We start from the raw sequence: 72,089 nt of genomic DNA, 5'->3' as shown, positions 1-72,089 counted from the left end.
ATCTAGTTAGGATATTGGATTTGAAGTCAATTATCTTCTCACGCTTTCCGAATGAGATAGTGCAGTTGGTACACCTGCGATTTCTGTCTCTTTCTGGCCACTTCAAGGTTCTTCCTCCAGCAATTTCCAATCTGTGGAATCTGCAAACACTCGTTGTTGTAACAACATCTCGGAATCTAGACATTCAAGCAGATTTATGGAAAATGTTACAGTTCCGACATTTGCATACAAGTGGATTAAGTTGCTTACATGGGCCTCGTGCTGAAACAAGGAAGGATAGTGAAGATCCTTTTGTACGAAGAAATATTCAAACTATTTGCACGATCGTGCCTGAGTGTTGCACAGAGAACATATTATCAAGGACTCCCAATTTGAAGAAACTAGGAATTCGGGGCAAGTTAGTTATGCTTGTGCAGGAAAGAGGAGGAATGAGTTTGTTTGATAATCTAGCTAAGTTAGATCACCTTGAAACATTGAAGTTGTTGAACGACACATTCCCCCTGGACCCTTTCAAATGCCACATACCTGGTCTTCCGCAGTCCTATAAGTTCCCGCCAAATCTGAAAAAGCTCACTTTATCCGACACGCTGCTGGATTGGTCGGAAATGTCCACATTAGGTATGCTGCCAAATCTTGAGGTGCTTAAGCTAAAAGACTATGCATTCAGGGGAAGCAGATGGGAACCATTAGATGGTGGCTTTCGCCTTCTTAGAGTATTGCAGCTTGGGAGGTCAGATTTGGTGCATTGGCATGCTTCAAGTCATCACTTTCCTAGACTCGAAAGAGTGGTCCTTAAACACTGCACACACCTTGAGGAGATCCCTTGTGGCTTTGGGGAGGTATCTGCCCTCCAGAATATGGAGCTTTATTGGCCAACGCCAGCTGCTGCTGCCTCTGCTAGGCTAATTCAACAGCAAAAACAGCAGGATCAGAGAATGGTGAACAGTGCATTCAAGCTTCTCATCTATCCGCCAGATCTTTGATCACTAAATTACTACGCCTAGCCACGGTGCATACATCAATTAAATAAGTACAACTTGTTTTTTTCCCTTCATTGTTTAGTTGTTTTTTAAATTGTATGCTGTCCTTGATTAAGCCTTTTACATAAAGATCCAATGAGATGTTCAAATGTGAGAAAAGAGACTGCTGGGGACTGAAAATACTTCACTCCCAAAAATCAAATGGTTCCTTTTCTTCTTTGTCCATGTGTTGTAATGTTCGAATGCTGCTTTCAACTATACTATACTGCCAAACCTTGGATGTGTGTATCTATCTATTACTATACTAAAAGTATGATTAGTGGTATGGTAAGTTGTAGGCACTTTGTGATCTTAGTTTTTGTTGTACCCATATTGCTCCCCATCTTTCAATTAGAGTTAATGCATTTTAATTATGGTAGTAATTTAAAATATGTAACATTCCACATGATTAAATCTCAATAATAATTGTAAGTAAAATTAAAAAATTCCTATTAAAACTATTTAGTGACCCTTACACTTCATCTTTCAAACAATAGTTTTTTTTTTTTTTTGTTGGGCCCGGGGGGGCGGTGTTGGATGGTGGAATAAGAAACATCAAAAATATCATATCATGTACATCTATTATATAATGGCCCTGTTTGAGATTTTGGAATTAACTATCATATCCAGAAAATTTGAAATAGAATTGAAGTACAAAATCCGAAGGTGAGGGTTGCGCATTGTGCAGGCTTAAATAATGTTAATGAAGAAATCAATAAGAATTTTCACCAAAATGGCTTTTCACGATCTGAATTCTTGAGAGCCCCGAGCTCTTGTACAATCTTCATGCTACAGAGCAAGCACAGATTAGTGAATTAAGAGCTAACAAAATGTTAACATGATTGAAGAACAGCTCTGCAGACAACAACATATAAAACATTTTCAGCTATGAACTCCCAATAAGAGAATCAGAAGCAACATGATCAACTTATTGACAAAAAAAAAAAATGGTCTAGAAGAGCCAACTTCATTAATGGAGTCATGAAGTTTCTTCATGGATCCGTTAATCTTTGGGATGTATCCTGACAATGAGGCTGTCATTTCCCATGCTTTCTTGTTCTTGCTGAAGAAGCCTAGCTGAAGTGACAGCAAGAGTGGTCGAATCATCCAAATCAATTATTTGCAGAGTTGGAATTTCTCCAACTCCACTAGGTATTTCAGCCAACTGTCTACAACCCCTGAGAATCAGTTGCTTTAGACATTATTGGTGTCAGTATTCACTAATAAGCTAGATTTGTATGCACAACAAAGTTTTTTAACCTGTGTTAAAAAAAAAAAATAATAACAAGCATCCATTATGTAAGAGCTATATAGACTTGAGAAACTCCAAGATTGAAATATAACACCAAGAATATTGGAATGGATAGATCGAAGCAAGATTGGGGAAGGGAGAATGGAAAGTTATCTCTATTTTACTTTTCAACTGAGAAGAAAAAACTCCATGATAAAATCCTTTACCAATCCACGTACTCCTGAAGGTAAGAATGGTATTGAATCTGATTACCTCCTTCGTATAAGAGTTAGTACTTTTTTGTCTTTTAAATGCTTGTGACTCTTGTGACTACTCTTTATTTGGTGTCAATAATAAAGGGTGTGTTTCTTTTTTATTACATATTATTCCTTCATCACCAACACAGAGAAAAAGGATTTGATTTGAGTTGAAGTTTCCTTAGATCAACACTCCAACAAACAGTTTTGTTTTTTTTTTTTTAATGTAAAATACCAAAGGCTGACAAAAGAGGTCTCTGTCTAAACTCTAAAGTGAAGTGAGCTTTAACAATACTATATACTATTGCTGTTCCCAGATACCATTCCATTTAGTCTCCTTTGAGAGACAATAATATTGTCACATTTTTTTAAAATAAACCAATGGTGGTGTAAATTCGTCTTATATTAGCACAATCACGTCCGCATCCATACTAAAGTTCAGAAAATTGGAAGATACCGTACACACCTAAGTGACCCCATGGAAAAGTTCTTCTTCTGAGTTTGAATCTTCTTCTTCTTCTACTTTCTTGTTGAAATTGTAAGCTTTAGTTCCAATTATTTATGATCATAACTAACGTTTAAGCGATATAGCGAATTATTATGTTACCATTTGCCCCACTTTTTAGCGCTCTTTGTGGCTAAATTTGCCCAATATTGCTGTACTATCATCGTTGGCAGCTAAAGCAAAACACCAAGAACAAAAACAAAAAAAAAAAAAAAGAAAAAGGACAAAAGAAGGACTCTTTGTGATACCCCGTCCTACATCAGAACAGTGAAGTGATATAGATCAATATTTAAAGGGTTAATTACATTTACCTCCCCTGAGCTTTGACCATATTACCAATCAATCCCTGTAATTTTTCCAAATAACGGTCTCACCCTTTGAATGATCAAACATTTAACAAAAACCCCCTTAATGCCGAAAATGCCCTTTTTGAGGCCATATTGCATTAAAAAAAGAACATTTTTATTTATTAACCTTCAAGTAATCCAAAAAAATAGAAAAAAGTTTTTGCTTATTATTTTATAAAAATCATATCTTTGTTTCCATAAATAGTTTTGAATCAATAATTATTTTAAATCTTAAAAATGAATATTAAAAATTAGAAAAATTGAAAGAAAAATAAAAAGAAGCAATTATTTTAAATCCTCAAGTATGGTTCGAATTTATGGTTCAAGGCATGTTGCGGAGAGCACAAGGCATGTTTTCCTCAATTTGAACCATACTCCAGGAATTAAAATAATTTCTTCGTTTGTTATTTTTCTCTCAATTTATCTAATTTTTAATATTCATTTATAAGATTTAAAATAATTATTGCTTCAAAACTATTTATGGAAGCAAAGATATGGTTTTTATAAAATAATAAGCAAAAAAAATTTTCTATTTTTTTGAATTGCTTCAGGGTTAATAAAATAAATATATGTTCTTTTTTTAATGCAACATGGCCTCAATAAGGGCATTTTCGGCATTAAGGGGGTTTTTGTTAAATGTTTGATCATTCAAAGGGTGAGACCGTTATTTGGACAAATTACAGGGATTGATTGGTAATATGGTCAAACCTCAGGGGAGGTAAATGTAATTAACCCATATTTAAATAGAGTCTAAGCATTCAAGTCTAACTTGAAATATTCATTTTAGGTCAGCGAGGACGGAGACTAAATAGTTGAACTTGTCTGTTGAGACTTAATTATGCCATGGGCTTGCAGCTCAAGACGTGACACTCAAAAAAGATTAAAGAAACTGGACACTTAATCTAGCAATTATTCTATTGCACATTTCGATCTTCCAATGAAGTCCTTAATGAGTTAATCATCCACGTCCGCTCTAAAAAAGCACAGCAGAAGCATATATAATTGTCAAATATCAAAGTACATCAGTCTCTTACATTGACACCCGTATATTCTTTCAGCATATGATAACCTTTACAATTAAGGAGACTCCCTAATTCCTCAGGGAGTTTTTTACTCCTCACTCTCAACTATTACTTCGAATGGCAAGACATATTCATAGGAATTCAACGGCCGGCAAAATAACATTACACAACTTAGTTGAAAGGGATCAAACTTGTCTTTTTAAGTTATTGCTCTGCCAGTCAATCTTGATGCACTTGTGAGTTCATCACAAACACCTGTGGGTGGCCAGTAAGGAGGAATGTGTTTGTCCCAAAGTCAGATTATGAAGTTGATCAACAAAATGCATAAGAACAATCACCAGAATGGCTTCTCATGATCTGAATCCTGATAGCAGGAGAGACCTGAGCTCTTCTACCACTTCAGTGTTCGCATGTCACTAAGCAAGTACAGATTAATGACTAAGAGATCAGAAAAAGTAACGTGAAGAAGAACATGGCAAATTGATTAAAAAAGTTTGGCAATGAACTGTCTAAGTTTGGATAAAGATGAACTTGATTAACTTGTTAACAGAAACAAGTATACAAGGGATGACATCTCTAATGAAGTTTCTCCATGGATCTATCAATCTCTATTCTCTAGAATGTATCCTGACTATTAGGCCATCATTTCCCATGCTATATTGTTCTTGCTGAATAAGCCTTGCCGAACTCACGGCAAGACTGCTGGAATCATCCACATCAATTATTTGCAGGGTAGGAATTTCTCCAACTCCACTTGGTATTTCATCCAAGTGTCTGCAACATCTCAGAATCAGCTGCTGTAGCCTTCGGAAATGAGAACCAGTTACTCCCCACTGAACTAGATCTGTCCCATCAATTAGCAGATATTTTAGTTGACAAAACTCATCTTCTTCCACTTGCCATTCTGGCCCTTGGAAAGCATAGTCTTTCAGTTTGAGTACTTCAAGATTGGGTAACAAACCAAGAGTTCTCATCTTCTCCCATGGCAGAAAGCTCCCGTTTAAGGTCAGTTTCCTAAGTTTTGGTGGGAAAGCATTCCAACCGGAGAATTGACCTCTTCCCAGAAAGACACATTTAAGTTTTTCAAGTTCAGCAAGGTAAAGAAGATCATCAAGGCAATTATGTGATGGTTGCATCACACAGATACCGAGTTTCTTTAAATTGGGAAGACAGGCAAACGTTTCCCTATAACAATTGGTAAAGCTTACAGTTGAAAGCTTATGTAGGTTGGTTAGGACAAGAGAGTTGCTTGCAATAGCTTTGGCTCCTGCAGGATAGGGCAAACAAGCACCATTCTTTATATGAAGATATCTTAACCGAGGCATCTTCCATATGTCACTAGGTAAAGTTACATTCCTGTCATGCTCATTAATCAGTGTTTGTAGATTCCCCAGCTGGGACAAGCATGTACCAAAATAAGTACGAGCGGAAAGTGCAAGATACCTCAGATGAACTAGCTGCGTTATCTCAACAGGGAAATGCTCGAAGAACCTAAAAAGAATCTCTAGTACCCTCAGCAACTTCAAATCCATCACAGTAACACGAGAATCTAGCATCTTATCGAATTCTGTCACTTGAAGTCGACCATAAAAGAGAATAGATCGACAACGAGGAATTGCAGGCTTCATGTAGTCACAATGTTCTATCCTGCTGCTGGAATTAAACATACCATAGGATCTGCTTATTTGATGATGGAAGCAGAGGCAACGCTTATAATAAGCATCTGTGGGAAAGAAATTAGCATCTGACTTCAGCACCAGAAGAAAATCTTCTTTTTCAACTTCTCTCAAGATCAAGTCCCTCACGAGATCATGGATGCCACAACTTTTAATACCACCATTGGATTTTCTCTTCCTAACCATAACTAGACTTCTACTCATTAGCTCTTGTAAGCACATCTCTGCCACTTCTTCGAGGGTCTTTGGCCATTCTGCTCTGAGAATTCCTTCAGCCGCCCAAAGCCTGATCAATCTCCAGACAGGGATCTCAAACTCTTGGGGAAAAGCTCCTAAATATAGAAAGCAAGCTTTGAGGTGATGAGGCAAAGACTTATAACTCAAGGCAAGAATGTCTAAGCAATTCTCTTGATCTTTAGACTCTGGTGATCGTATGTCATCTGCAACAGTCTTCCAGCAATCTTTTGTTTTTCTGATGCTGGAGAGATGACCTGCTACGGCTAGAATTCCCAATGGTAATCCTTGGCATTTCTGAGCAATTTCTTTCCCAATAACTTCTAGCTCTGGGGGGCAACTTTCTTCCAAGAACACTTTGTGACGCAGCAGCTCCCAACTGTCATTTAGACTCAGGAAACTCATGTGATGATGATGGCTGTCCAGATTTACACACATATTGACATCTATTAGTCGACTAGTCAACACTATTCGACTTCCATTCCTGTCATCTGGGAAAGATCTTCTGAGATCATACAAGATCTTACCATCCCATACAGCGTCAAAAACTATAAGATACCTCTGACCCTTCAAAGTTCTATACAATAATTCAGCTAATTGCTCATTCTTTTCTTTGAAAATTTCATCACCAAGTCTGGTGAGGGAACACAAAAGGCCAAGTAACACGTCTCTCAGTACATATTTCTGCGATACTGTAACCCAAGCACGTACATAAAAATGATACTCAATCAAAGGATCATTAAATACCTTTCGAGCAAGGGTTGTCTTACCTATTCCACCCATCCCAACAATTGTAAGAATGTCCAGTTTATGTGGCAGTCCTGTAAGTTTCTCCTTGACTTTTAACAGATCATTGTCTATTCCCACGACAAGAGTTTCCTCTTGAGTTGAAGACCATCCTGATGCATGCTCCACCGAATGATTCCTAGCTCGCGGAACTTTGGTTGCAGCTGCATCTGATTCTTGGTAAATCTTTGTCAACATATACTTGATAGAATTTATCTCACTCAAAACCTCCATCATATGATGGTGAAGACTCAGCTCCTCCTCAAAGATAGCAGCATCATCCAGGGCCTCTGCTTTGATATACACAAATTCTTCAATAATATCTTCCGCTTTATTCGCCATGTCTCTTATGCATCTCTCCAGATGTTTCATCATGGTATGATCATAGTTCCTATCTGCAGAATCTTGAAGCATTTCTTGGATGACAGAAATCTCTTCAGATACAGCTTTAAACTGTTTTACTTCATCAAATGTGAATTCTAATTTGCAATTCATCTTGAGCTGGTCTAATGTTTGCTTGAGGGAAGTGATAGCAACATAAGCCATCACTCTTTGTACATGGACATAGATACATTTCCAGAGGGTATAGCACAAAGAAGCAAAGTCTTCTCTAGACTTTGTTTTTACCCTTTTAGTGCTTATTTAGATCCAAACACTTTTTATCATCAGACCAGCACTTTAGACTCGTGGGTCAGGGAACAGAAATATGGTAGTACTGTGCTATATTGTTGCTTCCTTTCACACGAGTGGTTCAGTAGTTTTTGTCCGCACCATGAAGATATCTTTCAGAATCTGCTGTCAAATTGGACCAAGGATGGAAGGAGGTAAAGAAGAGAGTAGTCAAAATTCCACACAAGCGGTCTCCAATGTTCCCAAATAAAAAGGAAAAAAAAAAGAAGAAAGAGTTGTGCACAGAATGTACCCGATTCGTGACTAGGTATGTAATCGAGCTGAGTCGATACTCGAGCTCGACTCGACCTATAAATAAGTCGGCTCAAACTTGATCGAGTTGAAAAATCTCAAACTCGAGCTTGACTTGAGGAAATCTTTAAAAATTCGAGAATCGACTCGATAAGACTCGATATTTAGTCAAGCCTTATCGGGTCGAGTAATCAAGTTTTTTGACTCGATACCTTACTTGTAAATTCAATTTAAATTATACCCATAACGGTCATTTTATAATTATAATACATATATATTATTTAAATTATATGTATTATTTAAATTGTATGGCTCGACGAGCTATTCGTCAAGCCACGAGCTGCAAAATTCTGACTCGAACTCGACTCGAATGTGTACTCGAGTAGCTCGAGACTCGGCTCGAACTCGATTCGATCGAGTTCAAGCCAAACCATTGAGTAGTTCGGCTCGCGAGTAGTTCAGCTCGCTTACATCCCTATTCGTGACGCGCTATGAACTAAAGCATCATTGTTAGGCGACTTGTAATTTAGGGCAAATTACACTTTACCCCCCTATGGTTTAGTATTTTTTGTACATAATCCCCCTATGATTTCAAAAGTTATACACAACTCCCTCATGGTTTGAATTAAAGTGTCAAAATAATGAAATTTACAATCCATAATGGAGTCACCTAAAATGTCAAAAATATCCCTATGTAAAGTTGAAAATTATTTATTAACTACAAGGGGGTTATCTATATATTTTGAAAACTATAAAGGGGTTATGTGGTAAAACATAAAACCATATGGGGCTAGTGAGTCATGTATATTATGTTTATATATTTTGGTCACTTCAACTATTTTAATTTTTAAACAAGGGTAATTTTAATATTTTCAAAGGTTTTGTTACGAATTATCATTCCATCACTTTGATACTTTAATTCAAATCATACTGAAGTTATGTATAGCTTTTGAAAGTATACGGAGGTTATATACAAAAATACTAAACTGTAGGGGATAAAATGTAATTTGTCCTGTATTTTATAGTCGCCTTGTGTGTTGGTGGCAGTGCCTTGACCTCGGAATATACCTATCTCATCCCAAACTGTCCTCTTAAACATTTTCTTCTCCAGAATATAATATATACTAGTCATAACTCAACGTGCAAAAATATATTTTCCAAAATTATACTTTCGACATTTTTAAAAGTTCCGTTACGAATGAAAATTCCTGTCACTTTGACACTTTAATCCAAACCACGAGGGGGCTATGTATAACTTTTGAAACTATAGAGAGGTTGTATAAAAAAAACACTAAACCATAGGGGGTAAAGTGTAATTTGTTCTTTTTATAATTATTGATAATTTTTTAAGAGTGATCTTATATATATTGACAGTGTATACAGTGTCAGTTTTGGATAAATAATAATTATGCAAAATTTGAATTTAAAACCTAACTTTTACACATAATGTCATGGATTTAATGGTGATAATGTATATACTGTCAATGCATATAAGATTTACTCTTTTTTCTTTGGAGTTTTCTAATCAGTATGACATAATATAGTGAATTTAATCATCAATGTAACCTTTATTTTCTCATTAACTATTTATAATCTTTTATCTTCTTATTAATCGTAATTTTCTTCTAAACCAAAGTGTACATAAAACAAAGTTAATTGGTCAATTGTTTAGCACATAACAATAATTGGGCTAATTCTTTAGATTATAGCAAAAAAAAAAAAAAAAGGTCAATTACACTGAAAACTTGTGTTTCCATACTATACCTACACTGCTGATGAAACACGACAGGGTAAGCAAAAAAATTTTTTTTTAATGGACTAAGCACGGCAGCCAATGATTATGCACCTAAGCACGGCACCCAAACCTTTTCTTACACTTTGGGGAAATTTTGATGGGTCATGTAAGTTAGGGGTTCTAACGTTTCCGGAAAAAAAAAAAGTAAGTTAGGGGTAACTTTCCCATAGGGGTTTCCCTACTAATTTTTCCGTAGTCCCACATCGATTCTAAGGGATTTGAGGGTTGGGTAGTTAAGTTTCCAAATTTGCCTCAAGAGTTGCCGGCTTTTGGGGTTAAATTTGGGATTAGATTTAATTAACTAACTTCAAAAGCCTGATAAAAAAAAAGTAAGTTAGGGGTAACCAATTCCCAATAGAGGAGTTGACCACCATCAAGTCTTTAAGGTTTGATGGGTAATCTTGTCTCCCACTAATTGCCATGGTAGTTCAGTTTTCGTCGGCCTCCCCCATAGGCCCAGTTAGATCCCCTAAAATAGGATAGCGTAGACAAATACCTAAGTGTCGAAAAAAAAAAAAAAAAAAAAGTAAGTTAGGGGTAACCCTTTGATCCCTTTTGTCTCCCGCTGTACGTACAACTGCAACAGCCAGGAACATTTTGGTGCGTAACCAAAATTATTATTCCTTAGATAGCGAAGTGAACGACCAGTCCCTTTTTGGGATTTCTTTCATTTTTAATTGGGGCTAATAAAAGAAATTCTGGAGATGGACGATGAATTTTAAATTTTGGTGTGGATTGGAAATGGTAATTAAATACAGGCTCCAGCAACCTCCTCAACAATTTGCCTCCTGTGAGAATCTTCTGACTGCATAACTTAGTGGTACGAGAAGGAACCAGAGTCATAGGAGAGCACATGTTAAGGATTGGAGAACTAGAGTGCAGAGAAATTAGCTTTTCTGCAAACATAGACAACAGGGAGGAAACCAAGCTTTGCTTTTGTGTGGATATGAAGCTGCTAATTGGTTGAGAACCTCCAATGGCAATAGGGAAATGGTTGGTGAATATAATTGTAAATGGATAATTTTAATTTTAATTACCAATATTTTTGAAATATTATTTATTAAAACAGTTTATTTTTCCTTTTAATGTCATGATTGAGATACAATAACTCTAATTAAAAAATATGAGGGTAATTTATTTAGGTATAACAAAAACTAAAATCAATATATGTTTACACTCTTTACACTCTCTATTGCCAAGATTCATCACAATTTTTATATAGTAATAGTATTGATGATGATATAAAATAAGGAAAAAGGGAAAAAAAAGTTCTAATCTTGACCTGAGAGGAAATTAACTGTGTGGACAAGATTTATGCAAATTTGGATAGGTGAGATTAATTGTGGCTCCAGTCAAGTACAAACCTTTCTTTTTGTCGCAGATCGGGTTGTGGAGTCGGAGCATAGAGCAGTTGTGGGGCTGCAGACTTCGACTTCGAATCCATTTCATAACGGGGAATTCACTGATCCAGAGTTTGAGGATGACCATTCCATTCAACCAGCAAATGGCGCATCCACAGAGGCTGCATCGAAAGAGAAGACGATGGAGACTGGCGACTCCTCCAAAGTTTCTTTTTCACTTGGACATTTTGTCAAACATGTGGTAGGCCTGATTTTAGCTCACATGTCTCTTGAACTTTGGCCGAATGTAAATCCCAAAATTTTTTTGCCAACAATCAAAGGATGAAAAGAAAAAACAATGGATGATAAGAAGAAGCTCTGTTAGTTGTTCAGAAGAAGCAAAATCAGTGTTTTAGATAGGTAGATCTGAAAGACAGAGACGTAGGCATGTGTCATTGGCCAAATTTGACGTAGGCATGTGTCATAATGCAATCACTTGATTTGCTGAATGCTCAAATTAGTGTAATCATACTCATCCAAAATCATTTTCTTCCCATACCATATGAATAAGTTGAGCTGATTCAACCAACACAAGACAAAAAAAAAAAAAAAAAAAACCTTTCATTTTGTGTTTTTTAAGGTTAATTTGCCAATATCTGCAATCATCTATCTTTCTATCTTTCAAGACATGGCATAACGTCATTGTCTGTTTTTTTAATCATACCTTTCATTGTAAAACAAATTATGACAAAGGAAATGGACATCCGAACTCCTTTGTTATTCATTAAGAACATTTCCAGTTTCCAACTATAAATTGAGTTTTTATGCCTCGCATTAAAAGATGACCATATCCCTCTACCATGCTTCAATTTTCATATTACTAATCAAGAGTATTAGGCAAAGGAGAGTTTCCTCCAACAAACTACACCACCTTAAGTTTAGTATGAATATTCCTTCAGGTTCATAATTGGAAACTGTTCTTTTTGCTTTATTTAGCTCTAGTTTAGTAATAAAATATAGACAAAGAAAAATTACGTAAGCCTTAGTTACTTGCATATCAAAATAAAAGAAAAGGCGAGTTCTTCTACTATTATTAGGCTATTGTTCAATATTTTCACCTTGCGAAAGTTATCCTTAGTGTTTGGGTTTTGCACTCTTATTCAAATCTAATCAAGGTCAAATTTGGGTTAGATATATATAAATTAAGTAGTATTTTAGGGTCGAATGTTCTATACCTTTCCCTTAAATTATTTAGTGATTTCATAATTTAGATTTCATGAATGCTACCATTCTTGATTTTTTGATGCACGACACTATTTCTTTTTTGTTTCCTATTTAATTTTGCCCTTTTACTTAGGATTATTAAGTTAAAAGATAAAATATTATCATTTACTTTTTTACTTTTACTAAGTTTGGCATTGTTTTCTCTTTATTTACCCTCCCACTAATAAACTTCAAGCCAAGTTTCTATATAGGTAGAGTCACTTCTTGCTTATTTAAATTAGAAAGGCATGAAAGCCACTTTTTATTTAGGAAAATATTATTTGCACTCCATTTTTTATTATTTGCAATTCCACCATTTGTTTTATCATAAAGTTTAATTAATGAAAACTATATGATCAAAATCATTATTGAAGTGTGAATAACAAAAAATGGAAGTGTAAATAATATTTCGCCTTACTTATTTAAATTAAGAAGGCATGAAGGATGTTATACTTGTTATCTTTTTTTATGGTCTTATAAAAGTCTTAATTGGAGTAGAATCGTAAATAACACATGGCAATCGGGAACGTGATGAGTTGAAGTTCAAATAGGATAACATGCACATTAACTAACAATTTGTAATGAAATGATTTTAAAAAGTAACAAACAATTTCAAATGTGAAGAGTAGATGCGGAAGTTGAGAAAATATATTTTATAAATTAAATTAAATATGAATTGCAAGAAAAATGGAATTGAGAGCGGGACGATGTGTGGAGGATTGGTGCTAAAAATCCCTTCCCAAATTTATATAGATATAGATACTTTCGTGTGTGTCAAAAACGATGTTATTCCTAATTTTGCAAAACACCCATGTAAAATTTATATATAACATAAATATCTACAAACAGTTACTCATCCATATATTGACCATCAACAATACTAATAATAAAATTTTTATTTTCGTAACAAAATTGTACTATGTTAAATCACTTATTTTACAAGTCATTTACAATAAATAATTGGTACATGTTGGATACATAATAGTGAAATTGAAACTAGATACGATGATAAGCACAATTAGTATAAGAATGGGACTAACTCTGCATCGATTATCAAGTACTTTATCAATTATTTTGGAATTTTGTCAGACACTTGTGATTTACTCTCGATGTATATTCACATCTTTCATAATCATTTACATGGAGACAATAACAACAATCAATTCTTTGGAGATTACCAACAAACCCACATTTGCGACACTTAAATTGACAGTTTTGCGTCATGGAATAGTACAAAGTTCTTTGAATGAGAGTATTACCTTCTATATATCTATGATTTAACATCCTGTGTAGTAATAATAATTTAAGAAAATTATGGAGAGCATTTCATAAGTAAGATAACTAACGAAACCAAAATGAATATTGTTGTATACAATATACTCATACTTTAAATTTCCCCCTTTTAGGTTTGACACCATTATAATCTCACCTTTTGGGAAGATATTGCTCAAAATGAAGGACAAGAACTACAACTAATTGCTAATGACAAGCCAGTCGTGGCAATTAGAAGAGTAACAACCAATATTTACTTAGGTGCTCTCATGAAATTTTCTACTTAACCAATTGAGATACTTTCATTTTTCACATGATAATATCATTTTTTTTTATTTTCTTTACAGGCGAAATACAACTTCAAACCACTACACTCTCCACATTGCATATATAACCGAAATGCCCGGAAGCAGAAAAACTGAAAATATGGTAAATATTCTATTTACTCCAAAACAATCTTACAATTCATAATATTATTCAATTTAAGCTCATTATTGTCAACTAACATATACGTGCATCACTTAGGTTGAAAAACTCTACCGAAGCAACAAAAATTGAGGAGCTTTCCATGAAGAAAAAAATCAATCAAGCAGTAGAAGCCAAGCTTAGCAAGAATGCAAGATACTTGAAGATCCAGCATCCTTAATTGAACTAAACAAATTATTCATTTCATTAAATTCAGGGTAAAAAACAAAAAAGCCCCTTGTGGTAAACCTAATACACAGAAAAATCCCCCATGGTTTCAAAATATACAACACGACCCCTCATGCTTTGAAATAAATTGTAAAGGTGACGGAATCCATTAAACTTAACGGAAATGGGCGAAATGACCAAAATGTCCTGATATAAATAAGCAAAAGACAGCTCAAAAAAATCATTTGTTTTATTCTCTAAGTAGAGAGAATTGAGGGTTAAGGGGTAGAATATGTATATTTAATAAAAATTAGGTATAAATTTTTTTATTAAGTTCCAATAAGTCATTTCTGTTAAGTTTAACGAATTCCGTTGACAGGTGCCGAACCTGTGCAATAATAAATACCTGCTTAAATAAAATATAATTTCTGTAGATAGTGATAAGTAGGGTCGAATCCACAGGGATTGGGGATAATTTATTTCTTTTAGAGTCCGAAGTATGGGGGGTTTTTGGAGAATATAAAATAACTAATTAACTAACTAATAAAACAACTAATAGAAATTAATCAATAACCAATATGACTCTAGTCGAAGGTACAACTTTTCAGACACGGTCCATGCAACTGATCATCGACGCAAAGATAATTCAATTACTCATTAATAGATTGGTTATAGTTGCCATACACGCGATGAACAACCAGCCTTTCCTTAATTTCTCGATAGTTAAGGTACGACCGTTAACTATTTCTCTAACCAAGAAATAACCCTAGGTACGACCATAGGATTTAATTACTTGACTGCATTAATAATTAGAAAAGCCCAACCCTAACCAACAAACACGCTACGAGGGTTTGTTTAAGTTAGATCATACGTTTCCCTAACATGAAACCAATCACGCTAGTCGCCACTGGTATTAATCGATAGAACAATTACGGATTCAATCAATTAATATGACAGTAGATTATTAGGTTAATTCGAATATCGGGCCCTTGACATTCAAATAACAAAACAATCATAAACAATTAAATCAGGAAACGTACAAATACCAATAAATAAAAGAAATAAATAAAATAATTAGATCTCACAGATGTTCGGAATCGAGTCCTCTCAAATTGACCTTCGACTAGAAAAAATGAATTAGTTCATCTTCATGGAGGAAATCCCATGCAAAATTGCAGAAGTAATTATTCTAAAACAAAGCTATGTTTCCGTCCTCCCCCTCTAGAAGAAAACGGCAAAGCTATATATAGTCATGAATACAAAGGAACTAGCAAGAACAAAAACAAAACGAAGCTCTCCTATTCTAAAACAAAAACTACTACTCGTCTCGTGGTCCCCACGAATAAGGAACAAGCCACAAAATCTAATGCCTTTCTTCTCCTCTGTACGTTTGTTTCCTTAAAGCCAAAAGAAATGACTCAATGCTATCTATCTAGTGGTCCCTACCGAATTGAGAGTCCAAAGCCAAAGAATTGGAGCTCTGCGAAGTCCTTGATTTTAGTTTCCTCTTCGTAGGAAAACTTCTAATCAGCAAAAGAGATGCAATCCGTCTGTGGCACCTTGTGGGCCCGGGTTTGTGAAGCTCTTTGGAGTCTCCCACGTATGGAGCAATTTTTCTCAACAGGTCCTCCTTTTTAGTATATTTCAGTTCAACTTCCCTGTAGATAGGTCCAAATACCAAATATAAGTATATATTAACAATTTAAACAATATTTGACAAGAACAAAGGGGAAAATTAACAATAAAATTACTAACAATTAGCAACCTATCATCCGTCACCTTTATAATTTAGTTCAAAATATGAGGTGTTGTGTTGTACATTTTGAAATCATATGTGGCTTTTCTGTGCATTAAACTTGCTACAGGGGATTTTTTTTTTTTGTTTTTTACCCTTAAATTCATTCTATTTAACCACTAAAGAGCATTATAATCTTGCAGAACAAACAATATTGGTTTAGAGCAGCAATTGATGACGTGGAAAACATCTCTAATCCTTGGTACAACGCATGCACAAAGTGTTACAGGACAATCATTAACACGCCTACCGTACTAGAATGCCAGAAATTGTGGAACTCATGCCATTGAAGATATACTCAAGTAATTAATATTAAAATAGTATTATATGATTTAAATAAATATTACTAATTCTTGATCGCATACAATATAGGTATAGATTAAACATAAATGTCAGAAATGATAGCTACCATGCAATAGTTATCCCATTCGAAGATACAGCAAAGGTCTATGTAGGATGTCTAGCCAGAGAATACAAGGAATCAACGGAAAAGCTACGCCCAAAAAACCAACAATATCTACTCCATTTACATCTTTCATGAATCTGTCAGGATAGGAGAATAAAGAGCCTGAGACGGTGTCGTTTTGGGCAGGATTAGGGCTAAATTGAAGGAATAAGTGGAACGGTGACGTTTTGACATAGTTTAGGGCCAATTCAATTGTATGAGTAGAACGGTGGCGTTTTGGCCACACTTAGCACCGGATTGGTAACTGAATTAGTTACAGGTTGTTAGATGTCCTATTTGTACCCGAATGATTGGTGAGAAAAGGCACGAAAGAAATTAACAGAAATTCAGATTCTTCTTTTGATTCTCTCTCTATCATTTCTCTCTTACTCACTCTCTCTGCAATTCTTCTTGTTCTTCGTCCCTTCCCTCTTCCCCAAATTCAATTTCCGCGATTATGATTTCTGGACCCTGACAAAGTGGTATCAGAGCTCGCGAATCCTTGGAACTAGTATCAATGGCGGAAAGCACCAGGTTTAAGACCCTGGAGGAACAAATCAAGAAACAAGAATTTAAGCTTCAGGAGGTGGTAGAAAGCTTCGAAGCTTCGCGCCACCAACAACAGCAGATGCGTGAGGAGCTCCGAGCGGAAATGGAAGAAGGTACCAAACGAGTAGAAGGAGTGGTGGCTGGACTGAAACAAGAACTCAGTGCCTTCATGAGAATGATGATGGAAAAGGAGAAGTGGAGTCCAGAAGCAGGGAGGCGTCCAATGGATCAACCGCCACTGCTGCCAACTCCACCGCCCGTCCAGAGATTGCCTACTGGAACCGGAGGCTATAGAAATGAAAGGAAGGAGACAGGCAAGGTGACTATTCCAAATCCCCCAAGAATTGACCTACCATTATTCGCGGGAGAAAATCCAAGAGATTGGATTAGGAAATGCAACAAATACTGTATAAACTATCAGATACCTGAGGATCAGAAGGTGGAGGTGATAGAAATGTATCTGGAGGGGAAGGCGGACAGGTGGTTCCAGGGAGTCAAAATGGAGAAACCTGGAATATCCTGGGAAATGTTTGAAGAACTACTGTGTAGAAGGTTCGATAACAATCTAGGCAAGGACATTGTTGAGGAATTCAATAAGCTGCATCAAGTTGGAAAAGTGGAAGAGTATCAAGAGCAGTTCGAGGAGCTTAAAGTCCTTATGACTACTAAGAACCCCTATCTGAGCGAGGAGTATTTCATATCCAGCTTCATCAGTGGATTGAAGGACGAAATCAAGACCATGATCAAGATGCTGAGACCTACATCCTTGTCAGAAACCTTTGAGCTAGCCATTTTACAGGAGAATGCGTTGAACTTACAAGCCAGACACTCCAAAGAAAGTGGAAAGACAGTCTCAGAAAATAGGCTGGGGATTTCCAGAAATTTTTCTCAACCACAGAACCACAGCTCACAGTACAAAGTGCCTTCAGTCAACTCTTTCAAGAACACTCACTTCAAAGGCAGGCCTGTTTCTGCCACAGAATCTGAGTCCAGGAGGATTTCACCGCAGGAAGTACAGTACAGGAGAAACCATGGCCTCTGTTTCAAGTGTGGAGAGAAGTATGGGCAGGGTCACCAGTGTAAACTTGGTCACTTGAACTTCTTGATTAATGATGAGGAGGAGGATTCTGAGTTTGAAGATGCCGTAGGGGAGCAAGATGAGGCTACAGGCAATCCCGGACAGGTCATGGAAATGTCTCTGCATACACTTTCTGAGGCACTAAAAAGGAAAACTATAACTCTAGTGGGGAGACTGGATGGAGAGGAGATGCTAATCCTAGTGGACACTGGCAGTTCAGACAGCTACATTAGCAGTGAGAAGGTAATTGCCTTTGACATCCCTTATCAGTTGGTGCAGCCTTTTTCTGTAATAGTGGGAAATGGAGCTTGTGTAACTAGTATGGCAATATGTCCTAAAGTGATGTGGGGAATCAATCAGCACAGGTTCTGCTATGATCTCAAGGTTATGGACTTGAGCGGCTGGGATATGATACTTGGGGTTGATTGGATGACCCAGTTTAGTCCCATTACGTTTGATTTCCATAAGTTGACCATTTCCTTACAAGATCAGGGGGAAGCAATACACCTACAGGGCCAAGCTGAAGACTGTGACCTGGACCTTATAAGAGGAAATGACCTGAGAACCTTTATTGAGTACAAAAAGCAGTTATGCATGAACATGAGGGTAGGCCAGGGTGACAGGGGAAAGGAAGCTGTTGTCCCTGCAAAGGTTAGAGATATCATTGAAGAATTTGCAGATGTGTTTGCAACTCCTGCTGAGTTGCCCCCTACAAGAGGAGTAGATCATGAAATTCCATTGAAATCTGAGTCTCAGCCTTTCAAGATGCGGCCCTACAGGTATCCACACTCGCAGAAGGGGGAAATTGAGCAACAAGTCACGGATATGCTGCAACATGGAATCATAATCCATAGTAACAGCCCATTTGCCTCACCTGTGCTGTTGGTTAAAAAGAAGGAGGGAACATGGCGTTTCTGTGTTGACTACAGAAAATTAAATGAGATGACTATCAAAGACAGATACCCCATACCAAATGTGGATGAACTGATCAATGAGCTGGCAGGATCCAAATATAAGTCCAAGTTGGATCTCACATCTGGCTATCATCAAATCAGAGTTAAACCAAAGGATACATACAAAACTGCTTTCCAAACTCACTGTGGCCACTATGAGTTCCTGGTGATGCCATTTGGACTCACAAACGCACCAGCTACATTCCAGGCCCTCATGAATCAGGTATTCCAGCCATACCTGAGAAAATTTGTCCTAGTTTTTTTTGATGATATCCTGGTCTACAGTCCATCCTTAGAATTACACTTGCAGCACTTGCACATTGTGTTATCAGTTTTAAGGGAACACAAATTGTTTGCAAAGCGTTCGAAATGTTCATTTGCACAGCACACGGTGGACTACCTTGGTCACACCATAACAGAAAAAGGAGTGTCCATGGACAGATCAAAAATTGACAGTATTGTGAGCTGGCCATCCCCAAAGACAATCAAGGAACTGAGAGGGTTCTTGGGGTTGACTGGCTATTACAGAAGATTCGTCAAGCATTATGGCATTATCTGCAGGCCTCTTACTGCATTACTCAAGAAAGACAGTTTTGCATGGAATTCAGAGGCTCAGGAGGCTTTCCTAACTCTAAAGCATATAATGTGCACTGCCCCTGTCTTAAGGTTACCAGATTTTCAGAAACCTTTTGTTATTGAGACTGATGCCAGTGGAGGGGGTATTGGGGCAGTGCTGATGCAGGAGGGTCACCCTATTGCTTTTTTGAGCAAGGCCTTGTCACAAAAAAATTTGGGACTCTCTGCCTATGAAAAAGAGTTACTGGCCCTGGTCATGGCAGTTACTAAATGGAGACATTATCTGGTAGGTTACCATTTTGTCATTAAGACTGATCACCAGTCATTGAAGTACTTGCTGGATCAAAAGCTTACAACTACCCTACAGCACAAGTGGTTGACAAAACTACTGGGACTAGACTATGAAATTCAGTATAAAAAAGGAGTGGAAAACAGGGTAGCAGATGCTCTCTCCAGATTGCATGAAGGGAGTTCATTACCTACAGGCTCTTGTCTAGCACTGTCAGCAGTTAAGCCAAATTGGATGCAGGAGCTGCAGGAAAGCTACGCTTCTGATAGCCAGTACAAGGATATTATGACCCAATTAGTGGTAGATCCTTCTTCCCAGCCACTGTATGAATGGAGCAATGACATTCTGAAATACAAAGGCAGGATTTATGTAGGTTCGACTACTGCTCTGAGGAGTAGGATCATCCAGACTCTACATTCTTCTGCTGTGGGAGGGCATTCAGGTCAAAGAGGTTGTTGGCAAAGAGTTAAATCCTTATTCTTTTGGCCAGGCATGAAAAATGATGTTATCCAGTTTATACGGAACTGTGATGTCTGCCAGAGGTTTAAAGCTGAGCATGTTCATGCTCCTGGACTGTTACAACCCCTACCTATTCCTAGAATGGCTTGGACACACCTCACCATGGATTTCATAGAAAGTCTACCCAGTTCACAAGGCTTCAACACTATCATGGTGGTCATTGATAGATTGACCAAGGTTGGACACTTCATAGCCTTGGCTCATCCATTCTCTGCCAAACAGGTAGCTCAGATCTTCTTAGACAACATTTTCAGGTTGCATGGACTACCAGAGTCCATAGTATCGGATAGAGATAGGATTTTTACCAGTGCCTTTTGGAGAGAACTGTTCAAACTAATTGGCACTGAGTTACACTACAGCTCAGCTTACCACCCTCAATCAGACGGGCAAAGTGAAAGGGTGAACCAATGCGTGGAATCCTACTTAAGGTGTATGACTGGGGAATTTCCCAACCAGTGGAGTAAGTGGTTAGCTTTAGCAGAGTGGTGGTACAACTCATCCTACCATTCCAGTTTGCAGCTATCTCCATTTGAAGCATTATATGGCTACAAACCTATTCCACTACCTCTGGGACCTTACCTAGATACCATTATCCCTTCAGCAGCTCAACTTCTTCAGGAAAGGATACGCATTTCTGGGAGCATCCGAGAGCACTTAGCTAAGGCGCAGCAGCGAATGAAATTCTTTGCTGATAAGCAGCGTTCTGAACGATCGTTTGAGGTGGGTGACTGGGTTTTCCTCAAGCTCCAACCTTATCGACAGCAGACAGTTGCCATCAGGAAATGCCTCAAGCTTGCGGCCAGGTTCTATGGGCCTTTCCAGGTAGAGGCTCAGGTGGGAACAGTAGCCTATCGTCTGAAGTTGCCTGTGGGATCTAGAATTCACCCAGTTTTTCACGTTTCCCAGCTAAAGAAAAAGATTGGACCACTGCAACCAGTTTCTGGGAACCTACCTCAATTTGACAGTGCAGACCAATGTCCGTTACAGCCAGAATCTATCTTGCAAAGGAGGGTTGTTCTACGCCAAGGCCAGCCAATAATTCAATTCCTGATCAAGTGGGGCCAGCTCGGAGAGGAGGAAGCTTCATGGGAAGACAGAGATTTCATCTCATCACAATTTCCTCAATTCCAGTCTTGAGGACAAGACTTTTCTTTTTGCGGGAGGTAATGTCAGGATAGGAGAATAAAGAGCCTGAGACGGTGTCGTTTTGGGCAGGATTAGGGCTAAATTGAAGGAATAAGTGGAACGGTGACGTTTTGACATAGTTTAGGGCCAATTCAATTGTATGAGTAGAACGGTGGCGTTTTGGCCACACTTAGCACCGGATTGGTAACTGAATTAGTTACAGGTTGTTAGATGTCCTATTTGTACCCGAATGATTGGTGAGAAAAGGCACGAAAGAAATTAACAGAAATTCAGATTCTTCTTTTGATTCTCTCTCTATCATTTCTCTCTTACTCACTCTCTCTGCAATTCTTCTTGTTCTTCGTCCCTTCCCTCTTCCCCAAATTCAATTTCCGCGATTATGATTTCTGGACCCTGACAGAATCTTACACAATGCATCCAACATAATTTAACAGGATAACACAACATCAAAATACTACGTACATCAACTTGGAGTTGGCCAAGTTCAATGAATCAGAGTACAAATTCTTATTCAAGGAGTTGAGTCTGCTAATGGAATCGTAAAGCTCATTGCAGAGGCGATAGAAAAAGTTACTCCAAAGGAAAAAGATGCTAAGGAAGCGAGAAAGTTGCGATCAAAAAAGCAAAAACAAAACAAATCCACAAAAAAACGCAACCGTGAAGATTTAGAGATCATTGATGATGATGAGAAAATTATCAACCTTTTGAAAAAGCCAAAGAACAAAAAGAAGATAGTTTGAAGAAATTTCTTTTCATGCACATTACTTTGAATTCTGTTTTTTAATTATCCCTTACTACAACTTATTTAGTTACTTTATCTTATAAACTTGTATAATTATATCAAGAATTGTTACACAACTTGATGGCAATTTCTTTTTTCATGGACAGCTGAAGTCTTCGAAATTTCTTTTCATGCACATTACATTATAACACACACGTGCAATTTACTAGTAATTCTCTTTATTGTGCGTGTTTATTTTCCTTCGGCAAACCCCAAATCCTAACTGCACCAAACTATCCAAGACGTGGATCAATCCCTTGTATCTACTCTCTGCTATCATTTGTTTTTGGTGTCACACATCTCATTTTTGGGATGTGATACAAGTTTTGTTACAGTGGAAAATTCTTCCATTTTTAAGGTGTGTTTGTTACGGTAGAAAACATCTAATTGACTTGAGTTTCATACCATACATTTAACTGATGACACCTTTACCTCCAAGATAAAAGATGGCAAATTCACATAATTAGAAGTGAATCATTATATGATCCTGAACTGCTGCAGCTTTATCGAGATCAGACGAATCAGTATCTCTAGTTTAGCATCCTTGGAAACTTTGGCAGAGGGAAAGTTAATCCTACTATAGAAGAGTCTGATTAAAAGAGGATGTGAGATGTGGTATGTAGTAGCAGGTAAATATTTGACACTTTTCAACTTTGGAATATAGGCCATCACACTTTAATCCCATCTAAGGCATCATCGACTATCATTCTATTTCTTGGAAGCATAGCTGAAAATATTGACTGTTTTTGTTTTTGTTTTTGTTTTTGTTTTTTCAGCATCAATCAACAACAACAAAAGTTTCACCATTACAAGTTAAGCCACTACTTTCAACTTATTGCCGTAAGAAATCAAACTTCAACATAAAGGGAGCTCTACTTAAAAGGCCACTTCATGAGCCACATTCAGGCCTCTGCGTACAATAACGGGTCAAAGATTTACTACATATCTTTGTTAAGAAAAAAGCAGAATCCCAATAATGAAAGCTTCTTAGTCTCAATATATTCATAAATAATGTCAAGGTTCCTTCTTTTTCATGGATTCAAAACTGAATAATGACATTTTCTGTCGTAGCATCAACGGCCAACGTAGTTGTAGAGACGCTCACCATTCTAAATTGAAGCTAATTGCTCTTTGAACACCACTACTATTGTTGGGTTCTACGTCCAATAAAGACTTCCAACCAAAAATCTCAGGTTGCCACTTTGTTCCAGTCCTCTTCATGATCACAACTTTGACATCCTTTAGATGGTTGTACCAAAACTTAATTTCTCGCCAATGAATCGATCTCTCCAACAGTAGATAGTAGACAAAATCTGTGAACTGAATAGTTTTATTATGACAACACCTTTGCCAGATAACTTTAGGACGGCAACTCCAAAAGCATCCATCTACAAGTGCTGGACCCGCACGAGCTTCAATTCCTAGTGCTGGAGCTTCTATGGATAACATTTCAATTTCAGGTCCCGGTTTTACTGCTTCACCTCTAATATCAGGTTACAGAACTGGGACCCACATGTCTAGATAAATTTTTGAATGGATCAAATTCGTTAACTTATCTCTCAATTTGGCAAACCATGAATTGTCAATCTGGTTGTTAAGTGGGAACAAACAGATGAATTCTCGATTCCCAATTACTTGAGGAAGCAGTAAACCTACACGGGGGATGCTGGCGCCCATACATGCAAAACGAACAATATTTGGAGCATCAACCTGCAACTCCTCCAATTTTTTGTTAAACTTCAACTGAATGAGTTTCAGAGACTCGCTAGAAATTTTGACAGTGTTTAATAGATCACAAGAAGTAATCTTTAAATCCTCAACGTGTGGCAACTTAGTCCTAAAATGATCAAAAAAATTGTCACTGATGCCAATATGATCGAAAACTAAAAGCTTAAGATTAGTGAATTTACTCATTCGGGGCATGTTGTCATGAAGATATCCAACACCCTCACGAGTCAAGGATTCCAAATTCGGCACATCAATTTCAACACTCTGCTCTTGATTATAGTAGACAGACAATTCTTTGAGTTTTGCAAGATTGTTCAGCTGAATCGTTCTTAACTTCAAACATCGGAAAATATTCATAAATTCCATCTGTCTGCAGCTTGAAAGGATCTTCTGCAGCATTTCATCACTTAGATTTACATACTTGAGAACCAGTCGCCCGAAGGTTGCTACACATTACACCTCCTCTAAGTTGGTGCTCAAAGATGCACCCTTGCAGAAACAAATCTTCAAGGGACTTTGTCTCAAGAATTGTCGGAGGCAATATGTACGAAGAAAACACAACAGAGAGATGAAGCTTTTTCAGGCCATTTCCAGCAGCAACTTTCATCCATTCATTCACAGATTCATTGTCAGATGAGTCATACCCAAGCCTCATCCGAAGCTTGAATGTATGTATCCCAATCTTCTTTTCCTGGTAATTTAGCAAAACCTTGTCCACAAAAACCCGGAACATATGTTGTTTACGTTTTCGTTCATCAGGAGTTACAAACTCTCTTTCGAAGTAAGGTTGCTCGAAAGTTAGAACTGGACATGTTTGCCATCCAGTCAACCATGCCTTAGACAATAATCTTGCTTGGGCTGCTTCTTTAGCTGAGAGGAAATTGCAAAGTATGTGTTGTATAATTTCTTCTGGCAATTTTGATATCCCTTCTTCTTCCATGTATGCCCTCCTTGCCAAATCAGTAAAATCCCAATTGAAGTCCTGCAGGGGAGAGGTAGCGATGAAAAAATTGGAAAAAGGAAAAAGCGAAACTTTTGTTAACAAGAAAAACCAAGACAGGTGGCTGGATTAATTACAGAAGAGCCAATATAGAACCTAAGAGACAAAAGATCTCGAACCAAAGCTGGAGAGAACCAATAATAATCACAGGGGTTATATGTAATTTATCCTTAAATTTTTTAAAGCAATACAAGTGTCAATTTTTGTGTCATCGTGCAAGGTACGAAATACCTACAAAATATCAAATATAAAGTTCTTTAAATCTAGATACTGTAACTCCAAAATTAAACCATGTTTTCTATTACCAACTTATTCAGTACAATAAAAACACAATTGCATTGACATGGTCTTACATTGTGGAAAATTATTCACGTATGAAGCTGTGTAGATATTGGAAAGGGCAAATTTCAATTTATCTCCCTCTGGTTTAGTATTTTTTTTACATAACCCCCTATTGTTTCAAAAGCCCTCATGATTTGAATTAAAGTGTCAAAATAACGAAAATGATCATTCGTAATGGAATCGTCTAAAATATCAAAAATACCCTTATGTAAAGTTAAAAATTATTTATTAATCAAGGGGGGTTATGTGTATATTTTGAAAATCATAAGGGGGTTATATGGTAAAACATAAAAATCATACGAGGTTAGTGTGTCATGTATTTATAACGGTAATTTTGACATTTTAAAAGTTCCACTACGAATGACTATTTTCGTCACTTTGACACTTTAATCCAAATCATGAGGGGATTATGTATAGTTTTTGAAATTATAAGGGGGTTATATAAAAAAAATGTTAAACTGGGGATAAAATGTAATTTGCCCTATTGGAAAAGCTGTGTAGTCATACGACGGAAGCTACTTCATCAAGTTAAAGCCTTTGGGTGCCTAACAAAGTTGACTTAAATGGCAAGCCTATTTGCGACTTTTGGATATATTTCCAGAGGAAATCATTGGAAGTTCAAAGAATTTGCAGCATTAATATTGGGATTAATCTGTATGCAGTTTCAATCAAAATTAAAACAAAAATAGTTAAAGAGAAATAATGTAGATTTGATTCTAAATATTTAAGGGTTATTGGGTAGCAATTTAGTCCACAAATCTTGCATGAGATATAGAAAAAAAAAAATTAAACTAGCTTGCTCCTGTAAATAAAAGTACTATACCATTGTACAAAAGAGAAACATTTTTTAACTTGTCCATCCATTACCAAGTTTTTATGGATAAGAGACGAGGAAAATCTCTTAGCTTTCCAGAGCTTGACTAGTATTTGCACAGGGATTGCTACTTGCAAGTGATAATCCGTGGCATTCTTCTACTATCTTCTCTCTCTTGTCACTTATGTAATTTTTACAAAAATTTTTACTTCTAATGCCAAAGTGAAATCATGATTAATTACCTGTTAAGATTACATGGAGTCAAGTACTTAAATTAATATGCATAAATAAATTAGAGTAAATTTTATATACACTGATAGTGTATACACTATCACGGTTGGACGTATGACACATATGCAAAATTTAGGTTTCAAATTCAAATTTAAATTATGTGTCATGTATCCAATGGTAAAAGTGTATAGACTGTCAGTGTATAGAGGATTAATCCAACAAATTAATACTGCAATTTATTTTTTGTGAATACATATAAACTTTTTATTGATGTAGAACTCGGAGCTTACAGGAGGAGGACTAATCCTCAGATTACATTTACATTTGGAGATACCATATTTCGAAATGTAGGCACAAAAAGACACAATAAAACTAGTAATATTCCTTCTCAAAACACCTGGAAGAAAGTCTCCTTTCTAAAACCACATCCCATAATAGCACTAACAACTTGAATGGTTATAGGCATAGCACACTGAAACACAACAAAATACAAATGTTAGTAAGTGTTCTCTAAGGAAAAAGAAAACCCCTTTCATCCTCCATTGCTCATTGGATGCAGAATAAACACTTTCCAAAGACTCAGAATATTTTTGTTTCTGTACATATTATGGTATGAAAAAAAAAAAAAAAAAACATGAACGCATGATTAGGAGTTACTTACATTTAATTTATGTAAGACAAATTGGTTCAAGTATATAATTATGTCTTTCGCAGCAAAGAAAAAAATTAGAATTGACATTTCAAACATTGTTGCTATGAAAATTTATTTTGATGCTTGACAGGGATGTAGAAGTAGAATTTTTTATTTGAATGGAGGTTATGTGGTATGTATCCGAATATGCTAGTATTAGAAAAAAATAATGTTTGGACTTGCAAGAAATATTAACAAAAAAATTTATATGATTATATCCACTATCTTACTATTTCTATAGAAATTTTGATATCTTAGATCAAGAAACTATAGATAATAATATTCAATCCTGATTTTCTATTTAAGCACTCGGATTCATTTGTTCATAGAGGATTATAGCATAACTAAACCTACATGCTTAGTTTTGAGCACTTATGTGCTTATTATCAAATGCAAGTAATTATGGATAACCAGCTAATTGAGTTGTGGTACCTTATTGCAGAATAAGAAAAAACAGAATATAAGTGCTTTTGTACATATACTTACTCAATGGAAATTCCTCCGTAGCCGAGCAGTCTTCAATGCGATCATAACCCAAATTCTGTCATAGGCATTTTCCAAAAATCTGAAGAATGCATCGCGCCATGACTTTGATAGAGCAATTATTGGGCACATTTTGCACTGTTATTTTGTCATAATTTTGGCTACTTACTGTGCTAAATATTGAGATTTTGCTAATATTTCATATTTGTATGAATTATAGGTGATTGGTGTAAAAAGTGTTTTCACGAGGCAAATATCCAGAAGACTCTCTATTTCATGGCGTGCCCATGCCAGAAACTGAAGAGTTACACCTAAAAACCGGACACGCGAGATTGGTTGCAGCGCAAAGTGGGCAATTAGGAGGTTGGGTCCACGTGAACCAGACTGATAGGTTATAATTTGTTACTACATTTATAATTATTTTTTCCCTTGATTTTAGCCAAATATTGTTTTAATTGTCGGATTCTACTTATATTTGATTAATGGTGCCAATTGTAGGAAAAAGGAGCAAAACGTGATTAAAAGTGGCAATTTTCCAATTCATTGGATGGTGGCACGTTTGGGGTTGGTTTCCAAGTCCGAGTCGAATTCAAAGCAATTTTTGAAGGAAGATTTTGAAGATTTTAATCTTCATTATTAGTTTTAATATTGGATTAGAAAACTTGGAATATTTTCTTTTATGGTTTCTTTTCCTATTTAGGAGATTAGTTTTATTTGCTAGTAGACTTCAATTAGGAAACAAAAAATAATAAGGGAAGCCAGATTCCCGTTTGATTAGGACTTCTGCCAAAAAAACAAGAAAAAGAGCCGTGACTCTTTGGGAAAAGGAGAAGGCCGGATCCCGCGTGATTAAGAGTGGAAGGCAGCAACAAATTCGGGAGGAACAATTCGGCTGGGACTTAGGTCTTTGTACTTTTCCTTTTTAGCCGACCTTGGGGAGGACAATTGCTTTGATTTTGATTTTCGTCTTTTACTTTTCTTCCTTGGCCGATTTGGCCAGGAACAATTTGGTAAGATTCAGATAGCTTTTTCGCATGGCTGTTCTCCATTAATGGAGGACTAACCTCCTAATTCTAGTCAAGGGACAACTGAAGATTTGGTTCTGCAATTACTGTGAGATCGAATTTACTTTAATCGCTTCCTCATTTGTTGATATTTATATATTCCCTGCTTTTAATTACTATAGCTCGTGTGAATGATTGATTAGTGTGCAATAATTAATTCTTCATATAGGCTATTTTGCTAGTTAGGGGTAATTGAATCCGTAATTGTTCGTTATCCCTATCTCAGTAGCAACTGGCGTAATTGGGTTTATGTCAGGAGAACATACGATCTAGCTTAAACAAATCCTCGTAGCGTGTTTGTTAGTTAGGATTGGGTCTTTCTAATTATTAATGCAAACCAGAAATTAAATCATACGGTCGTACCTAGGGTTGTTTTTGGGTTAGGAAAATAGTTAATGGTCGTACCTTGACTATCGATAAATTAAGGAAGGGTTGGTTGTTTATCGCGTGCATGACAACTATAACTGATCTGTTAATAAATGTTGGAACTATTTTTACATCAATGATCAGTGCATGAACCATTTCTGAAATGTACCCTTGGCTAGAACTCTCCTAATTATTTTTTTTAATTAATTACTTTTCTGCATTTAATTCATTTAGTTAGCATTTAATCTTGAAAATCCCCATTTGTCCTGACTCGAAAAGAAATAAATTTTCTCGCTAGTCCCTGAGGAGACGACCCTGCTTACCACTGTCTACTAGCTAGTGAATTCAGTTAAATAATTAATTCAAATATATCGGATTAAGCAAACTCTTCGGGAACATGGTGAATCAAGTAACCCATTGCACACCTAGAGTCCCTGCTCCAGTACTAGAATTGATTATTGACTGTTTCAGGTGGTAGTTAGGTTTTATTTATTATTATTGCACAGGTTCGGCACCTGTCATAGACGCATGGGAATAAAACCCAAAAAAAGCAAAGCTTTGCAGCGACTCTTTGTGAATTGCTCCTGGCGGCTACAAAAGGCCAAAAACAAAAAGAAAGCGAGATTCACATTTTAATTGATAGATTAGCTTTTAGCTTTTGCTTTTTAGGGTCAGACGTCTTCTTTTTCTTTGGACTTTTCGCACTAGCTTTAGACAATTGGGGAGTAGTTTTCGTTTGTGAACCCTGGAAGACGAATTGAAGTCTGCCGTCTTTGTTTCATTTATCTGAGACGCCTGTCGTGAGACAGGGGCTTTTACCTTTTGCTTTGGTACAAACACGAAACAAAGTGAAGCTAGAATTTTTCTTCGGGTCCGTTGTTATTCCGTCTCTCCCAGATTATTGATAAATAATTGGATGATATCAATTAAATCACGGTAGAGTGATATGATGAGAAGCGGCTAGTTTTCTCCTCTACCCAAAGGTCGACGCGAGGGCGCGGTTCATAACATCTGTGAGATCCAATCGAATTTTTATTATTTCTTTCAATTCATTATTATTCATGCGTTTCCTAGATTAATTGCTCATGAGTATTTTATTAATTGAGTATCAACGGCCAGATATTTAATTTAATATAATAGCTTACTGCCACGTTAATTAAATTGAATCCGTAATTGTTCGTTTAGTTGATAACTAGTGGCAACCATCATAATTGGTTTTATGTTGGAAAAACGTAAGATCTGGCTTAACTAAACCCTCTTAGCGTGTTTATTGGTTAGGGTTGGGTTCTTCTAGTTTTAATGCAACTGGATAATTAAATTTCTACGGTCGTACCTAGGGTTGTTTTCTGGTTAGAGAAGCAGTCAATGGTCGTACCTTGACTGTCGAAAAAGTAAGGAAGAACTGGTTGCCAGAGTTTGTTGATAACTATAACCAATCTAGTAATAAGTAATTGAATTATCTTTGCATCGATGATCAGTTGAATGGACCGTGTCTGAAAAGTTGTACCTTTGGCTAGAGTCGTATTGGTTATTGATTACTTTCTATTTATTTCTATTAGTTGCTTTATTAGTTAGTTAATTAGTTATTTCATATTATCCAGAAACCCTCCATACTTCGGATTCTAAAAGAAATAAGTTATCCACAGTCCCTGTGGATTCGACCCTACTCACCGCTATATACAAAATCTGTATTTTTCTCAAGTAGGTAATTATTATTGCACAGGCTCGACACCTGCCAATTTTTGGCGCCGTTGCCGGGGACTGGTGCCTGATTAATTTGTTTCTTTTTGAGTTTATCTTGTTTTTATTTTTTTTATTTTTATTTTTTTTATGGTTGCTGACATTTCGTATTTTGGTGATAGACTGAATTTTATTTCTACGAAAGGAAATGAGGCTTGTGTTTGTTCTGATGATCAATATTCAGATTCACTAAGCTTTCTTATAGACAAAATGGCTGCTGCAACTTGTGGGATTTGTTATGCCACAGATCATTCAACCAGTATTTGTTTTGAATATCAAAATTACCTGAATGCCTATCTCAATAAGTTTGAAAGTTTTTCACCCCAATCTCGAACGTGGCATGACCCTTATTCAAATAGGTATGATCAAAGATGGTGTGACAACTCCAATTTTAATTATGCACCAGAGCCAACCGATTTTCAACATCAATATCAACAGCAACAGCCATTGTCGATGTCAGAATTGCTCTCCCAGACTAACATCGACCTTGAAGAGGATGAGAGTGCAATTATCCTGACAAATGACATGGTACTGCAAGAGTTTCAAGAAGAAGAAACTAAAGATGCAGTTGAAAAGAAAGTTGAAGTGCAAGAATTGAGACCCCAACATCAAATGGTTCAAGTGGATGAATCCAGTGAACAATCTCCAAATGCGGTGACATTTCCTCCAGTCCTTAATCAATATTTACCTAACTCTTATTCTTGAATTCCTGTTAGTGAAATTGATTTTATTATACCAGAAGATTTTGGGTTTCATGACAGGAATAAGTTAAGAGTTACGATGAAAAAATATCTCGAACTAATAAGTGTTCGTGATGGAGGAGTAAGTGAAGAACTAATATTCTTATCGACTTGTTTAGAGCCAGCTACTAATCCAGGGAAGACCATACCTCATGTGCTCAAGGATTACTCTATTTACGAGAGATATCAGAGATACATAGAAGATGAAGCATTGAGACGAGCCACATGATTTTATCCTCCGTGAATAAACATGATGATGTCTAGCCAAAAACATTAAAGAAAGGCGTTGCTTGGGAGGCAACCCAAGGCTTCTTTTGTTTTAATTTTCTTATATTTTTGAAGTTTTTGTTAAGTATTAGTGTCATTTAGTGGGTTGTTATTTTGTGGCAAGAATCTGGCAGTTAGACATGCCCACGCTAGGTCGTCACACCTAAGAAATGAAGTTTTGGAATTGACGGTCAGAAGACTATAATTTCCAAGGCGTGCCCACGCCTTCCAACCCTTCCGATAACGAAAGTCAAAAAGAAAAAAAAAATTTCCTAGCCCCACTTTTCTAATTTTTTTTCTTCTTTATCCTGTCTTGTCTAATCCCTTTTCACTTTGTTTTAGCTTCAGTCTTCTCCTTCCTGTTCGTGTTGCGTCCGTCGCCGCCACTCCGCCTTGCGTCCGCCGCCGCCACTCCACCTTGTGCATGCAGCCGCCTCACCCTCCTCCACCTTAGTGTCTCGCTTTCCCTCCCCGGTGGTCAGGGATGTTTCTCTTCTTTTCTCCTAATACTTCATTTATCTTTTCTACATTGAGGACAATGTAGGTTTTAGGTGTGGGGGAGTGGCTTCCATTATTTCTTTTTGCTTTGTTACTCTAAAAAAGAAAAAAAACAAAAAACAAAAAATTGGAAAAAATGAAAAAAAAATGAAAACATTGTAGTTAGTCGGCTTTTTGTTTATTTCTATGCTTGTTAATGCTGGAGCATGTTGCTGTGATGAATGACACAATCAATGTGCATGAGTATGTGGGTAAATATACTAGCTATGCATTTTGTTTTCCCTTGGCAGTGTTGTTGAGTGTTGAATATACTGGACTTGACCCATTTTTGAAACTTTTGGGAGCTTTTGAGCCTTATATGAGCACATTATTCTTGTTTGCTCTATTTTTGTTTAATTGAGTGGGTATCATGCATGGTATCGGCATTCTAGAACTTGCTATTTTGTACATGTCAATACCACATTTTGTTGAATTGGATGCATTTGAAATGATAAGGGCATTTAGGATTTAACCTTCTTTGACTTTCTAAAAACCATGCCTTCATCTTGTCTCCCCGTAGTGAACCTATTTGAGTTTTTATCCTTCGCTATTGTTTGATTAGTCGTGTTTGATAACCCATGACCTTTTTAGACTTTCTTGTTTAATCTTGTGTCGTCAAGAGATGTTTGAATTCCGTTGTTTGTGCAAGGCAAATGAATCTAAGGTGACAAGTGTTGTCGGAATAGAAGTTGTATGGTGTTCTCTGCATCTGAGATAAAAAAAAAAAAGGAAGGGGGAGAAGTCGGCAATGAGCTGGTGGGCAGAAGACTCCAACCTGCAAGGCGTGCCCACGCCTTGCAAGACATCTGCTCCATTAAAAAAAAAAGAAAAAAAAAGCTCGTGAGCAGAAGACTCCGGCCTACAAGGCGTGCCCACGCCTTGCAAGCCGCTTGTTCAAAAAAAAAAACAAAAGAAAAAAAAAAGAAAAGGGGAAGAGTTTCGACACTTGCACAGTGAAAATGGCAAATGAAAATGCCTTGCTCGTGAAATTTCTGTGATGAAGCGTTGTGATGATGTGGTGGATATTAGACATTCTCTTGACACACTACACCCTATTTTTACCTTCTTATCCCGCCTTTTACCTAAACCCCATGACAACTTTATTAAAATCCCTTTGATTTGTGTATTTAGTTCACTTGCGAGTGGTGGAGATGTGATAAATGTGCAAGCCTATGGTAATGCCATTCCGAAATGTTGATTTGAGCGTTCCTAGTATTCATATATTTTCTTTGAATTACCACTTGTCCGGTGTGCTCTAATTTTGGCAACATTGTCAGGGATCTGAGATGTTTGTGTTAGTATAAATTACTACATGACCTTTGCTCTCTTGGTTGTACTTCTGAGCTCCGAAATGCTTGAGGGCAAGCATTGTCTAGGTGTGGGGGATTTGATAGAGCAATTATTGGGCACATTTTGCACTGTTATTTTGTCATAATTTTGGCTACTTACTGTGCTAAGTATTGAAATTTTGCTAATATTTCATATTTGTATGAATTATAGGTGGTTGGTGTAAAAAGTGTTTTCACGAGGCAAATATCCAGAAGACTCTCTATTTCATGGCGTGTCCACGCCAGAAACTGAAGAGGTACACCTAAAAGCCGGACCCGCGAGATTGGTTGCAGCGCAAAGTGGGCAATTAGGAGGTTGGGTCCACGTGGACCAGACGCATGGGATTAAAACCCCAAAAAAGCAAAGCTTTGCAGGGACTCTTTGTGAATTGCTCCTGGTGGCTACAAAAGGCCAAAAACCAAAAGAAAGCGAGATTCACATTTTAATTAATAGATTAGCTTTTAGTTTTTGCTTTTTAGGGTCAGACGTCTTCTTTTTCTTTGGACTTTTCGCACTAGCTTTAGACAATTGGGGAGTAGCTTTCGTTTGCGAACCCTGGAAGACGAATTGAAGTCTGCCGTCTTTGTTTCGTTTATCTCATACGCCTGTCGTGAGACAGGAGCTTTTACCTTTTGCTTTTGGTACAAACACGAAACAAAGTGAAGATAGAATTTTTCTTCGGGTCCGTTGTTATTCCGTCTCTCCTAGATTATTGGTAAATAATTGGATGCTATCAATTAAATCACGGGAGAGTGATATGATGAAGAGCGGCTAGTTTTCTCCTCTACCCAAAGGTCGACGCGAAGGCGCGGTCCATAATATCTATGAGATCTAATCGAATTTTCATTATTTCTTTTAATTCATTACTATTCATGCATTTTCTGAATTAATTGCTCATGGGTATTTTATTAATTGAGTATCAACGGCCAGATATTTAATTTAATATAATAGCCTACTGCCACGTTAATTAAATTGAATCCGTAATTGTTCGTTTAGTTGACAACTAGTGGCAACCACCATAATTGGTTTTATGTTGGGGAAACGTAAGATCTGGCTTAACTAAACCTTCTTAGCGTGTTTATTGGTTAGGGTTGGGTTCTTCTAGTTTTAATGCAACTGGATAATTAAATTTCTACGGTCGTATCTAGGGTTGTTTTCTGGTTAGAGAAGCAGTCAATGGTCGTACCTTGACTGTTGAAAAAATAAGGAAGAATTGGTTGTCAGAGCTTGTTGATAACTATAACCAATCTAGTAATGAGTAATTGAATTATCTTTGCATCGATGATCAGTTGAATGGACAGTGTCTGAAAAGTTGTACCTTTGGCTAGAGTCGTATTGGTTATTGATTACTTTCTATTTATTTCTATTGGTTGCTTTATTAGTTAGTTAATTAGTTATTTCATATTATCCAGAAACCCCCCATACTTCGGACTCTAAAAGAAATAAGTTATCCACAGTCCCTGTGGATTCGACCCTACTCACCGCTATATACAAAATCTGTATTTTTCTCAAGTAGGTAATTATTATTGCACAGGCTCGACACCTGTCAGACTTCTTGAATTGAAGGATTCCAAAAACTCCCACGACATCAACACTGAATCCCGGTCCAAAACCGGCATAAAACCATGAAAAATCAGACTCGCTGTGACCTTTACTATCAAGAATAGGTCCATTTTCTGTCGGCAATTCGTCTGCAGGGCAGCTATTGAGTGGCTTCCCACAGAGTCCAATATTTCCCTCATAGATGGATGGATCAGTCAAGGTCTGAAGTTGATTTCCAGATGGTATTGGTCCTGATAGCTTATTGTATGACAAATTCAGGGAGCTTAATGAGTTTAAACCAGACAAGCTTGGAGGGATTTCCCCGTTGAGTTCATTCGTCGATAAATCAAGTGTTTCAAGTTGCTTCAAATTGCCAATCTTCTGGGGGATCCTCCCATTTAGATGGTTTATTGAAAGGTTCAAAATTTGCAACCCAACGAGATCCATTATCTCATCAGGGATTTCACCAACTAAATTATTTGCTGAGAGGATAATCGATTTAACAGACAATAAGTTATTTGAATACTCAAGTTCTCTTCCTCCCTTCAAGTTTAGAAGTATTAATTCAAAATAATTTCTCATTAGCAAGTCAGCTGATGCTGCTTCTCTTGACACCATCATTGTGAAGTTATTAAAGCAGTGAGGAATAGATCCTGATAAATTATTGTGTGCTAGGTTGAGCACCTGAAGATGTAAGAGTTGGCAGAATTTATCAGGAATACCTCCATGGAAATTATTTGACTCGAGTCTCAGAAACTTCAAGTCCGATAACCTTTCCCCAATCCACACTGGTATAATATCCTGTATTCAATTTTCTCCGAGATCAAGGGTTTGCAATCTTATCAGGTTTTGCATTGAAGATGGAAGCTTCCCATCAAATTTATTTCCACTCAAATGCAGAGTACCAAGTTCCTCCAAGTTACCTAGTGAACTTGGGATCTGACCACATAGGTTGTTATCTGACAAACTTAGGGCGACCAAATGTCGCAAGTTACCCAAGCACAAAGGAATGCTTCCAGACAAATGGTTGTTGGATAGATCTAAAACCATTAAAGTTTTCAACCTGCACAAGTCTTCTGGGATACTACCTATGAAACGGTTGTGACCGAGGTAAAGAGACTCTATTTTTATAGCCTCTTTATCAACATCGGCAACTGCTGCATAAAATAATAATAATAATAATCAGCTACTATTTCCTGCAAATGCACTTCGTGAAAGATCCAAATTCAAAATACCTGTTGCAAATGACTTTAGAGATCCTTCCAAATTGTTACGGCAGATATCTAAGGCTTTAAGATAATTAAAATGCAGTCCAAACCAGCTGGGTATGGCATCCGAAATGCTCACATTTTGCATGAATAACACTTCAATATCCTTTTAGGTCCGGAGCCAATTTGGAAACTGGGGCCCTGTTTCGATAGAATCCATCGTAATGTGCCTTAGTTGGAAAGGAGGAACCCAAGAGGAGCTCACGTGCAGAGAGAGGAAGTTATAAGAAATGTACAAACTATTTAGCTCTCTGAGTTTCACAAAATGGTGTTCAGATAGTACACCAGTTAATGAATTTCTATCTACTTCTAGGGTCCGTTTGTTTCGGATATTTTCCTAGAAAATATTTTCCTAATTTCCCGTGTTTGGTTGCACAAAAGTTACTGAAAACATTTTCCTATGTAAAATATTTTTACTCATCTTATGGAAAACAACTTCCCTTCCAAACTTACTGAAGTTGTTTTCCGAAATGCATGCATCCCGCCAGTAGTATGTTCCAAACTTACTGAAAACATCTTATAGTATGTTCTTTTTTTTTTAGTGTAAACAGAAGGACTCGAACCCATGACCTCTTCCTTACACTCCCTCCCCCGTACCACCCAACCCTCCCCCAGTATATTCAAAATAAAAAAAAACCTCATCCTGCTCATCCTATGCTAGTAATTAATTATGTATAATAGGGACATTCTTTTCTAGAGAAATTTTCAGCAGTGAGAGTGCAAGATATATGTCACAATAAGCATTGCATGTGATTGATATTTGACACTAAATGGCCAGCAATTTGTTTATTGTTTAAGGAGATATTTTTTATTCATATATACATTTCTCCAAGATTTTTTAAAGTTAAACAATGAGATAAATTTTCTTATTTTGCATGGGAAGAAGTATGTAGTTATAATGTGTAGAAAGTAAAGATAGAGATAAAAGTGAAAATATTTCAAAAGTTAAACAAGCACCAGAAAAATAAAGTAAGAAATATTTTTAATAAGCTAACCAAACACCTGAAAATGATGAAAGGGAAATGATTTTCATGGAAAATTACTTCCGCGGAAAATATTTTCCCAAGGAAAACATTTTACTTCCAACCAAACAGACCCCTAATGTTTGTAACTTGGTGAGTTCCCAAAGACTTGAAGGAATCGTCCCATTTAACTCATTAAAGAACAAATATAGTCCAGTTAGTTTCCGAAGCTGACCTATTTCATTTGGTATTGACCCTTGCAAGTTATTTTCAGTCATCTGCAAACTAGTAAGACTGCTAATGTTGCAAATGGATTTCAATGTTGAAGTATCAAAGCAGTTTCCATACAGATTGAGTTTAACTAGAGATCCCATTTGCTCAAATGTATCATGAACCTCACCACCTAGATAACAAAAACGAAGATTAAGATCTTGGAGGCCCGTAAGGTTACCCAGCCAAGGAGCGATGGTGGGGTTGATAAATTGATTGGCACTGAGATCCAAGGAAGAAAGAGATGTGGAATTGACATGTAAAAGATGAGGAATGGTAAGTCTACAACCCTCTAAATCTAGTGCTTTTAGCAAAGGAAGCATGTTAATTGCGTTGAACACATCTTGAGCACCCGAAAGGTCTACACTGTTTAGGGACAGGGTTTCAAGAGAAGAGAGCCTAGCGACCCATTCAAGATCATTACTTGTCAATTTATTCTGAATAATTCCACCTAAAACAACACCAATATCTAAGTACCTTAAATGCGAGAGATTTCCCAAATGATGGGGAACTTCACCAACAAACCCTGCATCCGAGAGATTGAGGTATCTCAATTCTTTGAGCAATCCAAGAAATGTGGGAATCCGGATTCCCGAAAAATTATTCAAGCTCAGGTCCAAGTGCCGCAGATTGGTCAAATTGACCAAAGATGGGCTTAACTGATGACCTGCCAGGCAAGATCTGCAATGATACCAATGACAATAAATTTCGAATCCAGGTTGCTCCGAATTGCATAGATCGAGTTTCACCACATGGCCAGTTACTTTGTTGCAACTGATTCCATCCCATGAACAATAGTCTTCTCCAATCCATGACGATAGACGATTTGATTCATCTGTCAAGCTATCTCTGAACTGAAGAAGAGCTTGTCGTTCACTTTCAATGCAGGTGAAATTTGAAGAATGAGCTTGTCCAGTGAAGCCAAGTGGAATTTAGCTGGTGACCAAAATAGTTATGAATAAGAACAAGGACAACAATGAAGAAGTAGTATCAAGAAAATTCGGATGCCTCATTGGATTTCTTTGGTACATTGGTTATTTGATGAAACAAGGTCAGATGGGTGGTACCATTTATACGAGTGATAAAGCATCAGCTGCGGCTGTTAATGTTCGTAAGAAGGTGATAAAACCACACAACAGCCGTTGCGAAAGTCTCACAGCTGTTGAGCACTTTCTCTTTTCTGATGCTGACAATTTCCAGAATGAAAAGTTGTTAGAAAATTTTAATATCCGAATTTGGCAATGGCATGGACCAACTGATTTATGATGAGCTTGGATTAATCAACCAAAGGTTCCCCCAACATTTAAGGGGGAGTAAAACAGAATATGATTTTTATTTCTTTGTTTCCTGCAAATTCTTGAGAAATGTGCTATCTTTGTTAGCCCAAATAAATTGATGCAGATCTGTATTGTTTTTCCTCCAATGAAAACATCATTTAACATCATAATAAACTTTTTTATGTAACTAAAACATCTGAGTTGCCTTTCAACCATCAAAAAGTGGAGGTTAGAAGAAAAACGACGAGAAATGGACAATTTCAAGTCTGCATTCCAAAACAAGAGAAAGAAGGAAGTCCTACATACATTGTCATGATATCTTGAAAATATGCGGGCGTGCTGTTCTGCCGTGAATGGAAGGCAGTCGTGACATACATGCCACACAATTTAGTAGGTAGGATATCAATTTGGTGTTAGAATTGACCTGGTGATTCACTTCATTATTAAAAGAAAATCAGTTTTGTTCCTCACTTTTACAGTTTAGATTAATATGAGAATGTTTAACAAGAAAATCATCAAATTAATCAATATCTGTCAAATATCCTAAACTTGAAAGGCTGAAATTAACCAAAAAAATGGGAATTACAAAATCAAAGAAATGAGGGATGGTTGTAGTGTTTTGGGAAAACTCGAAAACTTATATAATAAATGACAAAATTGTGATTAGCTTTGTTGAAAATGTAAATTAGGTGATACGGGGCATTATTTACATAACTATGAGATCATTGATTTGAGTCTTAAACTCTTTCCTTTCCCTCCTCCTCCGATGTAAGGTTTGGAGCCTCTTATTAAAACAATTTAAAAATTGTAATTAGCTTTTTTTCCCCCTTTTTCCATGCACTAAGACACAGGATAAGTAACCCAAAAAAGAAGGGTGAGCCCATTACAAGACACTTGTATTATCAGCCACCCTTGATTGTGCCTTTGCATTAAATGTACAATTTTTGTAGACAAAATATTTCCTGGCGGGCTTTTTTTATCCATTGTCCTATGGGCTAAGAATAAAAGAACCCATCCCAATTACCCCCAAAGCACAAAGCTTGGATTATAGGTTATACATGCTCGGTTCTATGCTATAAGCACACCACCCTAATATCCACCATATGTATATAGAATTATCCATAAAAATAAAAGAGCAAACATAAAACAATTTTGTCATACAAAAACGTACCTGAAAGATGGAAGTTCTGCGTTTAAAATTTTATTAAAGTATAGGTACAAGAAAAAGTTATTTCCACTTTACCTTCTTGAACTTGGGGCTGAGTAATTGTTTGTCCCCCAAGTTCAAGATAATTAGAACTTCTTAATTAATTAATTAAGTGGTTCTAAATTGTCTAGACAAAACATACTCCAAACAAAAAAGTGATAAGTTGTGTTAAAATGCAAGAATTTTTTTTGTACTTTTGTTATGTTAAAATAATTCTTTTATCGTATCCACAGATGTTAACAAGGGAGCAAAAGAAGCTATTGAAGATTGTGCTAAAATTTATTTCTTTTTCTCAAATAAATTTGTTTTTCTTAGACAAATTTTTTATATTGTATTTTTATATTTATTTTTGTGGTTCATTCTTGTTTTATTTTTAAATATCTATGCTCAAAAAAATTAAATAATATATATTACCAATAAATATAACATTTTAATAACATCATTAATGAATAAATCAACATAAGGTCAATTTTATAAATTATATAAAATTCAATATTCAGTTGTCTATAACTATACAATAGGCTTACTATATTCAGTGTTTTCAAATAATAAGTCATATCAAATTCAGATTTAATAGTTCAGTAACTTAATAAATTTCAAATTTCAAATTTTAGACCTCAGATTTTGGTTGATACGAGTTAATACATGTTTATCAAACGCACCTTGAGTCTATTAGTTGATACATGTCGGTGAGTTTTGATATTTCAATTGCTAAAGAGGAAGACAATTTGAATTGGAGCTCGTGAAAATGGATCTTGAATTTAATTTGCCAAAGAAAAATTCTTATTTTGATTATCAAAATATTTAAATGAGACTTTCGGCCATTGAGTTGTATAAACGTATCCTTTGATCCTGTAACCATACCAAGGCTGGCTTCAATATGTCCAATTAATTGCCAGATTGAATTGGGCAAGTTTATGCCATGAATACCTAATACTTAATAATGAGAACATTATCGTTAATTATCAAGTAGTACTTAGAAGACGCAGCATTGGGTTTCTTTGGTATCGGTCTTTGATACAAAGCCCCAGTGACGGTTCTAAACCTGTTTAGTAGAAAGTCTTCGTGGAAACTAGTAGAAAACCATCAACCAAATGTTTGGTGGAAAAGGAGACAAATCGACGAGACGACTTGGAAGTCTTGGTGGAAACCTGTAACATCATGACAGAATTGTTAAGCATGGTTCTAAATGTTTGCCCAAAAAGGAGGCAAATTGATGAGACGACTTGAAGTCTTCGTGGAAACCTGTAACATTACGACAGAATTGTTAAGCATGGTTCTAAATGTTTGCCCAAAATGGTGGCAAATTGATGAGACGACTTGAAGTCTTCGTGGAAACCTGTAACATTATGATAGAATTGTTAAGCATGGTTCTAAATGTTTGCCCAAAAAGGTGACAAATTGATGAGTCTTTGTTGATGCCTGTAACATCATGACAGAATTGTTAATTGTGGTTCTAAATGTTTGCCCAAAAAGGTGGCAAATTGATGAGACGACTTGAAGTCTTCGTGGAAAGCTGTAACATTACGACAGAATTGTTAAGCATGGTTCTAAATGTTTGCCCAAAAAGGTGACAAATTGATGAGTCTTCGTTGACGCCTGTAACATTTGACAGAATTGTTAATTGTGGTTCTAAATGTTTGCCCAAAAAGGTGGCAAATTGAGACGACCTGAAGTCTTCGTTGAAACCTGTAACATTATGACAGAAATGTTAAGCACGGTTCTAAAAGTTTGGTGGAAAAGGTGACAAATTAAGGAGGTTATGTATGCCTCTTGAAACTACGGAAGGGTTGTATGAAAAATCATTAAATCACAGAAGAGTAAAGTGTATTTTACTCGATATATAATGACCTCTTCTACTGACAAGCATGACTAGATACATACTACTATTTCACAAGATTAAACTTTTAAATTTCACAAGATTAAACTCTAAAAAAGTTTTATCTGGTGATTTTTTACACGATTTACTTGTTTTATTACAATTTCATGAGTGACGCTCCCATAATGTTCTTGTTTAATTAGTTAATTAGGAGTCAGATCGATTCTAGATAGTGGTGCTACCACGGAGGTCCTTAATTAAAGCTACAAAATAAATTTAAATATCAAATTGATCATAAATAAAAGTTAGGAATTAAAGCGGTACCAACAAAAAGTTCAAAAATGAAATTGGCCATTTTCCTTTTTGAAATCCAGGTAGTTCTAATTTGGCCAGGGTCGTAATATGGTTGGAAAAGACAAACGGCAAAGGCATTCTCGAGGAAAAAGATGACCATCTTCTGAAATTGCAACTTTAGTCCTTGAAGAAAATTTGCATCAATACATTTTCACTTAATAAGTGATAACTTAATTACCAATCTAACTTTTATGACGGCGAAGTACGAGAGAAATTTAAATATTTCACTCTAACTTAATACCATAAAGAGATAAAAAGTAGATTTTTAAACTACAGAGAGTTTATATGAGCATCCCTTTGACCACAAATCATTTTGGTATTTAATCCTAGAACATGTAATTACGAACAAACGTTTCCTTTGCTAAATCAACATAATCAACTGTAATTCATGAGAATATAAGTATATAACCCATCTATTATGCATCTTATCCTCTGGCATCTTCAAGTTTAGACAACATTGTTGGGTTGCTCCAACTGCTGCATTTGGATGGCGGGGTCATGGCCACCATACAATTCCTCCAAACGTTTCAAATCCTTCAGGACGCTTTCTTGCATGCCATCATACCTCAATGATATGAATTCGACCTCCACGATCTTCCACTTCAAGACCATCAAGAAAATTCCAGCCGCAACGACGAGGAAAGTATGAAAATGGAGACCAAATAGACTCACAGCACATTCCAAGCTTGCAGTAACAAGGAAATGAAAAATCCCAAAATCAGTGCAAAGCCCGACGTTCGCGAGATTCCCCAGCCAGGCAATAGCCAAAGACAAGTAAGATAACATGAGAGGGATAGATTTGGCTTTGAAGTAGTATTGGACAAAAACAGTTCCCAAACATCCCAGTATAATTTCGAGGATTTTTCGATGTTTATAAGCGTATGCTGCCATAGATGGTGATCCCTCTAATTTCTTCAACGTAGAAGCTAACCGTAATAGGGAACTTGGAATGGATGCATGAATCAATATCAAGCTCAAATATGAATCCCACAAACTTGGAGATTGTAGAACAGATAAAGTTGATAGCACTAGAGCTTGAATGAAAAACCAGAAAATTGTATGACGAGGATACATCCTTAAAGGACCAGCAAAACCGGTTAAGAAGTTTCCCATGGCCTGAGAATATTTGAATCCCTGAGTAATTGGTTTTGAGCCCAGTAGCAGCCATAATACAGCAGAGACTAGCACCGCAGCTGCCTTTGCTGTGTTCCATCTGTTTCCTGGAGTTGTAAAGTATGCCAAAAATGCCAAAGAAGTTAAAGGAGTATGAACTGTCATGAAATCTCCATTAAAGTTCAGGAAAATTTTGTTACTTTGAGAAGTTTTAAGCGTATGATCATGCTCCAATAGAGGTCGACAAAGGAATGCACAAGTAGCTGAACAGCTAACTGATAAAACAATCCAACCCTCCAACCATCCAATCCAATACTCAACCAAATCAGATACCGGGATGATTGCTCTGCGTAAAGCATATATTCCGGTTGTTGAGAAAACCAGGCTGACCACAGACCAGAAGGAGAAGTACCAAATTGATGAGAATTCCATGTGTAACAAGGAACAAAGGGATGTTTAAACTTTTTTCTGTTTAAACTTTTTTTTTTTGGTTTTTGTTGGGGGTGGGGAGGATATTGAGAAAGCAAAAACTGCAATGAATCAAAGCAGAAAGAAGATTTTGACACAGCTATCAACAAGAAATTAGTTTTTTTTAACTATATGATATTTCCTTCCCCAGGTATAAAATTCAAACATAGCAGGCTTGTTTTCGCCCCTTGATAACACGGCAAATTTGTGTGCCTTTGGTCAATGGAGGTGATAACTGATGGTTTGGTCGATGGAGTTGGTAACTGATGATTCTCGAAGACCATGCGGGTGATAAAAGTCAATATTGCCTTTGGTTTCATTTCCGCGTCATGATGGCTGACTAAGTCAGCTTGAAGTTATTCAGACGGTATATATATATATATATCATAATGTTAATCACACTTCAATTATTTATTTTATCATACAATTTAATAAATAAAAATCATATTATAAAATGATAGTGAGAGTAAGACTAATAAAAGAGAGTGCAATTAACATTTCTCTATCATTTTTTACTAGATTATACCAATTTTCTTTTCTTGTTCTGGTTGACTTCGTACTAGACTGGGGGCGGTGGATATGGAAATCAAGTAGTTTTTCATTCGGAAAATTCAGTAACCAAGATGTTTCAATTTGCAATTCAGGATATTGTTAGAGGTGATGTACATCGTTGACATTAAACTAGCGGTAGAGAACTTGGATCAAGACGTCCCGCTTTACTAATTATTATACATTTTGCTAACACAAATTGGTTCAATTGATAAGAATGAGTCTTTTTTAAAAAAAAAAATGATAGTGTTCCAATCATGATGTTGATGCAATGACTACCCGCCAAAACATTCCGTAAAGGATCTTCTACTTCACTTCATGTATCATTCCCTATTCAACCATCTATTAAATGGCTATATGTATGCTTTATGAACATTTCATTTTAATTTTTTTTCTTGTCCCTTTGAGTTCTAACATTACTAACAGACTAAAAAAAGCAAATTTTGACTAAAAAATGGATTTTTTAATAATTTTTTGTTAGACCAAGTTAAAACACTTCATTTGGACATGTTTGCAGGGGATTTTACCAACCAATGCAGTGATGAGGGCGAAATGTGAGAAAGGGGATCCTGTGTGTAGGTGCTGTGGAGAAAGTATAGAGACATTGGAGCATATGTTTTTCATGTGCAGTAATGCTAGAGCAATTTGGAAAGCTGCTCCATTGAGCTGGGAGGGCTTGGAGGTGTTTAATAAGAGTTTTTGGCATTGGTGGGAAGAGCTTAGGGGGGCCACGGGTAGGGTAAATGGGAAAGAACACATAGCTCTTACTGTGAATATTCTATGGCAGATTTGGAAGGCCAGGAATGACAAGCAATTCAACAATAAATGCATTGATCCAAGGATACAGTAGTAGATAAGGTAGTGCTGGAATGGAATGAGTATCAATTGGCCCAGGATGCAGGGATAGTGGAAGAGGGTAATAGTGCAGGAAAGGTGGGGGCAACCAGAGGCTGGGAGAAACCACAAGATAATTGGATTAAGATCAATACGGATGCAGCCCTGAACATGAAGCGAGGCAAAGCTGGATGGGGCATTGTGGCAAGAGATAGGCATGAGAGGGTGATAAGATCCTGGGCATGTCCAACTACATGCTGTGCAGATGCAAAAGTTGAGGAAGCCTTGGTGATCAGGGAGGCGATGGGGCTAGCCAGGAGAGAGGGATGGAGGAAGGTGGAGTTTGAATCGGATTGTAAATTGGTGGTAGATAAGATTAATGCGTATGAGGAAGAGAGTAGCATAGCTATTATACTGGCAGATATTTGGAGCCTGCGTACTAAATTTGATAAATGTTGTTTCTCCTTCACAAGAGGGTCAAACAACTCTGTAAGTCATCAATTAGCAAAATTTGCTATAGATTTGAAAGATATTGCTGAATGGAAGTGTGACTTCCCAGCATGGCTGCTAGAGCTAGCTCAAGCAGACTTGAAGGAGGATAGACTCTGACTTTGTACTGTTTTATGATTAATATGATGTTGCCGTTTGAAAAAAAAAAATTTTTTTGTTATTTTTTGTATTATATATTATTATGTAGTCTATTGTATTTTATAGTCTACCCAATAAATAATTGTTGGAATTCAAAGGAATAAGAAAAAAATTAAAATGGAATATTGTATTTTAATGGATGTTGAGATAGGGAATGATACATCAAGTAGGAAGTCCCAGTGACGGTTTATCAAGTAGTACATAAAGTAGGACTATCGTTAATTATCAAGTAGTACTTAGAAGATGCAGCATTGGGTTTCTTTGGTATCGGTCTTTGATAAAAAGCCCAGTGACGGTTTAGTAGAAAGTCTTCGTGGAAACTAGTAGAAAACCATCAACCAATTGTTTGGTGGCAAAGGAGACAAATCGACGAGACGACTTGGAAGTCTTGGTGGAAACCTGTAACATCATGACAGAATTGTTAAGCATGGTTCTAAATGTTTGCCCAAAAAGGTTGCAAATTGATGAGTCTTCGTCGACACGCCTGTAACATTACGACAGAATTGTTAATTGTGGTTCTAAATGTTTGCCCAAAAAGGTAGCAAATTCATGAGACGACCTGAAGTCTTCGTTGAAACCTGTAACATTATGACAGAATTGTTAAACAGGGTTCTAAAATTACGGACAAATTATATATATCTTTTGAAATTACGGAAGGTTATATGAAATATCATCAAACCACATAAGAGTAAAATGTATTTTACCCAATATATAACACGATCTCTTCGACTGACAAGCATGACTAGATACATATATAGTGTTCAATCGGATCTTGTGCGGTTGTGCCTTGTATGCAACATCTCTGATCTGTCCTTCAGGATTTCTGATTAGTACCGTCTTTGTGATTACTGGATTCTTTGGTGGAATCTTGTAGATAGTCTTGCAAGGACTTCAAGTTATCAAGGGCAAAATACACTTTACCTATGTGGTTTAGCGATTTTTCATATAATCCTTCTATGATTTCAAAGTTATCTGTAACCCTCTCATAATTTGGATTAAAGTGTCAAAATGACAAAAATATTCATTTATAACGAAACTAGCGAAAATGTCGAAATTACCCTTATTTAAAAACTAAAATGGCTGAAATAACTAAAAAAATATAAACATAATATGCATGATATTATAACCCCATATGATTTTATGTTTTACCATATAACCCTCTTATGGTTTAGTGTTTTACCATTTAACCTCTTTATAGTTTACAAAATATATACACAACCCCCCTGTTGTTAATAAATAATTTTGAACTATACATAGGAGTACGTTAATTATTTTGTTGACTCTGTTATAGATACAAATTCCGTCATTTTGATACTTTAATTCAAACTATGATGGGATTATATATAACTTTTAAAACCATAGGAGGATTATATGAAAAATACTAAACCACAAGGGATAAAGTGTATTTTGCCCGATTATCAAAGAGAGACTCAATCTGGTCATTTTTTGCAAGAATCAAATGTTTGTTAGGAGTAGAGAACTGGTCAAGGGTCTACAGAAGAATTGCTAGAGAGGCATAAGCCCTCCTGCTCCTTTCCTTCTGTCAGAGACAAAGGAGTGATAACCTTTGTACAATTCTCAACTGATGATCAAAGAAAAGAATGCATAAAAATCACATATTGGAAACGTTCTGTAGTCACGTAATGGATGCTACTTTATTAAGTTGAGCTGTTGGGTGCCTAACAAAGTTGACGGCAAAGGCAATCCCATTTATGACTTGTGGTTAAAATGTTCCTCAGGAAATGAATGAATGAAAGCTGAAAGAAACTGCAGCATTAGTATTTCGATCAATCTTTATGCAATTTCCATGAAAAAATCAACAAAGTCTTTTTACAGAAATAGCATAAAGCTGTTGATTGCATGAACAAATTTCGACTTAGTTCTGAAAATTTAAGGTAGAAATTTAGTCTACAAAATTTTATTAAGAATTAATTATAGGACACAAATTATATTTGCTTGTGTAAAAATATTTTTCAACTGATTATATAGAACATTTGCTTTTGAGCAAACAAAGATGCACCACACATTAAATGAGTTTTCATTAGACTCTAGTTAGTACATTTATTAGCAGTCTATAAAAATCAATTATTCAAATTAAGTCGTCATTGTCTGTAGAGAGCAAGCATAATTCATATTATTATCTGTTTTTTTTTTGGTGCAATAATTCACAATGTTTATGTCTAACTTGAACAAATCCTTGTATGTAGAACTCGGAGATTACAGGGGGGATGACTAATCCTTGTATTACATTTACATCTGGAGTTACCATACTTGAAGAAAGTCTCCATTCTAAAACCAGATCCAGCAGCACCAACAGCTTGAATGGTTATAGGCCTAACACATTGTAACACAACAAAATACAAATGTGAGTAAGTGTTCTCTAAGCATAATTAGTAAGTATTTAAGTTTAATAACTTCTATAATTTTTCGCTTGTTTGTTCGCGTAAAAAAAAAATTAATAACTTGAGATTTCTTGTAACTTCCATTGATTCTAATAAAAATATGGGCAAATTCCACTTTACCCCCCTGTAATTTAGCATTTTTCACATAACACCCCTATGGTTTCAAAAGCTATATATAACCCCCTTATGGTTTGGATTAAAGTGTCAAAGTAACGGAAATAGTCACTCGTAACGGCGTTACCTAAAATATCAAAAATACCGTTATGTAAAGTTGAAATTTATGTATTAACCAAGGGGGGGTTATGTGTATATTTTGAAAATCATAAGGGGGTTAAATGGTAAAATATAAAAATCATACGGGGGTTATATGGTACAATTTGTAGAAGTTCCGTTACGAGTGACTATTTCCGTTACTTTAACACTTTAATCCAAATCATGAGGGGGTTATGTATAGCTTTTGAAACCATAGGGGGATTACGTAAAAAAAAAAGGGTAAACCACAGGGGGTAAAATGTAATTTATCCTAAAAATATCTTAATTGTTACTATTAATAATAAGATGGAACGTCCGTGGAAGACGGGGACCAGAGGACTCTTTGGACACAATCAGAGGCCAACTTTGACGGGGGTGGCCGAGTCCGAGACTGAGTCCCTCTGACCCATTGTGCGTCGTCCCCCAGTCCTAGGTGGCCGTCCTCAGAACAAGCTTGTGTCCGAAGGGGGCCGTCCTCTCAACAAGCTATAGATTTTCTATTGAAGCGCTCGGATTCATTTGTTCATAGAGTATAAATAACGCTAAAAACATAGGTGCAAGTAATTATGGATAATCAGCCAATTGAATTGTGGTGCCTTATTGCAGAATAAGAAAAAACAGAATGTTATGTGCTTTTGTACATATACTTACTCAATGGAAATTCCTCCGTAGACGAGAAGTCTTCAATACGATCATAACCCAAATTCTGTCATGGGCATTTTCCAAACATTTGAAGACTGCATAGCGCCATGACTTCTTGAATTGAAGGATTCCCACAACTCCCACTACACCAACACTGAATCCAGGTCCAAAACCGGCATAAAACCATGAGAAATCAGACTCGCTGTGACCTTTGTCGTCAAGAACAGGCCCATTTTCTGTTGGCGATTCGCCTGCTGGGCAGCTGTTCAGGAGTGGCTTCCCACAGAGTCCAATGTTTCCCTCATAGATGGGATCATTCAAGGTCTGAAGTTGATTTCCTGATGGTATTGGCCCTGATAGCTTATTGTATGACAAATTCAGAAAGCTCAATGTGTATATACTCGACAAGCTTGGAGGGATTTCACCTCTGAGTTCATTCATCGATAAATCAAGTGTTTCTAGTTGCTTCAAATTGCCAATGTTCTTGGGGATCCTTCCATTTAGATGGTTTTTTGAAAGGTTCAAAGTTTGCAACCCAACGAGACCCATTATCTCATCAGGGATTTCACCGACCAAATTATTTCCTGAGAGGCTAATGGATTTAACAGAATCTATGTTTTTTGAGTACTCAAGCTCTATTCCTGCCTTAAAGATTTGAAGTACGGGATCAAGATAAGACTCGTTTGAGAACGGAAATGTTCCTGATTTAGTTGATTCCATCGCGGTGAAGTTTTTAAAGCAGTGAGGAATAGATCCAGATAAATCATTATGTGCTAGGTTGAGCACTTGAAGATATGGGAGTTGGCAGAGTGTATTAGAGATACCTCCGTGGAAATTATTCGACTGAAGTGTCAGAAACTCCAAGTCTGATAACCTTTCCCCAATCCACGCTGGTATAGTACCCGCTATTCTATTTTCTCCCAGATCCAGGAACTGCAATCTTTTCAGATTCTGCATTGAAGGAGGGAGCTTCCCATCAAATCTATTTTTACTCAATTGCAGAATAATAAGTTCACCCACGTTACCCAGTGAACCTGGGATCTGACCATATAGGCTGTTATTTGCCAACCGTAGGAACCGCAAATTTCGCAAGTTTCCCAAGCATAAAGGAATTCTTCCAGACAAATGGTTGTCGGACAGATCTAAATAAATTAAAGTTTTCAACTTGCACAAGTCTTCCGGGATACTACCAGTGAAATGGTTGTCATTGAGGAGGAGAATCAACATTTGTACAACCTTTTTATCAGCATCAGCCGCTGTTGCATAAAAATTTAATTAAAAAAAATAGAACAACAACTCATCCACTGTACTATGTCCTGTAAATGAACTTTGAAAAAGATCCAAATTTTAAATACCTGAAATAATTGAGTTGAGAGATCCCTCCAATTTGTTACCGGAGAGAATTATGGCTCTAAAATCATTAGAAAGCACTCCGAACCAGCTGGGTATGGCATCTGAAATGCTCGCATTGTACATATTTAGCGCTTCAATCTCCTTTTGCGTGCGTAGCCAATTTGGGAACCGGGGCCCTATTTTGACAGATGCCATCGCAATATATTGCAGTTGAAAAGGAGGAACCCAAGAGGAGCTCACGTGCAGAGAGAATAAGTTAGGAGAAATGTACAAACGCTTTAGCTCTCTGAGTTTTGCAAAATGGTGTTCGGATAGTTCACCGGTTAATGCATTTTCACCAATGTATAATTCTTGTAACTTGGTGAGTTGCCAAAGGCTGGAGGGGATGGTATCATTTAGCCTATTATTGGACAGTCCTAGTAGAGTTAGTTGTGGAAACTGGCCTATTTCACTTGGTATTGACCCTTGCAACTCATTATCACTCATATCTAAACTAGTAAGACTGCTAATGTTGCAAATGGATCTCAATGTTGAAGTATCAAAGTGGTTTCCTTCCAGCTCGAGGTTAACTAGAGAGGTCATTTGCCTAAATGTATCATGAACCTTGTCATCTAAATTATTAGCACCGAGGTCAAGATCTTGGAGGCCGGTTAAGTTACGCAACCAAGGAGGCAGGGTGGGGTTGAGAAATTGATTGAAACCAAGTTTAAGGGAAGAAAGAGATGTGAAATTGACGTGTAAAAGATGAGGAACTACAAGTCTACAATTCTCCAAATCTAGTGTTTTCAGCAAAGGAAGCATGTTAACTGCTAGGAACCCATCTCCAGCATTTGAAAGGTTTACTCCTCTCAGGAACAGGTACTCAAGAGAAGAGAGCCTAGCGACCCATCCCACATCATTACTCCTCAAGTTATTATCTATTGGGATGTTATTTGAACTTGAAAAACCAATATCTAAGTACCTTAAATGCGAGAGATTTCCTAAATGATGGGGAACTTCACCAACAAATCCTGCATCTGAGAGATTGAGGTATCTCAGGTCTTTCAGCAATCCAAGAAATGTGGGAATTTGAATTCCTGAAAAATTATTTAAACTCAAGTCCAAGTATCGTAGATTGGTCAGATTGACCAAAGATGGACTTAACTGGTCACCTGCTAGGCAAGATCTGCAATGATATGAAGTATTGTAAACTTCATATAATTCAGGTTGCTCCAAATTGCGTAGATCAAGTGTCACCACACGGCCAGTTGTTCTGTGGCAACCAATTCCTTTCCATGAACAGCAGTCTCCTCCGGTCCATGATGATAGACGATTGGATTCATCTGTCAAGCTATCTTTGAATCGAAGAAGAGATTGTCGTTCACTTTCAATGCAGGTGAAATTTGAAGAATGGGCTTCTCTAGTGCAGCCTAATGGAATTTGGCTGGCGACCAAAATAGTTATGAATAAGGGCAAGAATGGTAATGAAGGAGTAGTATCAAGAAAATTCAGATGCCCCATTGGATTTCTTTGGTACATTGGTTATTTGATGGGTGGTACCATTTATACAAGTGATAAAGCATCAACTGCGGTCGGTAATGTTTGTAGGAAGATGACAAAACCACAACAACTTTTTGATGGTTATATGAATCAGTTGCATGCAATTGATTGTTGATAATAATGTGATAAAACTCCAACAACTTTTTTATGTCTTTTATGATGCTGACAATTCTCAAATTGAAAAGTTGTTAGCAAATTTGATATCAGAATTTGGCATGGGCCAACTGATTCTTATTGGGTTGGATCAATTAACCAAAGATTCACCACAACATAGAGTTTATTACTTAAAAATTCACATGTTTTGTTAAGCAAATGGTCTTAAGACTATCTTCATTAAAGTGGAGTAACACAGAAATTACGTCCTCTCTGTTGCATGCTTATATTGAGAATCTTGCTTATGCTGCCAGCCCTTAAAAAATTGGTGTGGATGGATCCATGGTTCCTTCTCCAATGAAAACATTCTTTCATAAAACTTTTTTGTAACCTAAACATTTTGGTGGGTCTGAAACCATCAAAAAGTTGCGGTCAAAAGAAAAACCAACAGTAATTATAGTTAGTTAAGTTAGCTAATTAGTAATTAATAATTTTAAAAAAAAAAACAGTTTTGATCATCACCATTAAAAAAAAAAAAAGTTTTGATCCTCACTTTTACAGTTTAGAATAATATGAAGTGCTTGACAAGAAAATCACCAAACTAATCAAATATCTGGCAAATATTCTAAAATTGAAATGCCAAAATTGACAAAAAAAAAAAAAAAAAAAAAAAGCTGAAGAGCTTGATTAGTTCTAATGGGAATTACAAAATCAAAGAAATGAGGGATGGTTGTAGTGTTTTGGGAAAACTCAAAAACTTATATAATAAATGACAAAATTGTTATTAGCTTTGTCAAAGACGTAAATTAGGTGAAACGGGGCATTATTTACGTAACTATGATCCTTGATTTGATTCTTAAATTCTTTCCTTTCCCTCGATCCTCCGGTGTAAGGTTTGAAGCCTCTTATTAAAAATTTTAAAAAAGTTAGTTCCACTTTAAGAAGAAAAAGTATTGGTGAGTAATTGTTTGTCCCCTTGAACTCAAGACATACGATTTGCCCCATGGACGTAAGGTTTCTGTTAAAAACTTCAAGATATCCAAATACAACTTGTGGTTCCTTCAATATATAAAATGTTTTTGCGAAAATCTGTTTCATCCCAAAGGAAAAACTATACAAACTTTGATCTGAGATGAACAACGCCATCCTCTCCTCGAACTCTTGAAAACTATACAAACTTATAAAGGAAAAACTTGCAAGTCTCCAAACGTTGTTTGCAATTAATTGCCCACTCTCGGACGTCCTGAGCTTTTCAAAATTGCTTTCTTCCCTCAAATTGTTTCACAAAAGATCTAAAACATGTTCAACGGGACCTTCCCTCAAATTAGTTAGTTCCCAGTCGAAGTAATCTTCTTCTTCAACGGGACCTTCCACTGCTGATAATTTTTTGTATTTTTTCTAATAAAAAAAAAAGAATCGAATTTAAGAAGTGAGGAGAGAATGGAAAATTAAAATCCAGAACTTTTATGTTTTAGAATTTTAACTTTAATCATTAGACCTGTAGATCACTTGAATACATTTGGTGCTACATTAATGGCTGAAATTCCCCAAGCCAAAGCAGAGGTCTTCCGCCTTTTATACACATGGAGGAAGCAAAATTTGAGGGAAATTTTAGCCCAGCCCATCATCTTAACGTCTTCCATCTTTTAATTTTATTTTTGTCCATTAATTTAAAAAAAGTTAAAAAAAGAATTATTTTTCTTAAACCCTAAAGGCTAATTATTAAATACCATAACCACTCACTTTTATCTCATTTTTTGTTTCTTATCAAGTTTGCATTTTAATTTTAGATTCTTCTGACTTCCTTTAAACTCCAAACTTCTTTTTATTTTAATTGTAATTTCTAAATCCCAAATACGTAAATTAAAATTTAAACTCACAATATCTAAATTCCCATAAACGTGGATTTTGTATAATTTCAAAATATTGTGGTATATTTTGGATTGAATTTAAGATTATTTTGTGGTAAATATAATTGAAATTGAGATAAAATTTATTTGTTTCAACTTATAATTTAAAAAAATTATTTTTGAATATCCAAGTTATTCAAAAAAATTAAACTTTTTATCATATAAAGTTTTAAATGAATCCATTACATGTCTTATTTTGTACATATATATTTATATAAATTATTTTTTAAAAAATTATTGAACCAAAATTAAATCGAGAATCTTAACCTAACACCTCATCGATTCAACTAGCTGTCTGAGCTTTAAAACATTGAACACTACGACTGTATTATAGAGTCTAGCGAAGACCCAAGGAATGAAGTGAAGACTTAATAAAAGACAAATGCATGCATGGTCTAGCGAAGACCCGAGGAGTCTAGCGAAGACTTTATAAAAGACAAATGCGCGCATGCTCTAGTGAAGACCTATGGAGTCTAGCGAAGACTTGAAAAAGACAAATGCATGTATAGTAGCTAAGAAAATTACATATGCATGTATGGTAGCAGAGAAATTTGCTATAGCATTATAGAAAGACTTGCCTAGCTGAGGAAATCTAAATCTAGGCTCTCTTTGATAAATGAATTTTTTGAATATTTATCTAAAATTTTATTGTAAATTATTATAAAATTTTTTTTAAAAATATGTAAATTTTTAGATATTTTTAAATATATAATTTAAAATTTTTAAATTTTTTTTTAAAATTATTAGAAAATTTGTTGAAGATAAATTTGACCAAAAATGTGTTTGCCAAACGATAGCTCATTACAGCATTATAGAAAGACTCAGAAAAGACAAATGCATGTAGGGTAGGGTAGCTGAGAAAACTAGTACAGCATTATAGAAAGACTCTGGCGAAGGCCCTGTAAATTCCAGGATTCCTTGGAAGCTTTGGGCGTTACTTTTTCTCTAGTTTCTGTCTGCAACTTTCTTTGTAGACAGCACATTGCTCACATTGCTCTTGTCAATATTTTTTTTTTTTTCCAAACGATAGCAAATTTTATAACCAAAACAGAAATTACAGAGTTGGAGCAACTGCTCTTACATCATTCTTGGCTAAACTAGTAAGCCAAATTGGAAAGGAATCCTTTCAACTAATTTCATCCTGCAAGCGTGTGGCAAATTTCGCCAACTTATGAGACACACGATTGCCTACTCTTTTGACAAAAGAGAAATGGCAAACATCAAAACCATGACTTAAAATCAAGACATCACTTAATATGGTCCCCGTGACTGGATCATCCACATTTCTCTCCCTAAGCTTGTCCACCATCAGTTTCCAATCAGATTGTATCTCAACCTTGTTCCAGCCACACAGTCTAGCCTTAATCACAGCTTTTTTGATAGCAAAAGCCTCCTCCACTGCTGGGATTCCGTTCCTGCTTTCACCACCTGCCCAAGCTCCTATAACCTCTCCATCTTCCTTCCTGGCCACTACTCCCCAGCCAATTCTTCTATCTTTTAACACCAAGGCTGCATCAGTGTTTAGTTTAATACAGCCCTGAGGGGGTGGGAGCCAACTACTTACCCCAGCTACCTGTTCCTTCTTCCTTTCCTCAACATTAGCCATCCCCTTCCTAACATCTGAATACTCAGCCCACTCCTGCACAGCTTTACTCGTTATTCTCCCAGGGCAGTTACTCCTTTCCTCAAACTGCACCTGATTTCTTGATTTCCATATCTGCCAAAGTATATTCATTGTCAAAGCAATGTGGTTTCTTCCTTCCACTCTGTCATTTGCTTCCATCAAACTATTCCACCAAAGCCAAAAGCTGTGCCTATACTCTCTTAACCCATCCCAATCAATTGGAGCTGCCTTCCATATATCCTCAGCATGCCTACAAAAGAAAAACATGTGTTCCAAAGTTTCTGTCAACTCCCCACAACACCTGCATTTATCCACACCCTGACCAATTCTCCTTCTGATCACCTCGTTGACTGGCAAGACACCATGCAAACATTTCCAGATAAAATGCTTCAGTTTATGTTTGATGTCTAACCCCCATAGCATCCTCCAGGCTTTAGAGTTGTGTTCATTCCTGCTATTGCTAGCCTCATGTTGATCCTTCCTTCTCAATTCCCCCCTCATATCTCTAGCCAGCATATATCCAGTTCTGACAGAATACTGACCAGATTTGGTAAGTGGCCACACCAACTTGTCCTTTCCAGCACATAGACTAATTGGAGTTCCTTCTATCCTCCTGCAGTCCTCCTCACTTAGCAAAGACTCCATTACAGCTCTATTCCACTTCCCATTCTGGATCAGCTCATGTACCTTCTGGACATGACACCCTGCAGGCCTTTGAGTATACACCATGCCCGTTCCTCCACCTGGTATCCACCTGTCCTTCCAAATATCCACTGTTTTGTCATCCCTTATTCTTTTCCTGGCTCCTCTTTCCAACACCCCCCTTGCACTCATTATGCTCTTCCAGATCCAAGAATCACCTGCCCTTATCTGTGTTTTCCAAACAGATTCCCCTTTGAAGTATTTTCCCTTTAATACCTTACTCATCAACAAATTAGGTTGTGTCAGAATCCTCCATAACATCTTAGCCAACATAGCACTATTAAAATCCTGCAAATCCCTAAAGCCCAAGCCACCCCTCCCTTTGACAGCAGTTAGCTTCTCCCATCCTACCCAATGAGTCTTCCTCTTCCCTTCACTCTCCCCCCACCAAAAGCAGGCCATTTGTCTACTTATATCCTGACACAAGCTCTTAGGCAACCTACAGCAATACATAGCATAGGCAGGCATTGCTAATATCACAGATTTCAATAACACTTCCTTCCCAGCCTGACTCAACAGTTTTTCTTTCCACCCCTTAAGCTTCCCCAACACTCTTTCCTTGATATAGCTGAAAACCTGATTTTTAGATCTCCCAATCACCATAGGTAACCCAAGATACTTGCTCTGATCCACCTGTTTCATCCCTCCTAGTATCCTAAGGATTTCTGCCTTATTACTCATCCTAGTGTTTTTACTGAAAAACACAGAAGATTTATCTAAATTAATCTTCTGTCCTGAAGCTGCTTCATACATCTCCAAGATTTTCATCACCTGTTTAGCCTCTCCTATACTGGCCCTACAGAAAATGAGGGTGTCATCTGCAAAAAACAAATGAGAAATAGCAGGACTGTCTTTGGCAACTTTAGTCCAGTCAGACAATGATCATCCAAAACATGTTTCAACAGACTAGACAGACCCTCAGATACTAATAAGAACAGGTATGGGGATAGTGGATCCCCTTGCCTTATCCCTCTTGAAGGCCTAACCCAGCCTTTCCTTTCACCATTCACATTAAAAGAAAACCCAACAGACGACATACATTTGAAAATCCAGCTTATCCAAGTCTGACAAAATCTCATTTTTTCCATCATCTTAACAACAAAAGGCCACTCAACTCTGTCATAGGCTTTAGTCATATCTAATTTAAGAGCCATAAACTCATTAGATCCTGTTCTTCTGTGATTTAAACAATGAATACTTTCATGAGCAACCACAATGTTATCTATGATTTGTCTGCCAGGAATAAAAGCAGACTGATTACTACTAATGCAATGGTGCAGAAAGGGTTTAAGCCTGTTAACAAGAATCTTAGAGATAATTCTGCACACGACATTACACAGACTAATAGGCCTATATTGAGACACAGATATAGGAAATTCAACTGTGGGTATTAACGTGATAATAGTTTCATTAATAGCTTGCAGTAATTGACCAGAATGGAAGAAACTAGAGATGGCAGCAATAAGATCATTTTTCAATACATCCCAAAAATGCTGAAAGAAAAAGGGAGTCATACCATCAGGTCCAGGGGCCTTATTGGGGTGTAAAGAAAAAACTGCTTTCCTGACTTCCATCTCAGAGACTGGTTTGGTGAGCTTCCTGTTCATCTGATCTATAATTACCTGAGGAATACCCCTGAGTATTGCATCAAACTGCCTTGGATTACTGGAAGTGAAGAGTTTCTCAAAATATTCACTAATTTCCCCTTCAACCTCCTCCCCAGAAACACACCAAGTACCATCATCCTTCTGAAGAGTAGATATCCTGTTCCTCTTTCTTCTACCCTTTACCACAGAATGAAAATACCTAGTATTCCTATCCCCCTCCTTTAGCCATTGTACTCTGGCTTTTTGCCCCCAGTAAGCCTCTTCCTTCCTATAAGCCTCAGTAAGTTGTTTTTTCAGGGTACTCAATCTTCCCTTTTTATCAACTTGCTGTCCCATACTAACCTCTGCTATCTCCTTCTTAATCCTACAAACCTGTGATTTAGCATTAACATTGTATTGCCTCCTCCAATTTAACAATGCCATCCTACACTCTTTAATTTTCTGTTGAAGCCTAAAACCTCTTGACCCCACCTGCTGTTTCCCCCAAGCTGTAGTAATAATACCCTTAACTTCCTTGTGTTGCACCCAATTCTTATCAAAGTAAAATCTCTTTTTCCATTTCCTAGATTTTGGCTCAGTATCTAGTAGCAATATACAATGATCCGAAGCCTCATTATGCAGGTGCACACACTTAACTTTGTCATGTTCCCTTCTCCAATCCCAACTACACAGAACTCTATCTAACCTTTCCTTAACCTCCCCATCCTCATCCCAATTGTTACACCAGGTCCAGGGGATTCCCTCAAAGCCAATATCAATCAACTGGTTGTCATTAACAAAATTCCTAAACACTCTAAAGCTACTCTCACTTCTCAGTCTCCCACCCCATTTCTCTTCACTAGACAATATATCATTCATATCTCCTGCCAGGATCCAATTAGAACCCCAAATAGCAGATCTCTTTTCTATAATTTTCCACTGCTGTGCTCTCACTAAATCTATACTACTAGCATAGACCCCAATAAACCACCAATCTGCCTCGTTCCCCGCCACATTAAGTTCTATAGTGAACTCAGTGAACAGAACTCTTCTAACTACTATCTCCTTCCTCCAAAATACAGACAAACCTCCAGCCATATCAATTGGGTCAACCACAAACAGACTATCATATTTCAACCTCCTCTTAATCTTATTCATAACAGCTTTTTTATTTTTAGTTTCTGCTAGAAAAATAATCTCAGGGGAGTGGAGTCTCACAACCTCCTCCATTTGGGAAACTGTCAAGGGGCTCCCAGCACCTCGACAGTTCCACACCACAGCTCTCATTGAGGGCTGGGAGCCCCATTAAGGTTGGACTCCACCACCTTCAGAAGGTCCTCCCTACCAACTCCCCCTGCTATCCCCTTCAATTTTTTCTGTACTCCAATCCCTAGCTCCCCACAATTCTCCTTCCCAACCATTTCTCCCTGTTTCCTCTTACCAGAATCCATCTCTATATCCATTCTATAATTCTTATCCCCCAAAGGCACTCTCCTCCCCACTTCCTGCACCAACCTCCTCCAGCCCCTACTTCCCCTATACTTTCCAGCTCCTTTCCCCTTTCCCTCCTCTCTCCCCCTACCCTTACCCCCCCTTATCTCCTCCTGCCCCCCATCAATCCACATTGTATCATCCTCCACCTTTCCCAACTGCCCCCTGGTCCCCTCACCAGAACTCAGCTCCCCCTCTCCCTCTCCCTTCAATCCAGAATTCTCTCCTTCCTTATTCAGGTTAGTATTGGACTCTTTTTCCACTACCTTTTCCACCACACCTTTCCCTTCCTCATACCCCACACTGCCACCACTCTTCTGTTCACCCAAGGTGTCCTTTAAAAGGATGCAACTACTCCTCATGTTGCTATCCCTCCCCCTCCCTTCTGCCCATGCCAACTGGTATCACTTCCCCCCCATGCCAAGAATAAGTTGTTAACCACATTCCCCTTACCATTATTCCTAGATACCTCCTCAACACCCTCATTATACTTAGCATATGTTTGATTATGTTTTTTTGGACTTCTAGCATTACTAGCTCTCATCCAAGCTCCAAATTGAGTTTCCTTTTCCAGATAATTCCCTTTCATGTTACAATTTTTCTCATTATGCCCCAATTTCCCACAACAATAGCAGAAATCAGGACACTTCTCATACCTAAACTCAATCCATTTCATTACCCCATTCATCCTAACCGTGGTTCCCCTTAACAAAGGTTGCTCAATATCAATTTCCACTAAGATTTTCAGATGTTTACCATCTTTTCCCCCACTATTAGGAATGATGACCTCCTTAACAGAAAGAAAAACTCCACCAATCTTACGCCCAACTTCCTTAGTTATCCAATGGATTGGGAGATTCCAAACCTGCACCCAAATCCATGCTTGACTAAAAGCCTTGGCATCCATTTCAACCCCCTCCTTCCAAGGAATCACTACCAGAGGTAAATTATCATATACCCATGGCCTCCCATTTAAAACTCTATCCATATCATATTGATTCATGAAAATAAACTGAAACAAATTCACACCTATTTCTACAACCTTCACATTTTTGGCAAAAATCCACACATTACTGGAAAATCTCTTAATACCTGTAACATTAGCCACTTTATCTCCAATTACTTTGCCAATAATGCTCAGCTGACATTCCTCCACTCCCTGGAAAGCATCATCCCCTTCAATTTGAATCCCTGCCGCCTCCTTATCAGACAGATTAAACTTCTTGTGCACTTCCTCCAGCTCCTCAGCCATTGAAGCAATACTCAGAGAATCTCCTCGATAATCACAAAACAATGAGCTTCAGCTCTCCAGCTCCAAGATGAGAACTAGGAAACCAGAAAGAACAGTTAGCAGAAGACCAAAACAAACGGAAAACAGAGACAGACCACTCGGATTTGAAAAAGACAAACTCAAACAAGGAATTTTACTGAAATCAGAAAGATACAACGACTAGAGTAAGCAAGGAAACTACTAGGCTATGAGATCGGACACAATTAATTCAACGCGAGTTATGAGATCAGCTGAGTTAACAAACTGATCCAGCTGAACAACTCAGATGAGGAAGAAGCTCAACTACTGCAGATCAAATCCAGATTCAATGTGATTAAATCCTGAAGGTTATTCGTTGCTAATCACAGCTAACAGATCGTTTGATTTTATGGCTCTCAATGTGAAGAAATTAGATACTGAAAAAGTACGGGAAATTTGAATTTTAGACTTTAAAGCTGTTTAAACACCCACTAGGGGGGAGAGGTTCTCTACTAGAGAGAGAAAGGGACTCTCATGATAGAGAGAGCTTTTTTAGTCTTTTTTGGTCTTGTCAATATGAACATGACTTTTTGCACCGGAAGAATTTTTTCTGTACCCTCAATCATGCATTGCTTTTATTTTCTATCTCCCACTTTCTTCATCTGACAAATTACAGGGATTATTTGTGTTGGGATCCGGGCATTGAACCGTCAATTCTTGAGAAATCACGAAATATAACCATTTAATACAAACAACCGAGTGGTTAACAACCAAAGAACCACTGAGCTGAGCTCGGTTACCCTCTAAGTCCCTCTTTGTACTGTAAGTGGGGGTCTAAACCCCACTTGTAGTAAAAAAAAAAATTTAGAGGTGGTACTATAACATTCTCTTGATTTAATCAGATCTGCATATCTATTAGTCCCTATACACAAGCTTCCTTAGATTCCCCCTCTCCTATAGATTAGGATAAAATATGTTATATAATTGATTTCGTTGTCGAAAAAAATAATAATACAAACAACCAAGGAATGAAATATGAGTGACACATAAGATTTAATAAGGTTCGACTCAATTACTAAATCCATATCCATGGATAGAAAACCCACAAGTCGTTCAATGCTTTTAATGTTGAAACTTGAAACCTAGTACTTCCCACTTAATTACTCACCAAAGACTTGGTAGTAAAATAAAGAATTTAAAAGTTGAACTTGAGGCTAAAGCAGTGTATTTAATAACCAAATAAATATATCAATATCCCCACACATACATAAACTAAAGGATAGTCATGCACGACATTCGCCTAAACGTTAGTGTATTTAAGAATTTTTTGTTATCCTGTTTCTTTCATAGGTACAAGAGATCCCTCAACATCTATGACAGGATAATTTTCTTCTCAGAGTTGAGAATGAGCAGGGAGTACTAGTTCAAGAATAAATTGAGAATAAAATACATATTGCAAAACTTGTGACGAAGGCATATACTTTATGAATTTATTGGTTACCATTTTCTGGTCTATGGGTTTAAGATGCAAGGCTATTTTTATATATCGAGTGAAGAAGAATTGGGAGACCAAAAAAAAAAATAGTAGTAATATGGAAGGAGTAACTTGAATTAATTGAATACAACATTAACAGCAACTTCATATGTCCAGCCCAGTGATGAATTTGTGAGCCACAGTAGATCGGGCTTAGTCTGCATTGGCTTATTTCTGCAACCACACAGGTGAATCCGATCAACCAGACACGGATTTTGAAGAACCGGAGGTGATTTGACTGTTTTTGGTGTTCCTAGTGGTTCAATAATTTTTTACTAAAAACGAAATGTCTTTCAAAACATGAACCATGGAGTATTGGACCTCACTTGCACCAATAAAAAAAAAAAAAAACTTTACTACTAACCTAAACTATCTTGTATGCCAAATTTCCACTTTCGTTTCATTGTAAAAAAAGAGAAATAAAAAACTTTACTACTAAGCTAAACTATCATGTATGCCACATTACCATTTTTTATTTCAATGTTGATTTACTGAATATATTTAATAGGGTAAATTACAGATAATTCCCTGTGGCTTGTATAACATGCACCAACAATTACAACGATTGAATCAAACGCACTCTAAAAGTGCATGTAATTGAATCGTAACATTCACTTAATCCCTTATAATTTGTATGAATATCCATTTTACCCTTGTTGTTTTTGTATTTACCTACATAATTCTCCTATAATTTTACATAAAGTAGTTTGGCAGTTGTTCAATTTACTACTCAGAGGGTAGTACTAGTATTTAATGAACATTGTTCAGTTTACATGAAACCAAGGGATGAGGTTATATGAATATTTCGAAATGTAATGTATCAATCTATGAATTTACAGGGGATGATGTGTAAATTACCCTATTTCGTATGTGTGTTCATTTTTGTTCTTTTGTTTCCTTTAGTTTCCTAGATATCTAATCCAGATATTGGCATAAATGCCGCAAAATACATATGCGTCGTATCTCGAAAACTATGTGGAATTAAACATCAGTTGTTAATAATGACATATATATTAATATATTATTGGAACTTCTATGCTTAAAAGTACAATTGCTCCATTACTCACTGGTTCGACCACTCCGCAGTCGCCCGAGAATTGAACTCCTAACGCGCATACGCAGCCCCTTGACATAGTTGATGATCCTGGCCTCGTTTAATCAATGGCTCTTTTATTGAATATTGAGAGTGTTTGAATAGAGTGTTACTTAAATATTATTTAAAATAATTATTATAACGCTTTTTATAATAAAATGTATTTAAGGTAAAAATATAATTAATCAGATGAAAAGATGATTAAAAATATATTTATAATGCAAATACAAACATTATTTCAAATAATACCTTCTTGATTCAAGCGTGGACGACGTAAGAACAAGACTTTGATTGTTCATTCTTTGGTGGTTACTGTAACTTCACGCGTGATATAAATCAAAATGAGTCTTGAATTCGACCAAGAAATTATAGGTACGACAGAGTGAGGCACAAATTATTGGTGTGTTGGGATAGCATTCATTTATCCAAAAATTATTTACTTGCATTATAAATATATCATTCAATACACTTTTTATTTTTTTAATTATTATTTTATTTCACATGCATCCCATCATAAAAAGTATTACAGTAATTATTTTAAATAATTTACTATCCAAAACATTTCAGCCAAAGTCATATGCGACAGCAAAAATTCTTGTACCTATTATATTTATATTTGTTTTCCCTAAAAAAAGTTATATTTATTTCTTGATAAAGAATTAATATTATAGAACGACGACTTTGGCCAGGTACCTGAGTCAAGGTTTGCATCTTGTACCTCATAGTTGGGAGTAGAAAGGGTGTAAGGAGAGGTAGGAGAATTAGAAAAGAGTCAATGAATTATGGGTAGAAGGAAACTAAACTATGAAAACAATGAGTGAATTTGTGGTTGGCTCTATCAATTTCCCCTCACGGCACTCTTGATAATATATATATATATATATATATGTATATATTAAAATGCAAGTTGAATGAGATTTGATATTAGTAGTCGTTTAGAGTCAAAGTCATGATATCACTAAAATTGAAGGAGAACGTGATTAAAGTTTAATTATTGCTTTTAGTGTTTTAACCATATTTCTTTCTCTACATTAATGCAGCTGGCTACCTAAAATATATTTTAGAATTGCATTTTATGTCCACAAGATGTGGGCTGCTATAGTGGACAAACAAAAATACAAACTGGTAAAAATCTAAAGCATCCTAGGCCATTGTTTATGTGATTTGTTTTGTTTTACGGGGTGTTTCGAGTCTCCTGGCCCATTGTTTTGTATTGTTTACTTTATTGGGTGTTTGGATTCAGAAATTTCCAAGATCAGCATCATTAGCCAGAAATGCTGTTGCCTTTTAAGAGTTGCATGTGATGTAGGTGTGTGAAATTTTAGAGAAAGATAGCTACTAGCTACAATTGACTAACGATTATATATACTTGCCTTTATTAGCTTTAACGACACATAATTATTGAAATGCTAAAATAAATATAATGAATAAAATATAATGATGATAAAGTAATTCTATAGTCAAGCACCAAAATAATATGAGGGAGTATTCATTTTCAATTTTTTATGACGATTACACTTTTGTCTTGATTGAATCAATCTCTTGTGATATGCGAAGCAGAGTCCTTAAAATGCGATTTTAATTACTCTAGTGCCATGTTGAATTAGAATAACAGAAATGAAAAAAAAAAATATATATATATATATATATATATATATATATATATATATATATATATAATCGGAATTTTTTTCTGCTCGAAAAATTGTTTGTGGGCTTTTTCCGGCAATAAAATTTATGCAATTACGGGGCATTTGATAATTTGACGAGAAAGAAAACGTCCAAATAAAGGAGTTTTAGAAATTGACAAGTGGGAGTTATCGAGGTTTTCGGTTGTGACACAACACATACATGTGTAGCTAGATGAATGGAAGATGGTATTTTAAGCTTTGAACTCCAACCGCTAATCAAATGATACCAAAGTCAAATCATGATTATTACCCTGTTAAGATTACGTGGAGTCCAGTGCTTAAATTAATCTGCATAAACAAATTACTGCAATATTTTTTATGCATACATATAAACATTTTTATTAATTAAAACCACCTGGAAAATATAAACGTTCTTATTGAGGTCGAACTCGGAGGTTACAGGAGGGGATGACTAATCCTTGTATTACATTTACATCTGGAGTTACTATACTCAAAATGTAGCTACATAAAGACACAATAAAACTAGTAATCTTCCTTCTCAAGGCACCTAGAAGAAAGTCTCCATTCGAAAACCAGATCGATAGCAGCTTGAATGGTTATATGCCTAAAACATTGTAACACAAACAAAATAAAATTTAGTAAATGTTCTCTAAGCATAATTAGTTGTGTTTGGATTGCATTTTCTGTGATTTTTCATGAAAAAATTACTGTAGCGATTTGATGTATGTGAGGGAAAAAGGTAATAGGGAAATGTGATCACGGAAAGCGACGTAATTTTTCGACGGAAACCGGCAATCCAAACAAGGACTAAGTATTTAAGTTTAATAACTTCTATAATTTTTCGTTTATTTGTTTGTTCGTGTAAAAAAAAAATTAATAACTTGAGACTTCTTGTAACTTCCATTGATTCTAATAAAAATATCTTATCCCACTTAATTGTTACTATTAATAATAAGATGGAACGTCCGGGGACCAGAGGACTCTTTGGACATGAGCAGAGGCCAACTTTGACGGGGGGTGGCCGAGTCCGAGACTGAGTCCCTCTGACCCATTGTGCGTCGTCCCCCAGTCCTAGGTGGCCGTCCTCTCAACAAGCTATAGATTTTCTATTGAAGCGCTCGGATTCATTTGTTCATAGAGCATAAATAACGCTAAAAACATAGGTGCAAGTAATTATGGATAATCAGCCAATTGAATTGTGGTGCCTTATTGCAGAATAAGAAAAAACAGAATGTTATGTGCCTTTGTACGTATACTTACTCAATGGAAATTCCTCCGTAGACGAGAAGTCTTCAATCCGATCATAACCCAAATTCTGTCATTTGAATAATGCATAGCGCCATGACTGCTTGAATTGAAGGATTCCCACAACTCCCACTGCACCAACACTGAATCCAGGTCCAAAACCGGCATAAAACCATGAGAAATCAGACTCGGTGTGACCTTTATCGTCAAGAACAGGCCCATTTTCTTTTGGCGATTCGCCTGCAGGGCAGCTGTTCAGGAGTGGCTTCCCACAGAGTCCAATGTTTCCCTCATAGGTGGATGGATCATTCAAGGTCTGAAGTTGATTTCCTGATGGTATTGGCCCTGATAGCTTGTTGTATGACAAATTCAGAAAGCTCAATGAGTATATACTCGACAAGCTTGGAGGGATTTCACCGCTGAGTTCATTCATCGATAAATCAAGTGTTTCAAGTTGCTTCAAATTGCCAATGTTCTTGGGGATCCTTCCATTTAGATGGTTTTTTGAAAGGTTCAAAGTTTGCAACCCAACGAGACCCATTATCTCATCCGGGATTTCACCGACCAAATTATTTCCTGAGAGGCTAATGGATTTAACAGACTCCATGTTTTTTGAGTACTCAAGCTCTATTCCTGCCTTAAAGTTATGAAGTACGGGATCATGATAAGTATAGTTTGAGTACTGAAATGTTCCTGGTTCAGTTGATTCCATCGCGGTGAAGTTTTTAAAGCAGTGAGGAATAGATCCAGATAAATCATTATGTGCTAGGTTGAGCACTTGAAGATATGGGAGTTGGCAGAGTGTATTAGAGATACCTCCGTGGAAATTATTCGACTGAAGTGTCAGAAACTCCAAGTCTGATAACCTTTCCCCAATCCACGCTGGTATAGTATCGGCTATTCTATTTTCTCCCAGATCCAGGGACTGCAATCTTTTCAGATTCTGCATTGAAGGAGGGAGCTTCCCGTCAAATCTATTTTTACTCAATTGCAGAATAATAAGTTCACCCAAGTTACCCAGTGAACCTGGGATCTGACCATATAGGCTGTTACTTCCCAAATGTAGGATCCTCAAATTTCGCAAGTTTCCCAAGCATAAAGGAATTCTTCCAGACAAATGGTTGTTGGACAGATCTAAATATTCTAAAGTTTTCAACTTGCACAAGTCTTCCGGGATACTGCCAGTGAAATGGTTGTGATTGAGGACGAGATACAACATTTGTACAACCTTTTTATCAACATCAGCCACTGTCGCATAAAAATAAAAAAAAAAAGAAGAAGAAAGAAGAACAACAACGTCATCCACTGTACTATGTACTGTAAATGAACTTCGAAAAAGATCCAAATTTTAAATACCTGAAATAAATGAGTTGAGAGATCCCTCCAATTTGTTACCGGAGAGAATTATGCCTCTAAAATCATTAGAAAGCACTCCGAACCAGCTGGGTATGGCATCTGAAATGCCGGCATTCGCCATGTTTAACTTTTCAATCTCCTTTTGCTTGCGTAGCCAATTTGGGAACCGGGGCCCTATTTTGACAGATCCCATCCCAATATGTTGTAGTTGAAAAGGAGGAACCCAAGAGGAGCTCACGTGCAGAGAGAGTAAGTTAAGAGAAATGTCCAACCTCTTTAGCTCTTTGAGTTTTGCAAAATGGTGTTCAGATAGTACACCGGTTAATGCATTTGCACCTATGTACAATGCTTGTAACTTGGTGAGTTGCCAAAGGCTGGAGGGGATGGTATCATTTAACCTATTATTGGACAGTTTTAGTACAGTTAGTTGTGGAAACTGGCCTATTTCACTTGGTATTGACCCTTGCAACTCATTATCACTCATATCTAAACTAGTAAGACTGCTAATGTTGCAAATGGATCTCAATGTTGAAGTATCAAAGTGATTTCCTCCCAGATCGAGGTTAACTAGAGAGGTCATTTGCCTAAATGTATCATGAACCTTGTCATCTAAATTATTAGCACCAAGACCAAGATCTTGGAGGCGGGTTAAGTTACGCAGCCAAGGAGGCAGGGTGGGGTTGAGAAATTGATTGAAACTGAGTTTAAGGGAAGAAAGAGATGTGAAATTGACGTATAAAAGATGAGGAACTACAAGTCTACAACCCTCTAAATCTAGTGCTTTTAGCAAAGGAAGCATGTTAATTACGCGGAACACATCTTGAGCGCCCGAAAGGTCTACTCTGCTCAGGGACAGGGTTTCAAGAGAAGAGAGCTTAGCGACCCATCCCACATCATTACTCGTCAAGTTATTATCTATTGGGATGTAATTTGAACTTGCAAAACCAATATCTAAGTACCTTAAATGCGCGAGATTTCCTAAATGTTGGGGAACTTCACCAACAAATCCTGCATCTGAGAGATTGAGGTATCTCAAGTCTTTCAGCAATCCAAGAAATGTGGGAATTCGGATTCCTGAAAAATTATTTAAGCTCAAGTCCAAGTATCGTATATTGGTCAGATTGACCAAAGATGGACTTAAATACTGGCCTGCCAAGCAAGACGTGGAATGATATGAAGGATCAAAAATTTGAAGTGCAGGTTGTACCGTATTGCGTAGATCAAGTGCCACCACATGGCCAGTTATTTTGTGGCAACTAATTCCATCCCAAGAACAGCAGTCTTCTCCAATCCACGAAGATAGACGATTAGATTCATCTGTCAAGCTATCTCTGAGTCGAAGAAGAGCTTGTCGTTCACTATCAATGCAAGTGAAATTTGAAGAATGGGCTTGTCTAGTGCAGCCAAATGGAATTTGGCTGGCGACCAAAATAGTTATGAATAAGAGCAAGAATGGTAATGAAGAAGTAGTATCAAGAAAATACGGATGCCCCATTGGATTTCTTGGGTACATTGGTTATTTGATGAAAGGAGGTCAGATGGGTGGTACCATTTATACAAGTGATAAAGCATCAACTGCGGTCGGTAATGTTTGTAGGAAGATGACAAAACCACAACAAAATTTTAGTCTTCATGAAAGTCTCCCAGAATGAGAAGTTGTCACAAAATTTTAAACTGAGTGGGCCGGATGAAAGGGACACGACCCACTCCCAGAATGGACAATCTCGAGTCCGCATTACAAAACAACAAAAACAAGGATATCTTGAAAATATGCCGGCTTGCCTACTTTTGTGCCCCCCAATGGAAGCTGTCAGTCGTGACACACATGGAAAAACCTCACAATTTAGTGGGTAGGATATCAATTTGATATTAGAATTGACCTGCTGATTCACATCACCATTAAAAATCCTACATATAGAGCATGATAGCTTTGAATAATTGAGTCGTGACACACATGGAAAACCCTCAGCATGTTAGTAGGTAGGAATACCAATTCTCTATCGTTCGATGTTAGAATTGACCTGCTGATTCGCATTCATGATTCAATGTCAAGTCGCCGTCAACGTATAATGCGTCTTCATTATTTTTCTAAGAAAAAATGTAATGTCCAAATAATGACGTGCCGGTCCGCCCGTCAATGAAAATGCTAAAAATCTTAATTTGGTCTCATGGGAATTGCAAATTCAAAGGAATGGAAAAAAAGGATCTCAAGTTTCTTCACCTTTTGAGAACGAGGTCTGAAACGGATGAATTTTTTTTTTTTTTACCACATACATGTATTTTTAGTGTAGAAGGTCCAATAATTTTGTTAAAGGCAATTACTACAAAAAAAATTTCATTAGAGGAGAGAATTTTGTAAAATTTTATTAGAAAATATATAGATAGAGAGTAAATTTTGTAAAATTGAGGAGAATTGCCTACCCTATGTGATTTTGCTACCTAGTACAATACATGTTATATTATATACTACTTGTTGTTTTAAAATGATTAGATTTTTTTGTGTCCCAAAAAAAAAAAAAAGATAGAAAGGGAAGTGATTAAAATCGTGGAAGGAATACAACGAGCTAGGGAAGGCTATGTGATTCACATAATTGTGGGATAAAAGCTTATGTGCCGCAACGTTTGTTAGTAATAAAAATACTCCAATTACTTGCAACCATAATTGTAGGGACTAAGAAAAACAAATTACTTGGAACCATCAAAACTCACGAGCCACTTGGAAAATCTGTTTCTCACTCGGGCAGTTGAAACCAAATACTGACAAAACACACAAAGGGGAGAAAAAAGGACGTACAAAAACCAAAGGTTCTTTTTTTTTCTTTAAATTATATTTCTCAAAAATTCATCCATCACTTCTTCGTTATTGATATATTTCTCTTATAAAAGCTGAAGTTTACGTTCATTCTGTTTTATTCTCTTATAAAAAGCCAAGTTTAGTCTATTGTCAATCGAATTCAATAATCAAAGCCACTAACCCAACACGAGCTCTTACGATACTCGGGTTGGTGAGACAATATCGACAATGCTAGGCTTTTAACTTTTATCATAAGTGAGTGAGCAAGATGTCCCTTGAGATCTCTCTCATAAAGGTTCGATACGAATCGTTTCATGGAAACTTAATGAGGTCCCTCTCATTTTTTTTTTTGAGCAATGACAACGGTCACTTAATTTTACTCCTTACACGGTTCATTAAGTTTCATTACTTGTTTATTTTTTTTGTTTGAAATGAAGCAAAAATGACATTTTTTTTAAAAAAAATTTTTTTGAGGGGAGAAGGGGATGTTGAAAATCAAATCGGAAATATTTAGGTCACTTGGTTAATATCTATAACGGGTATATTAGATTTATCGGTAACAAAAAATTACAAAATAAAAAATGATCTTAAATAATTATTCATTAAATATCATAAACTCGAGGTCATGATTTACAAAAAAGGGTCTCTGGGATGGTTATCAGTTAGTGCTTTGATCATTGATGTGATAGTTACTCTGCGGGGCTTCATGATACAAGCCAAGACCCGTTCCACGTACGACAGTGTCGAAAGGGACCACAGTCAGGAACGGTTGCCGTATTTTGTGCACATCGCATAATTTTATTTATACACGATGTAATGTATAACGCGTAATTTTAGAATAAATTTTTGTAAATCTCATACACATTATTAAAAACGATGTACAAGAAATGATTTGAACTTTATAATTTTTTTGGACCAAATTCTGGCCGTTAACTGTTCAGGAACGATTTTTTTGATGACCGTCCCTCTCCGTCTCCATGTCGAAAGATCATGACGTGAAAGTCCTTTTTGGCATAGGAACATTGGGAGTTGGTTGCACTAAGGAATCCAAGAATCAGTCAATTTGACAAATATGTTTTCAATCCAAGAAATTTAGTAGTACTTGTGAGTTTCAATATTCACCGGCCTCCACCATTTGTCTTACTCACTTCAATTTAGTAGCTGCATACCCAGGTATATCCAGTTGAATTGTTAAAGTGGAACCTGATCTGCGTTTTTCTTCAATACATATCTCTAATACACGTGTTTGATAATAAAAACTAGAACTTTTTAATTAATTAAGTGGTTCTAAATTATCTAAACAAAAAATAATTAAATAAAAAAGTGATAAGTTGTTCACTTATTATTTTATACAAATGCAAGGTTTTTTTTTAATTTTGTTGTGTAAAAATAATTCTTTTACTGCATCCATAGATGTTAACAAGGGAGTAAAAGAAGCTATTGAAGATTGTGTTACAATGTATTTTTATTTTTATTTTTATTTTTTCGGTTCATTCT

At 36.6% G+C, this 72,089-nt stretch overlaps 6 protein-coding genes across 14 annotated transcripts in view; 2 read left to right on the top strand and 4 right to left on the bottom strand.

Moving 5' to 3' along the window:
• Positions 1–1,199, top strand: part of LOC113719620 (putative disease resistance RPP13-like protein 3) — a 5,179-nt gene extending 3,980 nt beyond the window's left edge. For all 3 annotated transcript variants that reach the window (XM_027244867.2, XM_027244868.2, XM_027244869.2), the window contains one exon: positions 1–1,199. This exon is cut by the window's left edge and continues 1,759 nt beyond it. In XM_027244867.2, the coding sequence (XP_027100668.1) occupies positions 1–983 (983 nt within the window). In that variant the 3' untranslated portion in view covers positions 984–1,199.
• Positions 1,200–4,842: 3,643 nt separating this feature from the next.
• Positions 4,843–12,073, bottom strand: LOC113718031 (putative late blight resistance protein homolog R1A-10). 2 transcript variants are annotated; one of them, XM_027242939.2, is made up of 2 exons: positions 11,158–12,073; positions 4,843–7,872 (listed from the first exon to the last, which is right to left on the bottom strand). In XM_027242939.2, exon 2 carries the CDS (start codon positions 7,621–7,623, stop codon positions 4,990–4,992), a length of 2,634 nt encoding a protein of 877 aa, XP_027098740.1. In that variant the 5' UTR covers positions 7,624–7,872; positions 11,158–12,073; the 3' UTR covers positions 4,843–4,989. The 2 variants fall into 2 exon arrangements, with proteins under 2 accessions (XP_027098740.1, XP_027098739.1); XM_027242938.2 differs by having other exon boundaries at positions 4,843–7,869.
• A 33,061-nt stretch (positions 12,074–45,134) lies between these two features.
• LOC113718474 (uncharacterized) lies at positions 45,135–46,036 on the top strand. The gene is made up of 2 exons (XM_027243376.1): positions 45,135–45,332; positions 45,434–46,036. Exons 1-2 carry the CDS (start codon positions 45,135–45,137, stop codon positions 46,034–46,036), a joined length of 801 nt encoding a protein of 266 aa, XP_027099177.1.
• Positions 46,037–48,180: 2,144 nt separating this feature from the next.
• LOC113718954 (receptor-like protein EIX2) lies at positions 48,181–52,250 on the bottom strand. Of its 2 annotated transcripts, XM_027243891.2 has the most exons (4): positions 51,876–52,250; positions 50,727–51,800; positions 49,381–50,627; positions 48,181–48,409 (listed from the first exon to the last, which is right to left on the bottom strand). In XM_027243891.2, exons 1-3 carry the CDS (start codon positions 52,240–52,242, stop codon positions 49,381–49,383), a joined length of 2,688 nt encoding a protein of 895 aa, XP_027099692.2. In that variant the 5' UTR covers positions 52,243–52,250; the 3' UTR covers positions 48,181–48,409. The 2 variants fall into 2 exon arrangements, with proteins under 2 accessions (XP_027099692.2, XP_027099691.2); XM_027243890.2 differs by having other exon boundaries at positions 50,727–52,250.
• A 7,777-nt stretch (positions 52,251–60,027) lies between these two features.
• LOC140021367 (uncharacterized) lies at positions 60,028–60,921 on the bottom strand. The gene has a single exon (XM_072072125.1). The coding sequence runs from the start codon at positions 60,919–60,921 to the stop codon at positions 60,028–60,030; it is 894 nt and encodes a 297-aa protein (XP_071928226.1).
• Positions 60,922–65,592: 4,671 nt separating this feature from the next.
• LOC113718955 (receptor-like protein EIX2) lies at positions 65,593–69,335 on the bottom strand. Of its 5 annotated transcripts, XM_072072732.1 has the most exons (5): positions 69,006–69,146; positions 68,758–68,872; positions 67,799–68,640; positions 66,458–67,690; positions 65,593–65,801 (listed from the first exon to the last, which is right to left on the bottom strand). In XM_072072732.1, the coding sequence occupies exons 3-4, from the start codon at positions 68,595–68,597 to the stop codon at positions 66,516–66,518; spliced, it is 1,974 nt and encodes a 657-aa protein (XP_071928833.1). In that variant the 5' UTR covers positions 68,598–68,640; positions 68,758–68,872; positions 69,006–69,146; the 3' UTR covers positions 65,593–65,801; positions 66,458–66,515. The 5 variants fall into 5 exon arrangements, with proteins under 5 accessions (XP_071928833.1, XP_071928831.1, XP_071928832.1 ...); XM_072072730.1 differs by having other exon boundaries at positions 68,758–69,335; XM_072072731.1 differs by having other exon boundaries at positions 67,799–68,872.
• Positions 69,336–72,089: the final 2,754 nt, after the last annotated feature.

Source organism: Coffea arabica, chromosome 11e (genome assembly GCF_036785885.1).
Source record: "Coffea arabica cultivar ET-39 chromosome 11e, Coffea Arabica ET-39 HiFi, whole genome shotgun sequence".
NCBI classification, from domain to species: domain Eukaryota; kingdom Viridiplantae; phylum Streptophyta; class Magnoliopsida; order Gentianales; family Rubiaceae; genus Coffea; species Coffea arabica.
The sequence above is the reverse complement of the archived record's forward strand: the minus strand, read 5'-3'. Positions and strand labels throughout refer to the sequence as shown.

Excerpts from the sequence above, each read along its gene's own strand:
- LOC113718954 (XM_027243890.2), bottom strand. The coding sequence starts at position 52,242 with ATGTACCAAAGAAATCCAATGGGGCATCTGAATTTTCTTGATACTACT. Across the intron at positions 50,628-50,726 it reads TCTCAACTCAATTATTTCAG|CGGCTGATGCTGATAAAAAG; the intron begins GTATTTAAAATT and ends TTTATGCAACAG.
- LOC113718031 (XM_027242939.2), bottom strand. The coding sequence starts at position 7,623 with ATGGCTTATGTTGCTATCACTTCCCTCAAGCAAACATTAGACCAGCTC.
- LOC113718474 (XM_027243376.1), top strand. The coding sequence starts at position 45,135 with ATGAGGGCGAAATGTGAGAAAGGGGATCCTGTGTGTAGGTGCTGTGGA. Across the intron at positions 45,333-45,433 it reads TTAGGGGGGCCACGGGTAGG|GATACAGTAGTAGATAAGGT; the intron begins GTAAATGGGAAA and ends CATTGATCCAAG.
- LOC113718955 (XM_072072729.1), bottom strand. The coding sequence starts at position 69,311 with ATGTACCCAAGAAATCCAATGGGGCATCCGTATTTTCTTGATACTACT. Across the intron at positions 67,691-67,798 it reads TCTCAACTCATTTATTTCAG|TGGCTGATGTTGATAAAAAG; the intron begins GTATTTAAAATT and ends TTTATGCGACAG.
- LOC140021367 (XM_072072125.1), bottom strand. The coding sequence starts at position 60,921 with ATGGCTGAGGAGCTGGAGGAAGTGCACAAGAAGTTTAATCTGTCTGAT.